This window comes from Gymnodraco acuticeps, unplaced genomic scaffold, assembly GCF_902827175.1.
Source record: "Gymnodraco acuticeps unplaced genomic scaffold, fGymAcu1.1, whole genome shotgun sequence".
NCBI lineage: Eukaryota > Metazoa > Chordata > Actinopteri > Perciformes > Bathydraconidae > Gymnodraco > Gymnodraco acuticeps.
In genome coordinates, this window is record NW_022992250.1 from 1,316,774 (window position 1) to 1,377,721 (window position 60,948).

General features: G+C 39.4%; 2 protein-coding genes across 3 annotated transcripts; both read right to left on the reverse strand.

Moving 5' to 3' along the window:
- Positions 1-29,556: 29,556 nt before the first annotated feature.
- Positions 29,557-43,946, reverse strand: cunh5orf15 (chromosome unknown C5orf15 homolog). Of its 2 annotated transcripts, none has more exons than XM_034206791.1 (3): positions 43,763-43,946; positions 38,040-38,971; positions 29,557-31,238 (listed from the first exon to the last, which is right to left on the reverse strand). In XM_034206791.1, the coding sequence occupies exons 1-3, from the start codon at positions 43,887-43,889 to the stop codon at positions 31,104-31,106; spliced, it is 1,194 nt and encodes a 397-aa protein (XP_034062682.1). In that variant the 5' UTR covers positions 43,890-43,946; the 3' UTR covers positions 29,557-31,103. The 2 variants fall into 2 exon arrangements, with proteins under 2 accessions (XP_034062682.1, XP_034062680.1); XM_034206789.1 differs by having other exon boundaries at positions 38,040-38,974; positions 43,763-43,945.
- A 909-nt stretch (positions 43,947-44,855) lies between these two features.
- vdac1 (voltage-dependent anion channel 1) lies at positions 44,856-56,645 on the reverse strand. The gene is made up of 9 exons (XM_034206766.1): positions 56,423-56,645; positions 52,390-52,459; positions 49,930-49,979; positions 49,419-49,571; positions 49,161-49,213; positions 47,857-48,084; positions 46,887-47,037; positions 46,358-46,415; positions 44,856-45,913 (listed from the first exon to the last, which is right to left on the reverse strand). Exons 2-9 carry the CDS (start codon positions 52,454-52,456, stop codon positions 45,822-45,824), a joined length of 852 nt encoding a protein of 283 aa, XP_034062657.1. The 5' UTR covers positions 52,457-52,459; positions 56,423-56,645; the 3' UTR covers positions 44,856-45,821.
- Between the last annotated feature and the right edge of the window lie 4,303 nt (positions 56,646-60,948).

Sequence of the window (60,948 nt, forward strand, 5' to 3'; positions counted from 1 at the left end):
TAAACTGTTTACACCAACACCATGCTGCCGAAGCATCACGACCACAATAACTTAATCTCGTGTAACAACCACAGCGGAAATTAAGCTTCCAGAAAGTTTAAATCTAACAGAGGATTTTTTTTTTAATAGAAGGGCGGAAAATACATAATCTGCATGGTTCTTTTTTACGGACTTTATTTTAAGTATGCAAAGGTAAAGTGAATATCTTCCCCAAAAAAAAGTATAGATAGGGTTGCTCAGAAGGTGCACAGGGTTGGGCATGCTGGGTAAATGCATGGTGTGTCTTTGTGTGTCTCTGTATCTCTTTCATTCAGCGGAGGTATAGACTCCTGTTCCCGAATTAGCATTTATATTCCTACATCCTACAAACCCAAATTCGAGTCACTGACCGTTGCCTTCTTGAGGGCAACATGCTTTGGGACCATGGATGATCTAATCACTGCAGGGTAATGCTACAGCCTTTGTTCACTGGTCTTCTTTGCTTGTCCTTCTCCCTAAAGTCTTCCTCTTTGTGTTGAAATACCCTCGTCCCCAAAACACCTTTTCCTTAACTTTTTCCTAGCTCCCGTTTCTGCTTCAATGCACCATCCTTTGATTTCAAACGACCTCATTGTATATTACATCTCCTTTTACCTTCCTTTCCCTCATTTCCTACTTCTCTTTACTCTCCATCCACCTCCCCTTTTTATATATATTCACCCCTACAGCAAGAGCTCTTCTACTTCTCATCTCCATCATCAATGCTTTCACCTCCTTCATCACTTCCTCTACCTCTTTTGCCTTCAGCTTGCTAAACAGTTCTTGCACAAAACAGATGAAAACACTTCACCCAAATGTCCTTTCCCACCCATGATTTCTGCTTGCCTTTTACCAAACTCCAGGACATCCGAAGGCAGCCATTTATCACGGCTGCAGAGTGAAACCACGTGATCCTAAAGTATTGAGGCGGTCATAAATCTGGAGAGCGTGGGGGGCATGTTTCAGTCTATGCAGGAAAGGGTCAGGAAACATTCAGCACCATGTTCAACGTGACAGGACTGCAGATGGCAAACAGAGTTTGGCTCTAATCCAGAGCTAATTAGTGTTTTTTACCAAAGCATCTGCTGCTCTGCATTCAAGATAAAGGATGTGTTAGAAAGCTTTCCATACCTTGGCAAATAGTTTATATTGTTTCTGTTTTGTCTTTATTTGTATTAGTTGAACCTCAAAGGTATTTTGGAGCAGTAGTAAAGCAGTGGAGCAAGGTTTTATATTAAAAGTTATATTGCAGATCAACATTTTGTGGTAGCAATGCGCAAAAAAGCATCAATAAAAAGGCAGTGATGAAGACTATTGGTCGATGTAAATGATGTACAATGTCAAAACTGGATTTAAACTCTTCCAGCACCTTTTATCAATCACTTTAGCCTTTCTCCTCTTGCATGCCTTAACCAACACATGGAACTGCTGTTTGCACAGAACCTGCAGGTTATATCATATCACAAAATCAGTGTTAACAGGAATACAATGCGGGACAGAACTACAACATAATCTACCAATAAATATATATTTCATAATATAATTTGACTGAATCATCTGTCGTTTGACAAATTAGATCCATAATTAAGTCATTCATAACTACAATTTGAAATGCATATCCTGGTTGTGACGTGTAAATACACAAACTGTGGTCGATTATTAACTAAGCTAACTTTGAGCATCAGGGCAGTGGAGATATCATAATCCATCGGGTGAGTTGATGGATTAAAATCAATTATGCCAATGTGTCCTTCAGTGGGAATTCTGGGGGCCTTTAAGTTTCAGACCTTCTGTTCTTTAGGAGACTGCGACATCTGACATAGACAGTTAGACAAATGAATGAATGGAAAAATAGTTGCTAATCACCAAATAATGAACCGGCTCATGCTTGCTTTGTAATCCATGTCATGCTGTGCCTTTACCAAATGTAAAATGTTCTCTGTAAATTATGAAGACTGACACGGACAACAAGTATTGTGTGCTGCTGTTTAAAAGGGAAACTCCTTGGATTTTGTTTGGCGGTCATCGTAAAACCGCTTTAATCCCCCCCAAAGAAGAGCAAAACAACAATGGGTATAATGATTATCTTATAGTTTCCTAAAAGTGTCAGAATCTGAATATTTTATTCTCAACTATTATTAGTCCTGAATGTCTTAATGTGTGTAATTGTGTGGGTAGATGGGAAGGTGATATTTCTGTGTGTCCTCTTCATAACTTTTCTTAGTTAACTTCTCCATCCTGAGTACTTAAGCAGAAGTGAGAGCTCTCACATTACTGCGAGAGATCCAGAGTGAGAGTCAGCAGCTGAATGCCAACCGCTGGATTAAAAATGATAATCATGTTAGAGCTTGGACCAGCGTCTGAAGTGAGTGCTGATGATCTTTAAACCATGTGGTTAATGAGGATAATGGTTTCCCCGCTGTGTCTCTCTAACGCACAAAAGTGAAGCCTCGTACAGTTTGTTCCCTTTCAGATGAGGATGTTCCAACAACTAAAGCTAACAGATATATATTGGGTTGAATTTCTTTCTTCTTTTTGTGTTTTTTGAAATGTTTTAATTTATATGGATTATACTGTCTTGATCTCTTGATAATTAGATTTGATATTCATAATTGCATTAACATTATTTTAAATCCAATAAAGAGCATGAAGTTAAGAGGCTGAATGTATATACATTTCTAATGTTCAACTCTTGTCCTTAGTTTTGCTTTATTTGTATGTAGTGTAATTCAAATCAACAGCTTTCAGTCTAGGACAATTGGTAACCAATAATATATTATTTGTTTGGACATGAAGGCCCTGTGGTGAGTGATTTTGTACCATTTGGGTTGATTTTGACATGTGGTTCATTTATACAAAAGAAGTGTCATGTGGGCATTTTATTTGACCTTTGTTCTATTGACTTACGCTTGAGGATCCATAACTCTTTCCATCCCAGACACAGTATTAGTTTTCTTTCTTGTATTTACATTTTCTCCCTCTCCACACCTGCACACATTGCGAATAATCATATCTGAGGGAGTTTGTGCATTTGTATGCATCTGCTCTCTCACTAAGCTGTCTTACTACACACTTGGCTCATTTCTCAGTGAGGCTGCCAGATATTGTTGGTGTTTGTGCTATCCTTAGCTGTGCACACAGTGAGCAGTGAGGGGCCTTTAGATGATGAGTTTGCAGAAGAAATTAGCCAATCAGCAGACAGATACTGCGCAGTGTCACTCATTATTGGCAGCTGGAAGTATGGAAGAGGAAAAGCTTTGTCTCTCACTAGGATTACCAATTGAGTGTGTGACTGGAATTTAAAAAGAATGCTTTTCTAGCACAAGATAATTTTTCAGGCAACATACCTGTTATACAATTTGCACATATGGAATTTGTATTGTACACACATTATTTATACAAATACCTATAATAAAGCCACCAACATTGTTGATACTGGTATTGTTTGTATGCTTTTAATGATATAAATACAATTCATATTCAGATATGGTGCATTAAGGCAGTTATTTCAAACCTGGGTCACAGACTAAATCCAAGGGAATGCAGAATGATTGACATTGAACCAGAAAGAAATATTTTTCCTCCAAAAATATTTATCATTTGAAACTGTCCTCTGCTGTTTTTCTTGTAAAGGCCTTTATACTTCCAAACTATGCTACCCTTTAGAAAATGACTATTGCTTTGTTGTAATGGGTGAGAGTTTTTAACAACTGGTTAAAGCTGGAATTTAGAAATGTGTCTGTAAAAACAGCTGGAAACAACGCTGTGAGAGTGAACCAATAATTGTACGTTTGTGGGAAATGTGTCATAATCTTTTGGTCCAAAACTATTTGGGATTCCCTGGATTAGCACAACATTTGAACCGATTATTAATGCACTTGTTCATTCAGACCCCTAAAAGCTCATTGTGAGTACTTGAGTACTGTCAAGTAAATACAGACACACAAGACACACAAGCAGACTTATAATAAGCATCACGCTGCTGTCATAACAGCAGTCAAGAACTGAATAATGGATGGGAGCAAATAGAGACAATTAGTTAACAGCTTGTCAATTCAATTAGCCTACTGTTTTAATGACTTAATAACAGTAATCACACCCTCTCTCTTTTCACTCCTTCTCATTTTCCCTCCCATGCCTCTCCTCCCTTTTTCTATTTGAAGAAGATGACAGGAGTAAGGAGGACAGAGGAAGAATTAAGCAGAGCCCCCGAGAAGCTTTAAATGAAAGGGGAGGAGGCAGGGAGAGGAGTGAAGAGGTACAGAAAGTGAGGGAGGGGAAGAAGGAAAGGAAAGGGATAGGGGGAAATAGAAGAGGGATGAAGGACTTTAAGGGAACAAATAGGAAGATAAAGGACATTAGAAGGGGGAAACACTTAGCACAGGAACGAAGGAGATAGAAAGTTAGCAAAAGGGATAATTTAGAAAGAAGAAGGGTGGAGAGAGGAATAAATGAGGGATGGCTTTTGTAAGGAGAAGTAATTAAAGTAAGGATGACAAAGGAGAAGATAGATGGTTGATTGAATGAATGAGAAAGAAGAATGGAAAACAAATTGAAATAAAGGATAACATGAACTGCTTGATTTAAAAAGATTTAATGGGAAAAGAGAGTATTCAGAAATGAACGCCAATAAGGATGGACAGAAAAAGGATCAGGAAAGGAACCAGAGTAAGACCTTGGTTGTATAAGGATAAAGAAAGAAAGAAAGAAAGAAAGAAAGAAAGAAAGAAAGAAAGAAAGAAAGAAAGAAAGAAAGGGATAAATGAAGAACAAGAGAGACAAATGAAGAAAATGTGTTTGGCATGAAGCAGCTGTTAGTGAGCAGTCTGACGGTGAGAGGAGGCCGGGAGGAAGACTGTCAACACCCCACTAGCTCTGCCAGGGAAAGCCCCTAAAGGGACACAACTTACTCTCCTTTTTCTGTCCCAAACACACACAGTAACATGCACAGTATGATATTATTTTTTAAACACCTGAAGGCATTCAGCTGTGTCGTGAGCACATGGATAGCGTTTTCTACCTTTCAGGGTAAACAACTATTTCTACTGGGTATTTGTCTCAAGTTGACGTGATTCTTGTTGCATGTTGGTATTTTACAGCTGTAGCTTTAATGGAATATGCATCTGTGTCCTGATGGACAATAAACATGACACTTTTTTGTTGGCGCTTAATAAAATATTGACATTTATGCTAACAGGTCAGTTGACACGACAGCAATGGGCGCTAACATTTTCAAAAGGTGTTCCAAACATTTTTTATCAGAAAGAGAGCCTAGGAAAGGGTGGATTGATCAAACACAGGATATCACCACAGGTGACCGCTGATTATGACCAGTGCTGAAGGAAATGTTAAAACGTTGAAAATAAATATAATAAACAAATATCTAATCCTCATGTTGATGTTGCATACTGGGTCTCTCAATCCTTGTTTTTTCTGTATATACCTCATAATTGTAACATTTCTTTAATAATCTAAAATGTGTTGGGATGTCAAGTTTGCATGTTGAGGCATATTCAAAGCCAAGGTAGGGACATGATCATGGCAGCTTCACGGAAACAGATTATATTTGTAATTGTCGCTCCCCAAGACTCTTACCAGTGTATAATTGTGATGTCAAATCGCAAAAAATCCGACCCGTATCATGATTTGGACCACAAAAAAGTGGATTCAATATTATTTGTGTTCACAGTGTGAACGTAGCCTGAATGTCATTTCTAGGTTGCCACATGGAGATAAACATATTCACACACGGCTAAAACCAAGGAGGCATTCACAGCCACATCAAACACACACACACACACACACACGCACACACACACACACACAGCATACATACTGCTACAGCTGCCATCCCATGCTTCTCTACCCCTGCAGCCCCAGCAGGGTTTGACAACAGCAGACTGAACACAGGAACATGCAGTCGCCCGGTGTTTCAAATACCGCAGAGGGCTCAACACACATCACAAACAGCCTTTGCTTCTATGTTGTTTCTACATCTTCCTTCCAGCTGTTTCTCCCTCTCATTTTTCTCCAGTTACATCTTTATACCTGCTTGACAGTCAGTCCGGAACCTCTTCCATCTCCTTGTTCTTCTCTTGTTCTGCTCCTCTCTGTCTCCTCACATTATTATGTTTATTGACTTAACTACCTCATCTACCACCCTCTTTTACAATTCCCTTTGTTTAACTCCACATCTACATTGGCGTGTAAGTGGTGATACAGAAGGCAGAAAGTTATGCTTGTTATCTAAGGGTTGCCAGCCAATGTGGGCTATATAATTGCTTTTTCTTTTGCTCCACTTCAATATTCCATCTTATATAACTATATACTGTATTACTTCTTCATCTTTAGTTGCTAAAACTTTAACATTTGCATTGCTTTACCTAATAAACTTGGGCATAAAACTTGACTTCTTCAAATCATTATTAAAACTTCAGAATATGTTGAAGTTGCAGCGTTTGTCCTGAATGTTCCTGTAGGTCAATTTGCTTCACAACCACAAACAAGACGCAAATGAGCTGACTAATGTCCTGCCATAATCATTGTAACATATTACCAGTTATTCTAATGAGGCCATTAATTGAGCTATGCATAAATAAGCAAAGATTCTATGGCAGTGTGTGTCTTGACATGGCATGCATGGATACACGATTTCCATATATTAAAGTATTCTTATTTTTGCTTCATTTGATGTGCAAATTTATGTAGCAACTTAGCTCTAAGGTCTAATCAGCTGTATGTATGTTTTAGCAGGTGTTCCTGGCTTGTTTAGAGGGTGTTACACAGGAAGACAGAAGCATGATGCTGTGATGACAACACTTCCTGCAACACTGTTGTGGGGTTTAAACTCACATATGAATAAATGCAGCAACAACATCAATTACTAACAAGAACATGGAAACCTGCAGCTAGGTGGTGGGAGCTGGAAATTAAAACTTCTCTGCATGGTCGAAATTACATGTTGTTTTTACTGGGCAGTTCCTCAAATTTGATGCTACAGAATTTGAAGAAGACAGAATAAGTTACATATAAAAAGGAATTAACGTTTATTGCAAGTCATTATTGCAGTCTTTACTAACCCTGCTTTTGGTGCTGCCAGGTGAAAGACATATTCAAACACAATGGGAAAGGATTCTATTATCTATTTTTAGCAGGTCCTCCCATGTTTTAAACACACACGTTTTATGGAAATAAAGGGTATGTTATTTATCTTCAAATACTTTGTACCCAACTTCCGATGAATGTATGCAATGGGTCAATGCTGAATTGGTTAAAGCGCTTTGAGGTGTCGCACTGCACTTGATAAATGCAGTCTATTTACCATTTACCACTTATCATCTCAGCTGATGTTGGGTAAAGGTTGGATACATCAAAGACAGGTCACCAGGATATCACAGGGCTAACACTTACACCCCTTTCCCACCTAAATTAGCATCTATATGGGATTTATTTTAGTCATGGACAAACTGCTTAAAACGGAAAATAGATCCCTTCCCGTTGCAAGTAGAATGTGTCTACCAGGATTTGTAAAAAGTGGTTACTCATTTTTATTTGATACTTATACTGTCTTTTTTCAAATTCTCAAATTCAGACTACGTAATTATTGGAACGTGAAGACGTCTTGATGAATTTCACTCTGTTGTGCTAGGCCATTATCATTGGAGGACAACCATTAAAGTTCCCATCCACCTTCTGTAATTGAAAGTCAACAATGAACTTAACCTGAGTGCAGTAGAAAGCCAGAGAACCCTTGCTAACATAGGGAAAACATGAAGAGGATGGCCTCAAGTGTAAACCACTGCACCACCATGCAGTTATATTTAACTGTGTAATATGTTGTTATTTGTTTAAACAACGGAGAGCTGTTCAGAGCTGGAGTTGGACTGCAGCCTGTTTAATCAGTCATTACTTTAATAAGTCTGTCTGAGCAGCATCAACACTTAATCATCGCCTTTCTGATAAATCCCAGCACTGAACTGCTCCCACTGAGGTCACCTTCACATATTGCACCTTTAAGGCGGAACAGGCCCTAATTACTTTCACAATTGTGCGAGCAAAATTTGAAAAAAGCCACGCATTTGCCCTGCGTTTTCATCTAGGCAAATCTTTCCCTCAATGCTTCACACACACTCACAAATTACAATTAAGACTCCAGCGTAGGTGGTAATAAAGTTCCTCGTGTTTTTTTTATTTGAAAGTTTTCTTGAGTTAATTAGCTCGTATAATGGTCTCTAATTAGCTTTCTTGATCATTCAGCTCTCCATCTTGTTCTTATTAACAAACAACTTTGGACTTTGTTTTAAATGTTGTTTTTCTTTAGGATGCTTTGATCAGCGGTACTGTAGGTTCACAGAGTGAAAACAAAGCCACCTGAGTCCTTACCATCACCCACTCCAAATGCCAGATATAAACAGCCTCATGGTAGAGACAAATATAAATTCAATCACCACACCCACGTACATTGTTTTTCACTGGCTCTGTTGTTGAAAAGCAAATCTATGGCTCTCTGAGTAAACTAAATCATGAACAGTCTGTCACTAAATCTGTTTTATAAGCTACGCAAACTTGCCAAAAATAGGTGACTCATTTGAAATGCTAATGTTTGTTTTAGTTTTTCTCTTTCATGGTTTTTCTGAGGGAGCATAAGTACAAAGATCAAATGTAAAGAAAGATCACGATGCACCACATCTGAGTGCTTGAAATGAGAGAAACAGAGAAACAACGTGCCATACTCTACTGCTAAATTGCAGTTTTTCCTTGACCACCAGCATTGAGTTTCAAGGAGGTACAATTTGTGTTTCCCCCGGCATTGAAATTTTCCTCACAATTACAAGAATAAGCTGACAGTGTAAAAGCATGCATTGCATGTGAGCCCTTCAGTCCCTGAGGCTGGAACACATGGGGGCTCTAATATGCAATAACACATTAATGCCCCGATTTTAAGCCACTGTCTGAACGCATTTACAGGCTGCCATTTAGCCGGATGCCTCTAATATATCTGTCCTTATGAAGCTAATTCCTGTCTGTGGCCTGCCCCAGGTGACACAGCTCAGAAAATGTCCCTCCTGCTGTTTATTTTTTCTTATTAGCATCTGTTGGTCACGAGTGTGGGATGCCAGCACAACAGCTGCCATGTTAAAGTGGAAACCAGAAGTAGTCAAAATCTCAGGGGGAGTTGCGTGCCCTCTACCTGACACCAGCTCCTCTGCGTGAGAGTGGCTTTTTACAGGTATCTAGCATCCACAGCTGGCACCATAATGGAGGTCATCTGAAGCAGTGAAGTTCACTAATAGCTAAATACAAGGAGACGTCTCAAAAGCACATCAAGGGTAGAAGGGAAGGTATGAAGAACAAACAAACAAAGAACTCTTATTTGTATAGCCTTTTCAGCTTCCAAAGTTCAAAACTGAAAGTCGAAGATTGAACTACGCTTACAGTATGTTACCATGTGTAGAAAGGGAAAAGGTCTAATGAGTTACAGTGGAATCACCTGCAAGGTTTTAACATGGGTCCAGGTGGTTTTGACTTCTTCGGTCACAAATAACTTGCAGATTAACAAATGAATGCAAGTAAAATAAATGTAGTGGATTTACACCTTAATGAGGTAAATGTGAATGGGATTTTATTTAATGATGCCCATGAATAAATCAGCAGAAACACCTCAATTGTTTTTCTACAATCAAACATCTGATTGAGAAAATGTTCTGAAGATAACTAGTTATGGTAATTGTTTGTTGTCAAGACCAACAACCTGATTTAAACACATGTTTAGTCCGAGCAGCAGACATTTAACTTTTCTAGAGCAAATGAATTAATTGTTCACTTTAAGTATTATTAAAATGAGGATACCTCTCAGATGTGAGCTGATGACGAGTGAATGCATACTGCAAGCAGGCAGTAATATGCTTTGTGGATTAAATTTGAAAGCTGGACAGAATAATAATGGTGATGTTAGAGCTGTGCTACACTAAGGGTCAGGGAGTAGGTAATTACATGGAGGGGGAATAATCTCTGTCATTGGAAAACCTCAGTTAGGTCCTTTAAAAAATAGATAGTTGCTTGTTTAAAACTGCACCATAAAAGAAATAAGATCAGAATGTAAGATTAGTGACCAATGATAATTCAAAATTACAGTCTGTTTAATGCCCGTCTGTGACCGGGAGCAGATTACAGAAACATTCACTTCTTTCCAGAGGCAATTTATCTTACAGCACGAGTTAAGAAACATTGGGATTAAGGCTGCACATACAATCAGTGCAAGCGGGGATGGTGCAGAAGTGAATTGCCTCGACTCAATTCTGATACATATTCTTATATGTTGTAATTAAAGACGCGAAGATAGATGGGATATTTGGAGCTAGACCTAATGTGCACCGCAGCAGTACAGGAAAATACAGTTTTTGCAACATCCCAGGGTACTGGTGAATGTTGCAATGCAGCGGTGGGTTTGGTGTTTGTGTGTGTTAGTTTTTTATCAGTTGCAGCAGGTCACACAATGACTCCTCAGGTTTTATTCGCTTCGACCCCCAGTGTCCACATTTCCCTCAGACCTCAGGAGTGCTATTCTGTGGCGAACAAACCACACTGAGGATCCACAGAGAATCAGATAATAGTTTATTTTAGGAAAAATAATAATAATAAGGAGCGTGAAGTAAGTTTACTGCAGCCTCCACCCATGATTTCACAGAGGTCTTAAATTTGATTTTGAAGGTCTAAGGAAGTCAAAAATGCAATACTGTAGTTGGTTAACACCGTGCATATAGCGTTGGTTTACCTACATATATTCCTTAGTTTTATCAAAATGTCATTAATATAGTAAGGTAACAGTAATGAATGTATCTATCTACTAAATGTTCAGTAACGCCATATTATCCAGGAAACATTTACCTACAAAATAGGATTATATAAACAGAACTTCTATTTCTGTTTCAAAAGGATTGGTCATGCTTACAGTAGTTTAAATCCTTGTTTCTTTTGAAGTGCCGGATAAAAAGGGTATTTGATCCCGGTAATTAATTATTTTTCTTTCCCTCAACATCACACAGAAGCAACATAATTCAAGAGCTTTACCATCCTGCTATTGTCTCACCTGAATTGAATGCAGTCATTAATGTTATTAGTTACACCTGTGTTTGACACATGAAAGTAACCACTGTGGGTGAAAGTCTAATTAAAGGACCTGCACAGTTACACAGGTGTTTTCACTTACTCTTACTGATTAGAAGCTGAGAGGTCAAGAAGAGAACGCTGCTTGCAATATTTCGGCTTTTGTCTTACTGCTGCCTTGCACATGGTCAAAACGTGTCTTCATTAATACAATGGAGTGGTAAGAACAAAGCTGTAATTGTAAAGTGAATGCAGTCATTAATGTGATTAGTTACACCTGTGTTTGTCAGGTTGAAATGATTACTGTGGAATGTAAGGTCTAATTAAAGGGCCGGCACAATTGCACAGGTGTTTTGACTTGTTCAGGCTGAATATAGCTCTGCTCATTAGCATAGCACTTATAATAGCCTGGTTGTGGACATTTGAAATATGTTGTGAGACAAAATGTAATTTCCTTAAAAAAGACAAAGTACGCAAAATGCTTTGGATTTATAACCAAACACCTGCAGCACAAATAACATTTCCGTGACCAGGTCCCAACAAACCAAATGTGGGACAAGGAGTATGTTTGTGTGGGACAAAAAAATCTCTATTTCTATTCTGTTTCATTTGGTTTATTCAACAGCATCCAATAGACAATAACAGAAAGTGAAGTCAAAATGCAATAACAATTTCGTATCTCTTAATAAAGAAAAGTAAACCAAGGCAGCAGGCATTATTCACTTCAAGTGTTTAGAAATGTATCTTCCTAATTCAACTAGTGTATTACCTGTAAAAGTAGGCACAACATAAATGAATAGATAAAATAAAACCATAAGTACAAATCAAAACTGGCCAGGAGGCAACAAAAACATAATAATACGTAAAATAAAATAGCTTTCAGTTTTGTCCATCACAGGGTGGGCCCCCACCTTATGACAAAGTGTTCATTTAATATATCTGGCTAGCAGCTATAGCTACTTGCTAACAGTTTAGCTTACCCCCGCGATTTAAAGTAACGTCAACGTAGCTGTAATGTATGCTTTGCTTACATGTTCGCATAACTTGGACGTTTACTGACATTTACATACCTTGTTTACCTGGCTCAAGTGGTGACTCTGGGGTTGTTGTGTGAGCCACCACTTGAGAATTGTTGTCTTTTTTAAGAAAATGTTTTCTTATGTCCGACTGACAGTTTAAACATTGTCACAGCTCACAGGATAGGTACCTGTCAGCCAATAAGACAGATGTTTATTTCCATTCAACTCTCTGGTTGGTCTGGTGTCTTCCCTCTCTTACATTCACTGAACACGGGAAATTACATTCCTGCCGTCCTCTCTAGTGTCATGATGAGGTTCAGGTAAAGCACGGTTAATGTATTATATGATTGACTCAATCATATAATATATGACTTTGAGAGTAGGCACTCTAGGCATATTAACAAAATTAATTAAACATACACTGGTTATTTCTGCTGCTGTTACCTTGTCTGAGTGGCCATCATTTTTTGATTTGAGTAGGAATGTCTCCATAGAGTGGGATGTCTCTTTTTGAGCGACACGTTTCTTGTGAGAATCGCATTCTCGGTGTCTTTTGTCGTCGTATTCACGGCCATGTGAAATTGAAAAATTACTCTTGCAAAGATTGCAAAAATCTCTCTGAGAGTCGCCCTGCACTGGCTTCACCCACGGGTAAGTGTCTTCCCAGTCGTTGTTGTATGTGCATCTTCTTTTCTTCTTAGCTGTAGTTTCAGTTTCCTCCATTTTCCATAACCTGCTGCGTGGCCTGTGTTATTGACTGACTTTCGTTGTTGTTGTTTGGCGGGGCCGCAGGGGGGGGTGTGTGTGACTGAGTTACTCTCATTGGTTAACACTTGACCAGCACCCGCCGTGTGTTACAGTTTGATTGACAGCAAACACACCCCCGTGATGATAGCCTTCCCTGCTTTCTCAAAAGCCATTGGATAAATCTGATTTTAAGAAAAGCGTTTTAGCCAATCAAAATGAAATATGCGGGACATCGTCTCAATTTGCGGGACGCACCAAAAGTCGTGAAAATGCTGTGCAGTCCCGCGCAAAGCGGGACATCTGGTCACCCTACTCAGGACTAGTTTTTTATTATTAGCATGTTAGCATGCTAACACACTTAACTGAAATGGCCCAGGTAAGACAATCAAATATAACTATAATTATATATTATATATAATACAACAAAAGTAACAGCGAGCTGAGTAAGGTCTGATCGGCCAAATTATTGAAAATACCTGTGAAAAAGGTCAAACAAAATGAATATAATGTCATTTAAGGTGATTTGTCTATTAGCGAAGATGGCCAGAACTTTCACTCAGAGAAGCAATGGCCAGAAATAAAAACCAGGCAGCACACAAAGGTTCATTACACACTATGTTTTTTCCGATAGTCGTCTAACCACTGCTTTGGGTGATTATAGATTTATCTATCCCTGCTTCCTCTTCACCTCTTCACAGACTCTTGCTAAATGTTTCCCTTTGGGGGTGAATAGAGGGAGCTTGATGAATTGTTCTCATGTGCCGGAGGCTTTTACTGATCTCTGTGAACATAAGGCCACTGAGTCATTGGAGCATTTCCAATGGTTTTCCCATTATGTTTATGTCAATATTGTTGTTTATTATGTATATGTATTTGTTACAGCCTCTTCTAAACTTGGTAGTTTTAAAGGGGACCTATCATGCAAAATGCACTTTTTGATGTCTTTTATACATAAATATGTGTCCCCGGTGCGTCGGGGAACTCACGCAGCATCAGAAAATAAAACCCTCTCTCTTTTCCTCCGTACCCAAATCTCTAAAAACGGGGCTACAATTGGGAGCTGATCCAGTTTGCGTCCAATATGACGAAATATCGGAAATGTAGGCTGGCTTTACACCCACGGCCCTATCAGAAACGTTGCTATCAGAAACAATGCCCGACTGTTTTGGACGTAATATGGTCGGTGTTACGACCGGCCCGTTGGCCGCAACAGGAAAGTTAAAAAAGAGACGCTCAAAGTTTCCAAAAATCACGGCACTTTATTTGTAACACCAAAAACAGGAGAGGATGGACGATGGGAAAGGATCACGGAGGGAGTCCTTCTGCAGCCGCATTGGAGAGAGTACTGACGGCCATGTGACTCCGGGCAGCTGGGCTTAAATAGCACCTCGCCTCCGGCCAGGTGTCCCTGATCCCGCTGATTGGCCTCTTCAGCTCCACCCTATCGCAGGACCTGCAACACACTCACAGGCCCCAGGCTCTGGGCCTGGGGCCGTCACATCGGTGCATGTTTACATTAGCATCGCTAACACTCAGAGCTAACCTGTAGTGATGGCAGTTTGACACTGAAGCTTCGAACGGAGCTTCAACCCTGGACTTCCTATTTCATAGAAGCAGTGCTTCGAAGCTTGCTTCAAATCACGTGACATATGACGTCCGAAGCAGCAACTGCTTCAAATCACGTGACATGTGACGTCCGAAGCAGCAACTGCTTCATTTCCTGAATGAATCACTTGACTGGTTCACGGTCCATTCACGCGATTCAATGCACTGCCTCGTCTCGATTCTGACAGGTGACAGGTTGAAACAGTTTCAAACTTGAGTGCTTCAACACTTTATGACTGCTCTAAACAATGCACAATGTTTGGGTTGTTGTCGTAGTTTGCGTTGTTGCTGTTGAGTTGTTGTTGGTATTGCATTTGATATCATTATAGAGCAAGCCAGGAAGAAAGATAGGTCGTTCTGGCTCGGGAAACACTTCGAAATGTGGAGAAGTTGTGAACAAAAAGACAATTATCAGTAATATAAAAACAGTTAAATATTTCAAGGAATAGATAGCCCAGTGGGTAGAGCCGGCCGACCGAATGCGGCGATGTCCTCTGCGCAGCTGGTTCAAATCCCGGAATGGACGTATTTTAATCATTGCTTTTCAACTTTAATAACTGATAAAAGGCCCTCTCCGCCCAAAAACATGTCTAGCACTCTCTAGTCTCTTCTCAATAACCCAATACACACAATTATCAATCTTTAATTGCAAATAGAACATGATATTCAGTCTTAGTGTGTGTGTGCATCGAATATTTTTCAAGGCAAAGATACGTTAAACCCACTGCAGCCTTGCACTTCGCCAGGAGAGGTCGCTGTAACTGAAGCTTCAAGAAATGTACCTATTTCTGACACAATTGTCCAAGTGGTTCGACGCTTCATTCAAAGCTTCATTTTGCCATCACTACTAACCTGTACTGCACAGAGCATGAAGAAGCAGGACATAAAAAGGAACTCACCTTGTGGTATATATAACCGGCAAGAGAGAAAGCCTTTGAGCTCCACACTGTTTCAGAAAATAATCCTTGATAATCCATGATATGGCGTTTCATCACGGCAGAATCTGCCGGAAGCATCTCCCGCATGAGCTCGGCCCCCTCCTTTTTTATCATTTTTTTTTTAAACAGGAAGTGAAATAGAGGGATATGAGGCATGTTTTTTATATATTTGTATATATCTGAGACCTATGCTATTGCCTAAAAATAGCATGATAGGTCCACTTTAAGTAATGGAATGGAGATTGACTATCTCGTTTTCAACTTAGAAATGGCAAAGAAAAACATTCAAGCATAAAACCTGCTGCCAAAAATATAAATAATGAAATTAATGGAAACTAAATGCAGCATAAAAGGCAACTGAAATTCACCAAATAAGAATCCAAAGCTGAATTAAAGCAAGCGATGCTAATTTTAAGAAACTAGGAAGAGTATGGAAGATTTTGAAAGTATTCAACGCATTAAAAAACTAAGCCCAGTGTAGCAAACCCCCTTTCAAATAAAATTAGCTAGCTAGCCATACATACAGGTAGGTAGATAGGCAGGACACCTATGAAATAGTGAAGGTCAAATTGATGTATGGATTTTAAACAGTTTAAAAGAAAAGAAAGAGCTCATTTCCCTTAAAACATGTCCATTCAGACTGTTTAGTATTTTAAAAAACAATCATTTCTTATGTTACTATTTTAAAACCAGAGTTAATTAAGGATAATAACTTTAACTGGAACTTCAAAACCCTAATTTAGTGAAATAATGAAAACCTTGATTGGAATTCAAACCTTTCATTTTCTCTCTCTCTGCATTTCATCCTGCAGCAGAAACACTCAGCCCTCCTCCTGCTCCCACATTGCAGTCGCCTCCATTATGAAAATTACAACACCTCTCCCCCCCTCACTTTCCTCTCCTTGCTGCATGCTGCCCTGACACCTCTCTCATAATTCCTCCTGCTATATGGCTGCCGTCAGGTGATGAAATGGTTTCCTTGACCAGAGCGGGGCCTGGCAGTTGTTTTAGTGTTTGGGTTTTAGCAGAGCAATAAAGCATTGCGGGATAACCCCGGCTGACGGAGAGCGATATCTAATAGCCCTGTCGCTCTCGTGCCAAATCACTTGCTGCATTTCAATTAAGGGCTTTTCAGTGGCGAAAAAGGCAATATCAGACATTGACTGTGTGAAAGTTGGTATAAATTCATGGGCGCAGGTTATTTTTCCTGTGGTTACCCACTTCAACCTTAAACTTGCCTATACTGATAATGGTGCATGTTGACAGTAGAAGGGTATGACTTGAAAATACTTTTGTTGTTACTTTACCTAATTTCAATACACTACAACAGAAATAAATCATTTGCAAGAGTATAACTCAACCAGCACTAAAAATGGCATCACTAAATTAGGGCCCCATTTGCATGGATGCAGGGTCATCTGTACCCTACTGACAGGTGGATCCTCATATTTACATAATTTAGCTTGGACAACTCAAAAAAAAAAGCACCATCACACTTTCTCTTTAAAAACATTCATACTCATAAGGCCTTTTATAGGATATCACAACAAAGGAGACATTTACTCTGTAAGCACACAATTATTATGCTTACTTCACCACCACTGGATAAAACACAAACTGCACTTCACTTTTTATCTGTCTTACAATTTTAGCTATTTAATATGTGTATTACAACCTGAAAGTGGCTGTAGAGCACTAGTTTTGTTTCCAAATGTTAAAAAATACTTACCTCAAGTTGGCACAGTGAACATAAATAGTGCTCTTGCTCACTCTCTCTCTCTCTTCCTCTTGCTCAGCATCACTTCCCTTTATTTCTGGTTGCTCCAGCTCAGAGAAGCTTTATCCTCTCTGCCTTCTGTTCTATTGTGAGACGACGGTGCCCTCATCAAAGTGAAGCAAAAGGGCGAGGAGAGGGTTCAGCATGCTGTACAAAGAACAGACACGTAAACAGTGTGTGTGTGTGTGTGTGTGTGTGTGTGTGTGTGTGTGTGTGTGTGTGTGTGTGTGTGTGTGTGTGTGTGTGTGTGTGTGTGTGTGTGTGTGTGTGTGTGGTCTAGCATTACTATACTTGTGGGGACCTAAATCTGTTTACATAGTCACGTGTGGGGACTGGCTTCCCTTATGGGGACAAATTGGAGGTCCCCATGAGGGGAATCATTAATTTTAGGGTGAAGACTTGTTTAGGATTAGGGTTAGGGTAAGGTTAAGGGTTAGGCATGTGTTGGTTATGGTTAAGGTTAGGATAAGTCTCCAGGAAATGCATGTAAATCAATGTAATGTCCCCTGAAGTGATGTATACATGGTATGTGTGTGTGTGTGTGTGTGTGTGTGTGTGTGGAACACATTGTTGTTCTCCATGCATTTGCCTCATAGAAAGCATCATAATAAGTGTTATGTATGCAGAGCTACTCTCAATAAATGTACAAAGTGCTTCCAAAAACATGCAAGGCAACCAATATCCCATAGCAAAAACAAAAAGTTCAGATTGCTTGTTTGTGTCATCTATATGTCACTGAATAAGGTTAATACGGTTTGAGGTTTAACAACAGTTTTCTTTATTCCAATAGGCACTTATTATGCCTCTAGCTTGTTTGTCTACTAATGAATTTCCCTGAAACTTGCATTTGTTTCACATTTAGTGGAAGGTGTGAAAAAACATTGAATGCAATCTGAATGCCTGCCAACTTCAAAGCTGAATTGTGACTCACCTCTCAAAAACATTGAACTTTCTTTAAACCTGCAGTGAGTTTAAAAAAAGAACAACATTCAGTTCAACCAAGCCTTTTTTGTATGAACAGTTCATCAGGATTTCTAAAGAAACAACATTGACTGCAAAGATTGGAGGAGAGGAAGAAAAAATAGTGTGTTTTGAGAATGTAAGTTTTTGAAAGCCCTTTAAGGTTTTCTTAATTATACAGAATAACACAGTACATAGGGTTAATCGAATATAACCCTGAGTATTTGTGTCACTTTTATTCCACGGCAGCATAGTTATTCAGAGTTTTATCTAAAAATACAGGTCTAAAAGTGTCAAGCTAATGGTAGCCAAGAATAAAAAAACTCCATTCAAACTCACAAAACAGACTTTAAAATGACAACATCTTGAGGATTAATGTGCAAACTAAGAAATACAGCTGGAGAAAGTCCATTTAAATAGAAAAAGCTTCATCATTGTGGGACCAAACTGTAAACGTCAGTGCATTGCTACATTTCTCCGTATACATTCAACAATAGTCAGTCAGTAGAACATTGTTTTTACAGAGGCAGAAATGCATTGTGTAAGTGTGCATACATGAGTGTTGTCATGCATGTGCCAAACATGCAAACAAAACAGCTGTTGTATAGAAACATCGCTGCATTGCTACGATGGTCAAAAAGGATACCTTAAACACAGAGCACTGGCAAACCTGGCTGCACACACAAAAGTGTTTATGAAGATGTTTCACCTGTGATTTACAGACAATTGATTTCAACTTTAAAGAAAGCTGTAGACAAGTTTCCTTAACAGAAAAAACATCTTGCTGCATACAGACACCAAGGCTCCAAATTAATAATAAACCTGAAGTACACATGGAGGAGTCTCCACTGCCCGTCACCACCCCCCCTGTCAACGCCTTTGAGGATACTCCGTTCACCCTTTCACCCTCGCCCACCCTCCTGGAGATCGTTGAACACATGAAGAGATACAGAGGGTTGGCACCGATTCCTTCCTGGAGTTCAATAACCAAACTAAGGCGATACGCAGGGCTGGCAGCATGTCCTTTACCCCCGCTCCTCAACGACGCCCACCAAAATCACCGCAGAGACGCGCACCATCTCCCCCATCTTCATCCCCGTGCCTACGTCAACCACCTCCCCCCCCTGGCAGCATGTCCTCTACCCCTGCACCATCTCCTCCGTCTCCATCACCGTGCCTACGTCAACCACCTCCCCTCCCTTCAAGAAAGCATCTGCAGTCTCCGAAGCCTGATAAGGATGTGTGTGTACAAAATGCAACAAACTCTTACTGATATGTGCTGGGTCCAGGCTCAAGGGCGTATGGCACTCTCAACTCTTTCCAGGACATGTCGGGGCCCTGCCTGCCAGTAGCTTTGCCGATATCTGTGTTGATAGGTAATAGATTAAGAGCGGTGAATCATCTTAGATACAGGAAGCGCTCAAACGTTTGTGTGAGTTTATCTAATTTAGCAGTGATTCCATGTCAGCCACAGCTTGTTACAAAAAACATGACTGATAGTGTGTTTAACAAACTTAAACTAGCTTTATTAAATGTCAGGTCTTTGGCAGGAAAAACATTTTTAATCAATGATTTAATAACTGAGCACAATCTCGATTTTATGTTTTTAACAGAAACTTGGATTGAACAAAATAACAGTGCAGCTGTTCTTATCGAATCAACCCCTCCCAACTTTAGTTTTATGAGTCAGGAAAGAATGCATAAGAAAGGGGGTGGAGTTGCTATTCTGTTCAATGATTCCCTTCAATGCAGGAAGACATCTTATGGGAACTTTGATTCTTTTGAATATGTGGCCCTTCAGCTGAAATGCTCCTCTCGAGCTCTGTTCCTAAATATCTATAGACCATCCAAATACTGTGCAAGCTTTTTTGATGACTTTACTGAACTGCTGTCTATAGTGTGTATTGACTTTGACCGTCTAGTCATTGTTGGTGATTTTAACATCCATGTTGACAACCCCCAGGACAGAGGGGCAAAATAACTGTTTTGTGTTCTTGATAGCTATGGACTGACTCAGCATGTGACGGAGCCCACGCACAATAAGGGGCACACTCTGGACTTAATCATCTCAAAGGGTCTGAATATCTCTAAGGTTGTGGTGACTGATGTTGCACTCTCTGACCATTCCTGTGTTTTCTTTGAGAGCTCTATTTCTGTTCACAAAAATGTTCAAAAAGAGGTAACCACAAAGCGATATTTAACTGAAAATACTAGGGAAATGTTTACTCAGAATTTCTCTTCCACACTTGCCCCTGCCAACATCTCAGTAAATGAGCTAGTAGATCATTTTAATTCTAAAATGTAAAATGTTATAGATGCCATTGCTCCAACTAAGGTAAAGGAAGTGTCTGGCAAGAAAATATCTCCATGGAGAAAGGCCATGCCCGTGAGAGCAGAAAAAAGAGAATGTCGAAAAGCTGAACGCAGGTGGCGAAAAACAAATCTCCATGTTCACTTTGAAATCTATAAAGAGAGACTTGGCCTTTATAATTTGGAATTGAAAAACGCACGACAATCGTTCTTCTCTGACATCATTACCAAAAACAACGCACGTGCCTTGTTTGCTACCGTCGACAGACTAACAAACCCCCCAGTATCAGTAGCCTCTGAATTTCTATTTTCACTGACAAAATTCAGAAAATCAGACAAGCAGTCAGTGCCTCTGTATCAGGAACAGCAAATGTGTTGTCTCTGTGTCCACTTAACATCAATTCAAACACCATGACACAATTCCATCAGATTAATGATAAAAACCTAGAGGACATTATACAACTTCTGAAATCCTCCTCCTGCTGCCTTGATATTATTCCAACAGGATTTTTCAAAGATGTTTTGCCTTGCATGGCCTCAGATCTACTTCATATAGTAAACAAATCTCTTCACTCAGGTATTTTTCCACAGGCCCTGAAAACTGCAGTCATTAAACCGCTCTTAAAAAAGAATAATCTAGATGCTTCAGTAATGAACAATTACAGGCCCATATCAAACCTGCCATTTCTAGGTAAAATCATTGAAAAAGTTGTTTTTCAACAGTTGAGTAATTTCTTGCATTTAAATAACTGTTTCGATGTGTTCCAGTCAGGCTTTCGTCCAAACCACAGCACTGAGACTGCTCTTGTAAAGGTCTTTAATGACATCCACTTAAACACAGACAGTGGCAGAACTTCAGTGTTAGTATTATTAGATCTCAGTGCTGCGTTTGACACTGTTGACCACAGCATATTACTAGACCGACTGGAACACTGGGTGGGACTTTCGGAAACAGTTCTAAATTGGTTTGAATCCTACTTAAAGGACAGAAACAACTTTGTTTGACAAATATGACATGTGGAGTTCCTCAAGGCTCCATCTTGGGGCCTCTTCTCTTTAACATCTACATGCTACCACTGGCTCAGATAATGAAAAACAACAAAATAAGTTACCATAGCTATGCAGATGACACACACATTTACGTAACAATTTCACCAGGAGACTATGCTCCAATTCAAACACTGAGTAAGTGCATTGAACAAATCAATGACTGGATGTGTCAGAACTTTCTCCAATTAAACAAAGATAAAACTGAGGTAATGGTTTTTGGAGCCAAGGCAGAACGTATAAAAGTTAGCGCTGAGCTTCAGTGTGCAATGTTCAAAACAACAGATAAAGCCAGAAATCTAGGTGTAGTCATGGACTCTGACCTGAGTTTCAACAGTCACATTAAAACAGTTACTAAATCAGCCTACTATCACCTAAAGAATATATCTAGGATTAAAAGACTAATGTCACAGCAGGATTTGGAAAAACTTGCTTTTATCTTCAGTAGACTCGACTACTGCAATGGTGTCTTCACAGGTCTCATTAAAAAATCTATTAGGAAGCTGCAACTGATTCAGAACGCCGCTGCTCGAGTCCTCACTAACACTAAGAAAGTGGATCACATCACTCCTGTTCTGAAGTCTTTACACTGGCTTCCTGTGTGTCAAAGAATAGATTTCAAAATACTGCTGCTGGTTTATAAAGCACTGAATGGTTTAGGCCCAAAATACGTTTCTGACCTCCTGCTAAATTATGAACCATCCAGATCTCTCAGGTCTTCAGGGACTGGTCAGCTTTCTGTCCCCAGAGTCAGAACTAAACATGGTAAAGCAGCGTTCAGTTATTATGCTCCAAATATCTGGAACAAACTCCCAGAAACCTGCAGGTCCGCTGCAACTCTGACTACTTTTAAATCCAGGCTGAAGACTTTTCTTTTTGTCGCTGCTTTTAATTGAACTATTCATATCTTAGACTGCACTGTAACTTTTAGCCATGTATTTTTTTTCTTTTAATGTTATCCATGTATTTTTTATTTTATTAGCTTTTCTTTTTAATGACTGATTTTAAATGCCATTTTCTTAATGTCTTTCATTTTTTGTAAAGCACTTTGAATTGCCTTGTGTTGAAAAGTGCTATATAAATAAACTTGCCTTGCCTTGAAGTCTTTACTTCAAGGCAAAAAAAGTCATTGTCATCGTTACAGTATGCTTCACACACAAACCATTTTGAAGGCTGTACAACTATATTCATTTAGGATAAGTGGATAAGTTAGTACAGGGATCACGTTTGAAAAAATTACTTTTTTTAATTAAAAATAAAAGTTTACCCTGCCACACATGGTTCTTTACAAAATCCTCGCTAATTAAAAAGTGGCTGGACAGAGTAAGCTAATGTGCAGAACATACAGAGAACTATAGAAGTAGTCTGCTAATGATCTAAGAACAACTTTTAAAAAAAGACTCAGCTACCGACTCATCCCGCTCTGTCAAAATACTGGGATCAGTGTTAAAAAAGCCCCCAGACAGATATTTCTCATAGCCAGAGGATATAGAGAGAATGTTTCCTCTAAAGCCGTGAAATACTGTGGAGAGCAAGCCAAATACAGGAGGGCCAATTAATGCAAAGAATACATACCTAAAAGTACATCCACATAAATACATCAACACCCATCGAACAGGCTGCCTATCAGAGGAGGGAAGAGTAAGATCAAAGCAGCAACAGCATAGAGAGAAGGGGGTTTGGATTTAGACAGAGCTGAGAGAAACGACAAATGATGTGAAGGAGAGAGAGAAAGGAGGATACAGAATCGAGGAGAGCCGGAAAAAAACAGGCGAAAGGTTGATAAAGAAAAGAGAAGAGAAAGACAGAAAGGGAAAATTAAATGCTCAGATCCAAACCGTCTGAGAGGAAGGCAAGAAAAGATTTCAAAGAGTTTTCGAAATTTGGTTTGGATGGATAGAGTAACTCCCTTGAGTAGAGAATAGATACAGATAAAAAAAGACAAATGACAATGGCTGATAACATGTTCAGAGTGCAGATAGAGGAAAAAGAAAAGAAAAAAAGAACTTTGAAGAGGACTTAAAACGGGCGCATAATGAAGGATCTGATAGGGAGAATAACAATCAATCAATCAATGTTTATGTATATAGCCCAATATCACAAATGTTACAATTGTCTCAGTGGTCTTCACAGTTTGTACAGAATATCAGTATGACAATACGACACCCTCTGTCCTTAGACCCTCACATCGTACAAGGAAAAACTTCCAGAGAAAACCCACAGTTTAAAGGGAAACATGGGAGAAACCTCAGGGAGAGCAACAGAGGAGGGATCCCTCTCCCAGGACGGACAGACGTGCAATAGATGCTGTGTGTAAATTGAAAAGATAATACATTTGCAACATAGGTAGTCCAAATGTTTGGAAATGCATGTGTCTATAATAAGAAGATGAATCCACAAGGATATCCATCCAGGACCTATGATCCAGGACCACAGCCACGACTCAAGATCCAGGGCTCGCGATCCAGGACCGCAGGATCATCCATGACTCCGGATCCCGGCGTATATAGACACCAAAGACACCAAACAACGCTTTAAACTGCAGGTGTGAGTCCGCTGCTGGAAGGGACAGGTACACTTCCAAGATCTGTTATGAAGTTATTTAACATTTATTCTTCTTGCAACTCATCATCTGATTTCATCATAATAATACAGAAAAGACCGGCCTTTTTTAGCCACCACCCTGCTAGCAGTGTGTGAAATAAACATGTCCGGATTCAAACACTAGAAGGCCCTGAGGCAAAATAAACTCTAGGCACCTACTGAAAATGTGTTGGGATGTTAAAGGCATCCAAATTAGGTAAAAATACCTTTTTCTATTCGTTTCACTAATCACTAAAGTTTTACGTCTGCTGTTTAAGCCGGCTAACATCAGAGATTTTTTATTGCCTAAAACCAGTTTCTGGAAACTAGAAAAATGAGAGCAAAATGTGCAAACCTGAAAACCAAAAGAAAAACTTCCACCCTTTTCTGTATCAAGTTGTGTCATGATTATCTTTGGGATTCTTACAACTAAATGTCGACGTCTCTAGCAGGAACTCAACATGTGTATGTCACTGTAAGGAAAAGATATACTGAGAAAGACAGTTCTGTCAAATTGCCACTTGGGGCTGCCAACGCACAACCTTTCCATTTGCAGCAACAAGTCATAAATAGAGGGGACTCTTGAAGGACGGACGCATAAAGACAAAAGGAAACATGGTAAATTCACAAATATTATATAAACTATATTGAAGCATTTTCTCTTCCCTCTCATAGTACTGTGCTATATGTGCAGCACAATACATTTTCTTATTAAATACCTCCATCTAATCTAAACAGCTCGGTCCATCTTTTGTGGTCGCCTCAGGTCATTTCTGTGCCTCTCCCATCTCCAAGCCATAAATATGATGGCCCCTGTATCTTTCCACTGAGCCGAGAGTGAAAAGAAAGAGGCTACACTCTTAATGCCAGCCAAGCAGAAGATAAAGAATGAGGGTAGTTAAGCTTGTCCACACACAAAACTCTGAGAGATAAAACAGGATGGAGAAAACATAAAGCCTGGACTGTGGACATTATGTGCAGTTCCTGGGAGACTCTGGGCCATGAAACACACACACACACACAGGAAATTAAACGTAAAGAAAGCTGGAAAAGTAACCCAGGCCCTCCTCTGGTTCACAAAGGTGAAGAATGACAAAGTCACTAGTTTGTATTTTCCATGAAGTGCAGCCTGAAATGCTTCCAAATGTGTGAAAGCTTGAAAGAATCCCAGTTCATCCAAGAAAGAAAATCCTAAAGCCTCTGTTGTTTTGCCTTTACAAAAAGGTCTGTGGCCTAAAATCCCATTGTTAACCTCATGCTGTGTTTGCACTCTCTGTGCCACCAAAAAAAAGAAATACTCTGCTCTGGATTTACTACTTTTCATCCTACCATTTATTGAGACATTCCAAGAGGGTAGGTATAGTGGAAAGCCTTTAGCTGAAAATGGCTTTACATCCCATGTGTGCACATTCAAACACTGGATCTAAACCCAAAGACGAGTTCATTGCACAAAAGTGATCAAAACAGTTGGAGGTGGATGGAAATGTGGATGATATTTTCTATACAACAGATTATTAAGAACATATTATAGATTTATATCAACAGATTGTTTTACTTGTAATAGTGATGCATCCACAATATGTAATTTCACCCTTTTTCTTCACAACATAAAACTAGACCTAAGTAAACAAAACAATCAGATCAAGTAGTGAAAAATCCATTGTTAAACTCACATGTTTTCTCTTCTTGTTCTGCCTTCAGTGTTTGGAGGGAAACAAGGAAGTGACAGGCCTGAGGGGCGGGGCTTTATCAACTTTGGAGGGGAGTGTTCTGTACATGATTGACAGTAGGTGGTGATGCCCCGAAAAAACCTAATTGGTCAAAAGTGCAGTATAAGACACACTTTGTTAGGAGATGTGGTGTACACTTAATGTTGGAGTTTCATCCTATCCTATCCCTATGTCATTTATCAACTGCACATAATGTGAAAATAGGCCGGAACTCTCTACTATGATTTTTGCACTCGATATATTGAACAAACCTCCCATTCAACAGCCATCCTATTTTAATTAAATAGCCAGAATCTTTTCAACGCTCAAGAAGGTTATCATTTAAATGATTTTTAAGAGAATCGACATTCTTCATCATAATGATGAGAAAGTTATGTTCTTACTGCACAGGCAAAATAATCCTATGGCTATTTAGAATGAACATATTCTATTTTATTCTTTTCTGAAAGGCCTTAAATGAAAGTTATCAGGTTGATGTGAAAATACTCATTTACTTTGCTTCCTTAAAAAAGAATTTCCCAGAGTCCCCATGAACGCAAATATTATACTTCTTCCTTTTGCACCATAAAAGTTATTTTGTAAGAGCACCATATGTGAGAACAATTACAATGAACATTTTTATTGGGTTCCAGTTGCTGAATTGACTTTGTATGTCCATTACTTTGAATGCTACCTTTTTAGTACCCAAGAGTATCTTAAAAACCAGACACGTACACAGTATCTGCTGAGGGTTGAAGTCCAATACCAAAACCTTTAATGGAGCCGGACTTGTCAGTGTGAGTCCTCCAGTTGATCTCTCCCACTGATGAGGAAGCTAATATGTCAGGCCACATGACCGATCACCTCGTGTGCTTTGATCAACTAATTTATCTGCCTTACCTTCAGGTTTATTGAAACTCAATATATTGACGTCTCTGTAAAAAGCATACCTGCTGGAATTGGGTTTTTGAAAAAGCGAGTAGACCTAATCCAGCAGATGCTGAAAATACAGAAATTATTACAGAGACGGCAGGAAGAGCAATATCCATCAGGATTACCCTTGATTGATAGTTTTACACAAGCGATGTTCAAAAATGTATTCCAGCTGTGGGAATTATTGCCATAAATCTGGCGGTTTCAAGGTTGTTTGATTGCAATGCCAGCGTTTGAGTGGTTTCCATGGGAACATGTTATTGATCTGTCTTTAGCTGGAGAAAAAACATTCAGACAATAAAGCTGTAACTATAGTTATAAATTGTGAGCATTAATGTCATAATGAAGCAAGATATATTTGCTACTATGTCCAATCAAAGGCTGAGGTGTAGCACCCAGTCATTTGGAATGATTTCGGGATTAATCTTTATTTAACTATCTCCTCCACATTAGACAAGAAGAACATAATAATAATGGAAGCACAAAACGAAAATGTGTTGTTTTCTGTCTTTCTATTTTAAAGGCCATCAACTACGACACAATTAATAATTCTGAATTTCTGTCATATGGATGAAGAGTGTCATTTTGGTTTATTTTAGAACATTTTCTAGCTTTTCTGATTTAATTACAGCCTATTTCCGCACATTTTGAAAGAGATTATACATTAAGATGCCCTAAACCTCTAAAGTATGTTGATCCCTTGAGAAATGTTTTATGAAAGTTAAAGAAAACCTTTTTTAAAAGCTACCAAAAAACTATTGTCAAGACTTTCACCCTTCACTGATTAAAAGTAGTTGTGAGATTTTCCAGCTGATAGATTTCATTTGCTGCTGTCTCTCAGATAGATTCGCCTGGCATAACTTTGTACAAATATCAACACAGCGTGATTATCTTATCTGCTGATGACACGCACCAAGCAGACATCACCTCTTGCTCTTCAATCCGAAACAGGGTAGATAAATGGAGTTAGTGACTTGAAAAAAAGCATGTTTTGACACAGAAAAGGTCAAATCTTTCACCCACATTCATATTAAACCTACAGAAAATAGAGATGCCATTTCAAAATCATGTGCACAATCGATTTCAGTTCATGTCTTCATACCAAGATAATAAAATAAATAAGTCTAATTGTTCAGTGCAGTTTTTACACAACATCATAATTTTTCAATCTGCAAAAGAATGAAGGATTTGTTTTGTTTTTTAAATGAATGATACACTTATATTTGTATTTCATTTTCTGCCAAATATTATTGCAAAAGCAGGCTCTGTGGGAATCATATATTGGATCCTTTTGAAATATTCCCTTGCTTTATTCCCTTTTAAATAATTTAATTTCAAAATAAGATTATCACGCCTTTGAAAAAATGTTCTTCTTCTGGGAGATAACATTGTTTGTGGAAAATACTTTTAAGAACCAGTATAAACACTCATTTTAACAAAATGTAATGATAATAAAGTAAGTTTGAACTTGTTGAATTCTGTCACGCTGCGGTTTATAGTACGGCCTGTCACAGAGGATAATAGACAATAGGCTAGTCAAACATGTCAAACTGGCTCTGTCTCTGTCTCTGTCTCTCTCTGCTTCCATCTGTCTCGTCACTCCGTTTACAAACTTTAAAGGCAGAGATTTCTAAATGAACTTGTTTACTCTTTTGCTGTCCTTAAAATCCATCCCAGTAGTGTTGTGTGACATTAAAGATTCACACACTGGCTCATTTGTTCTCCCTTTGGTGTTACTGAGGGATTCTGGGTTATCTTGGCACATATGGCTACCATCACACACCTTTAAAAAAAGCATAAAAGTGTTGAGGGTTTTTCAGCTCAAATCCCCTTTATTATGCTGATGTGTGGAAGTCACACACAGAGGGAATAGAGCGGAAAACCAAATGCAAAATTACATTCTTATTTGCTCAAGTAAAAATGTCGATGTAGAGTTAGATACACACACATACACACTCGCTTTGTAGTCTCTTACACAGTTCAAGGTTAACACACCACCATCTTTTACTGGGTTGAAAGACACAGTAGAAAATGTGACCATGAAATACAGTACAGGTTTTTCAGATCAGATATGTGTGTGTGTACTGCCTCCTTGTGGTAAAGTTACTTAGTATTACTTTAAGCCACCCTGAGACAGCTCTAAGCCTTTTCACAGAGGACATTTTGATAACGACAGAACAAGAAATAATGAAATGAATGATTCCTTTTAGTTGCTTTGTTTCCTGGTATTCTGCATGCTGGGTGAGTCACTTCCACTCTCACAGGAACACTGGAATACAACCATTAGTGTGTTTTCCCACTAGTAAAATCAGGGGGAAAGCTGTAATTTAGAAAGTTGTATTCTTATGGTGTATATATATTAGGGCTTTAGTACCTGCTTTTTATTTACTTTATTTTTTAGATATAAAATAAATGTTATGTAGATTTGATAACCTCGTGCAGATCAGATACACTTCCATTTATGCTAAATGTATATGTGCCTATGTTATCATCTGAACACCCTCTCAGCTTTAAGCCTATGAATACATACTGTTTATCATAGCTTTCAACCATACATTCTGATCTTGGACTGTTATTGTCAGAGTCAAAAAAGAGTACACAACTTCTGAGCTTATTACGATTATATGAGATCAAAGTGATTCTCTAGTTAGTGATGTGTTGACTTAATAGGACATGCACTGGACAAAGAGCAAGATAACAGAATGCTCTATGATTGAAATACTCTTTTAATCTGTGTTTTAGATTAATCACATGAAGAGATCAATCACGAAACCAACAATCACAAAAAAAAGTTAAAGACAGAGGACTCTACACAATTTGTGCTTTATTGACAAAAAAAGAGATTTTACATGTTGATTGCAAGAGCAGTGTTGATGCATCCCCTTTACGCAGGACACCCCTCCCCCTCTTCATGTTTGAGCTCACGACTGAACGGCACAGTGCAAATCGCATTACAATTCTAACCATTCTGAACCTTTAAATACGAACGGACCGCTGAAAACTGGCAAAAGTGACAAGAGCTTTGAAACAACAACGTGGATGCATGTGGCAGTTATGGCAATGAATTAAAGGCATGAGACGGCAACAGTCAGAAAAACATGTGGCTGTGAAGAATAAGAAATAAAGTTATGGTCCGGTTGTTTTTTTGTGATTTTTTAATCATGTGAACATCGAGCAACACAGATCTGGCGAACAGAGATAGCAGTGCACCAAACGGTACTCTGACAGGAAGTAACTGAAAAGGAAAAGTTCTGTGTGAGCATGAGGAAACACGGCCGTTATATTTTGCCACAATGAAGACCATGAATGATTTATCGAGACTTCACCGAAGTCATAAAACAAAGGGGGCCAGCCCGAGGGTTTATGCATAGCTAAATCTGGGCAGTAGAAGAGGTACCGTAGACAAGTCAAATATAAATTGATGAACAAGGAAAAACTTGAGATGAGAACATTCTAACCATTTTAACAACATTCCCCATCCGTCTTCATTAAATGGCTTAAGCAGATGGACAGTCCCCCCCACCTGAAGAGTCATCCTCCCTAATGTGCAGCGTAATGTCCCAACATATAATAGAGATGTTACGTCCCATATATAATGTGAAATCAAAATGAAAAGGCTATTATGGACTTTTTTGCAAAGGTGCAACAGGAAACAGCTGATGGTTAAACAGTTGAAAATAAATGTGTACTATATTTTAAATGTCAGTGAATGTATGATTTCTTTATGAAATAATAATCAAACTCCTTCTACATGATACACAACTTCTTTTCATTGTTCCTTAATAGTTTACAGTAATGTTCTTACTGTAAGATTTTGGAAGGACTGTGTTTTATGCGTTTCTCCTAGATTGATATTGTGGCTAACTGCTAATAGAGAAATCCCTAATTAATCTTTGGGGTAAATAATCAACTGTTAATGAATGAAGCTTTATAATATGACCTGCGTTTCTCTTATTAGTGAGTATTAAACATATTAAGACGGTATGCAAGAAGGAAAACAAAACAGGTGTAGAGGGACAATAAGGCTGAAAAACTCCCAAAAGACAACTAAAACACCCAATAAACCAAAATAGTAAATCCCAAAAAGCCATAATTAAGAAAATAATTACAAATACTAATGTATCAAATAATAATAAAAGATAAACAGTGAAAATATCTCTATGCTGACAACAAAAAAGTCCCAAACAAACATAATCTATCCCAAAGACACAGTGCTCTCCAGTTGGCCTGTAAAGCAACAGAAAGCATCGCTCAGTCTCCATGACAACGGGATCTCATCATCGCGGCCGGACAGGCAGGATGGCCAACTGGCTCTGTGCAGCTCTCAACAAACTGTTCTCATGAACCTGGATCAGAACACGTAGTCCCGGGTCATCTTGAGGGACGGCATGGCCTCGTTGACGTTCTGGTCCAGACGGTGATACTCCACCGTGTTGCGGGAACACAGACCGTCCTTCCAGCGCCGGCTCTGAGCCAGGAGGTAGATCTGACAGCGGGAGAAAGAATGAACAAGGAAATCAAGTTAATCTGATAGACCTGTAGGGCTGATCAAGTGAAGGTTTTTCTTGGTTAAAAGGCGAGCAGGACAGACGAGAGACTGCATCATGAGGATCTTTAATTCAGCTGTTAAACTCTAAGTACATGAGGCCAGCATAATATAGAACAGGGGTCTTCAACTAAAATTCAACGAGGTCCAGTTAGAGAAAATGTCCCCATGCAAAGGTCCGGAACATCAAACTGTCTAACTTGCTTCATGAATTAGTGTGATATATATTGAAGTAGCTGTAGCTTTATCAACGTCTGCATGTAATCAACAACTGACTGCCAATCAAATAAAGAAAGTACTATTCATAAACAACAATATTTATCGTCAATTAACATTGAACTAGATATACAGTAAGTACTGTGGATATGTGTAATGTTCCTCTCGGGCTGCATTTAAATATAAAATAGAGAAAATAAATAAAATAGCTTTTGAAAATATGTGCATCTTAAAAGTGCTTAATTTTAGATAAATAAAATAAAGTGTAGCAGCAGCTTGAGTGTCCCTTTTTGTTAACCGTTTCACATCATGACTTAACAGTTTCAGCCGATTATAGAACAATATCAGTGTTTACACATCATAACAATTGAACAGTTTTAAAGTTTCTCTTTCTGTCCCTCTTATCTTGCAGTCCCTCACTCACTTTGTTTTATTCAGTGCGAGAATTGAGCTGGAGCTTATTGTCCTGCCAGGAGTTTGAATCTGGGCTGAAATGGTGTCAGGGCCATTCTCATACACACATGCAGGTGCTCATTGGTTAGCCTCGGTTAGCTCATTGGTTACAGTGATGCAAACACAGGTATGGTGAAAAAAGAGAGAACTATTCGAAGCAGAACAAAAACAGAGTAATATACCATCTGACAAAGGCCTGTGCTATAATGCTTCAATTAACTGCTATTCTTTATAATATACTCAGATCAATAGGAGACAGAGATGTTATGTTATAAATCAAGGGTTTTTATTATTATTTACAGCAGGGGTGGGGAACCTTTTTCCTTTCAATTTTTCCAACATCCTCCGAGGGCCGTACAAATGATTAAACTCAACCTCTGCTTAAAAAAACTAAAATCACAGCCCATTCATTTGGCCTTTCTTTCATTCTGTGCAAAGAAAAAGCAACCTCTTAATCCAGATATCTCACCATGACTCACGCATGCATGCACGTGCACGGTGTGGCATGACTACCAAAACAGAAAGATATGGACACAAGGCATGCTCCCCCGGGAAGATTTTTTTTTAAATATTGAAGTTAAAAGCATCAATCTGGTGCACTTTGAGAGCAACATTAGGAGATCTATGGATACATCTCTCAACACCCATATGAAACAGAACTGTAAGCATATTTTTCTTTTTGGATATTTTATAAATCACTCCCCTTTTAAACTGTATTCTTGTTATTTTTAACAACTTTTTTTGTTACTGTCATATAGTATTTTATACCTGTTTTTCATTTAGTCTCATTAATAACTATAATGATCATATCAAGGTGTGCCTTAACCTCACTAAGCTGAGGTTATTTGAGCCTCTCAGGAGAGAGCTCTCTTCCACCTGGTTGTAGAAAAGCTCTTTAAATTCGTTAGCATAGCTAGCTAACCAGATGCTAATAACAACTGCCACTGTGCTTACAACTAAAGACACAGCCACGCAAACACTGCGGCATGTGTACGGCTCCTTGTGGGTACTGCAATATTTGAAGAGCTGGAGCGGCGTTCCGGTGCTCTCCGTCAGCACTCCTTTCAGACGAGACATATACCACGTGAAGACACGTTACGCTCGTGTTGTGTTCAAGGAACCTGTCCTCGGCCAGGAAAAACAGGCACTCGCTTGTTTAATTATTTTTCCGGTATAGATTTCTTCTTCTTTTTTGAAGTGAGAAGTTGTCCGTCAGTCGGACTGACGGACGGACTCCCCACCCCCCAACCCTAAAACGAAAACTCTTCGGTTCTCCACGAATTACACAAGTCACCCAAATCAGCGTTAAAAAAGCGGGAGGCGCCGAAAAATCCCCTATGAATGTATTGATTATAGCTCCGGGTCCGTATAGGTCGGCGTCTGGGTCCAGACCCGGACCGCGGTCTGCCTGTTGCCGACCCCTGATATAGAATATCAAACTTGTCTCAGCTGAAGATATCTGGTTGTTTTTGTTACATTGAAAAGCATTTATTTTATTATGTGAGGTGGTGCAGTTGCTCAAACAATGTGTTATCATGAAAGGAAAATAAGGGCATTACAATTTTAAATAAATAAACTAAGCACTGTGATGTTTTTTTAATCAAACTACTGGGGTTTTTTTTTTATTAATGAAGTGTTTAGACTATAATATGCCCAAAAATAAGTTGTGAAAAGTGTCTAGCGCACAGTCCCAACACTCTGGTTATGCGACTGCTTTCAAAATATTCAAAAACAATTACGTTTGAAAAAAAGAAAAAAAAAGAAAAGCTAAACCTTAGATTTGACAAGCTGCTATCAAATGAGTTGATGATGAATGTGCTGCCTGTCAATTGATATCTATAGTTAACGTGTATGGTACAATATCACCTTTGGAACTTACAGAGGATAAAGGCTAAAACGATATCAGCTCTGTTCAATAGTGCTGTAGCGACGCGTCGACTTCAAAATATCGTCGACGACATACTTCCGCGTCGACGCGTCGCTACACACACGTGGGTCACCCAAAGCAACAAGCAGTTCGCAATCACACTTCAAACACAATGGAGACTGAAACGGCTACCACCTCCTCCTCACAGGATTGCACACGAAGCCCCCAAACGAAAACATCTCGCCCCTAGGTCTTCAAAAGCATGGGAATATTTTAAAGTTAGTCCAAAACGCAAAGATATTTATATATTTATATCTCACTGAGACTGCTGCATAGCCTAGCAGAAGCAGCAGCTAGCTGTGGTGGCTACCATTAGCAGCTAGCATTTGCTCTCCGATTTTTTACATAAAATGGAATTATGGATTATAAATTCAATCATTTTTTTATACATAGACGTTACACGTACCCGTACCGAAATGATTCGGTACGGGCCCTTCGGTTCGGTACAGGTGTGTACCGAAGTGTACCGAACGAATATAACGTTAAACGTAAACAATTGAGAACGTGAATAACTTTTTGGAAGTAATTTCAGGTACTGCGTCGCAGCAATAGGCGCTTTCACACTGCGGTACTTTTCCCACAAAGGTTCATGTGAATTTAGTTCATGAGAACTCTTTAGTTCTCATGAACTAAGTACAGATCGCGTTCACACTGGAAAAAGTCCCTGGGGGTGGATTAGGCAAATGAAGCCGCTGACGTCACTTGTTCTTCTTCTGCTTTGGGTTTACTGGCAGGCCGCAAACCACTTCATGGCGTATACTGCCACCCAAAGTCCCCGGCCGGAAGTCCCCGGAGTTGGGGACTGGCTTCAGTAGAAACTGCTGGGACTCCCAGCAGCTTCTACTGAAGCCTTCCGAGTAAATCGCCAGAACGCCGACACCTCCTCATCTCCACCACTCCCATGTTTTATTTTGTGTTGCCATAAGTTAGTCTATCTGCGTTTCTGCGCTGGGTTAATGCTAGTGCTAATAATGCTAATGCGAGGATAATAAAATGGCGGCTTCACAAAACTTTTTGGGAGTTTTACGGGGCGTGGTTTGCAATCCTTCCAGCCAATCAGAAATGTAGCTCTTTTCTCACAAAAGAGCCGTTCGAAAGTCCCTGCTGTTCACATGAACTAATTTTAGTACCGGCTCTTTTTGGTGTGAACGCGATAAAAGAGTTCACATGAACTAAGTTCACATGAACCTTTGTGGGGAAATTACCACAGTGTGAAAGCGCCTATTCAGAGTAATTTGCTCACATTGGGTTCAACGCGTCATAGAGCGAGCAAGTCATTTCATTGGATGAGAGGCATAGGTCAGAGGGATGCGTTCAAATGTAGTCAGTAATTTGAGGAACTGTCAAAAATTAATGGCGAACGCAGATAAAGTTGAGCTCGAAAATCCTCCAGCATCATTGAAGTCTCCGGTTTGGGAATATTTTGGTTTCGCAGTTACGTACAAGGATGACGGACAAAGACAGGTGGACCGAACCAAAGCTGTTTGTCGGCATTGTTCAACTAAAATTGGTTACGCGGCTGGCAATACATCAAACTTGCACACTCTTGAAAAGGCATCACCCGAACGTGAATATCACCGGTACCAAAAGAAAAAAGACTGAAGTGCAAACCCAACTCCCAATAGCATTTAATAGTGATGGGAATTCCGGCTCTTCTTGGTGAGCCGGATCATTTGGCTCGGCTCACCAAGAAGAGCCGGCTCTTTCGGCTCCCAAACGGCTCTTCAGTTTACCACTTATTATACCTTTTAATTAAATCAAATGTAGCCCTGTTTTGACTAATTATTTGTACACATATATCACTTAAATTATTCAATACATCCTTTGTACTGAAGTATTCAAAAGTAAAAATTACATGTTTAATATAAATGATTTGCTGTGGCCAATTGTTTTCATTGCATTTACAGACCCGTGCAACTCTCTGATACCACCCAATGAATGCATTGACTTGCTTGTAGAACCACACTACACAAAACAGATAGCAACACCCATAAAAACTATTTTAAAAAAGGGGCTACTGTATCGACCTATATAAAGTATATAAATATAGGTTTTTTTTCAAAATACTAAAAAGATCCTGCATTTTAGCCATGCCTCATTTCGCTCTATTTGCTCCATCCAGCGCTGTTTTTGCAGGGGGCTGATTCTGTGAGCTGCAGCTGACCACGCCCCCCTGCAGGAGAGGGGAGCGTGCTCTGAGATCAGCTGCTGGGCTGTCAGAAGAGGGGGAGAAAAAGAGATCTCCGTCCTCCGTGTTTTATTCTTATAGAAGTAAGAAGAGAAGTAATGGGGCAGAAACCCTCCTTTTTACGCAGCGGTCCAGACATAGACATCAAACGGCGACACATATTCAGTTGCCAGTTACTTTGGCATTAGGGCAGGGATATCTAGATACTTTCCAAGGTTTGACATAATGAATTGTGCTACTTTTAAAGCAAGCAACAATGTTTTAAAATCTGTAATCAAAAACACTATCGAAGCAGTTCCTGCCGTTGCTACGTTAGTTCAAACAGTAACAACGGACTACTTTTCTTAGCGGATGCATGTCAATTTAAATCAATACATAAAACTATTTTTTAAATCAATAAAATCATTTTCTAAATCCATAAAAGCATTTCCATTACTATTGGGAGTCATGTCGTTACTTTGTTGAGAATGTGGCCATGTAATAAGCGGGATAATGTGCACATTGCACATTGCATAATGTGCCTTCATGCCGATCTAGATCCCTCCGCAAAAATGGCTCGTTCGCGGGCGAGAGCCGGCTCCCGTCGTTCACTTAAAAGAGCCGGCTCTTTGAGCCGGCTCATTCGCGACCGACACATCACTAGCATTTAAGCCTCCACCACTCGCAGAGAGTTCAGACCGAGCCAAAGCTATTACAAACACCAAATATCCTTATGTTGCCATGTTAGCAAAGCGCTACCTGGCTGTATCTGCTACCTCTGTCCCTAGCGAGAGGGTTTTCTCCACATCAGGAGACATTGTTAGTGCCAGCAGATCTGCCCTTTCGGCAAGCAATGTGGACAAGTTCATTTTTCTTTAAAAAAACATGAAAATACAATGACAAGCCAGTCCTAATGTCAAACTGGCTGCTTAGGTGCTAGTACAGTAGGCTGCTACAGTTCAAATACAGATTATTACAGTTTAATAATAATTAAAAACCCAAAACTAATAGTTTATGTTTTGTGAGTACTAGTACAGTAAAGTTCAAATACAGATTATTTCAGTTCATCGAAATGCTGCACCTTAATTTTTATTTTATTATATTTTGTATTTATTTGAGTGAATACATTATTCACAGTTTAATAATAATAATAAAAAAATATATATATATGTTTTTGTTTTGTGAAAAAAAATTCTGCTGTACCGAAAACGTACCGAACCGAACCGTGACCAAAAAACCGAGGTACGTACCGAACCGAAATGTTTGTGAACCGTTACACCCCTAATAGACGTTAAAAACCTATGGATTAACCGATTCAGCCGCGTTTTCTCATTTTAATGCCATTGAACACGTCTTTTGATCAGATTGACAGCTACGGTGGTGAGACGATCTCCCTAGAAGCTCTGTGAAGGTACGTGTTGTGATGACTGTATTTGCTTCCCCTGTCGCGAGTCCGGATCACTCAGTGATGATACTATATACCTACATAATCTGTGGAGTCTCAGCTTTAATCGGATATCTTGTATGTGCAGCTACGATAAGTAATAAGGGTACTTTTATCTTGAGTTCTGTGCCAATGTCCGTTAGCATTTTTCGCTCAGGGGTCATTTAGATGCTTCTTATGAGACTTGTGTTTTGTTTTGGTAAACATGGTTTGTATCGTCAATTAGCTGAGATTATTTCCGTTAATCTGGTATAACACATTAATAGGTTCTTAAATATTAAGATCCCCTGAGACACAGTATCGTGAAAAAATTTTGTTTACATTACGTTTTTTTTACATTACGTTTTTTATGAATTGAACAACAGAAAAATAATCGTTAGATTAGTCGACTAATCGATCAAATAATCGCCCGATTAATCGTTTTCAAAATAATCGTTTCCCCCCAGCACTACTGTTCAAACAATACGCATGGTAGCATCACTTCTGGCCTCTACATCTAGAGGAGTCGTCGGCTGTTGTCATGTCAACACTCACCTTCCTCTTGTTGTGATAAGTGATGTAGACGATGGCCACCAGGAAAGCCAGGATGACCAGATGAAAGAAGAAGTGGGAGTCCTCGTCCTCGGTGTTGTAGCTGTCTGCTCCCTTGTAGCGCGTCACCTCCATGTCCTCGGGCTGCAGCCTGCTCACCGGCTCCCCTTTGGCCATATTCATGCTGTTGTTTTCATAAACGTCGTCGTAGGTAGCGTCATCGTCCTCGTCTTCCTCGTCGGGGTAATTATCCAGATCGATGTGGCGTGCGGGTCCTCCGTCAGTGGTCGGCTGCAGGTCTAGATCAGGTTCCAGCTCCGTGGACGGGTTCAGAGCGATGGAGGATTTGTAGTCGGAAACCGGAGCTTCCGTAACAGGATTGGCTGATTCAGGGGTTGTGACACAGGCGGTGGATACTTCGGGAATAGCAGTTGTGGTAGTTTCAGCAACCGCATGTTTGTCTGTTGACTGGTTTTCTTGACTGTTTGCAACTTCCTCTATTACTGGGTCGACAGGTTCTGGCAGCAGAGGATTGTCAGAGGTTTCAATAATGGTGATGGGATCTGGAGCTGTTTCCTCATGCTCCTTCTCCGGGACTTTTGGTCCAATGGCTGTTGTGGAGCTGTTTTTAGGAGCCGTTGCTGCTGCTGCTGCTGCTGCTGTTGTGGAGCTGTTTTTAGGAGCCGTTGCTGCTGCTGTTGTTGTGGAGCTGTTTTTAGGAGCCGTTGCTGTGGAGCTGTTTTTAGGAGCCGTTGCTGCTGCTGCTGCTGCGGAGTCACTGCCAGCGGGTGTTGCAGGCTTCTTTGATTCTGTGGCAGCCACTACACTCGGTTGAGATGGTAAAGGCACAGTGTCATTTACTTTCTTGTCCACAGTGATAATACTTGGAGACTCATTTTGTTTTGTGTTCCCGAGCTGAATCCCTTGGCTTGTTGCTGCTAGAAACAAAGGAATAACAATGCAAGAAAAAAAGGTCAGAGACATTCTCCTTAAAAGCAATAGAACATGAACTAGAACAGACTGATAACCGTTACAGCTCTAGTTTGCATAGTCAAATAAATATTTATTTTGAATGAAGGACGGGTTCTCTATAAAGTTCAATTAATTATTAAGCCAATGAGTCCAAAATGAATCTGAGTTTTCAGTTCTAACCCATTTGAAGAAATACAACTTAATCTAAAATTGCTGACAACTGGCCTATTAAAAATGGAAGTGACCAAGAAGATCTACAGGGTGACCTGACTAGACTTCAGGAATGGGCTAACACTTGGGGAATGTGCTTTAATACTAGTAAGTGCTACATCCTACGAACAAGCAGATCAACAAACCTGCACATTAAAAACTATACTCTATGTTAGGGCTGAACGATATACCGTGTCATGGCGATAACCGCGATATGCGCATGCGCGATATTCACACCGCAGGTTTTTTAAATGCTAACGCACTTTAGCACAGAATTCTAAATAAAGATACCCTTATTACTTATCGAAACTGCACATACAATATATCCGATTAAAGCTGAGACTCCACAGATTATTTAAGTATAGTATCTAAGCGATCCGATCTCGCGACAGGGGAAGCAAACACAGACATCACAACACGTACCTTTTACGGAGCTTTTACGGGAGATTGTCTCACCGTAGCTGTCAATCTGATCAAAAGACGTGTTCAATGGCATTAAAACGAGAAAAAACGCGGATGAATCGGTTGATCCATAGGTTAATAATGTATCTGTGGCTTTGAAGCAATTGTTTATAATCCATAATTCAATTTTTATGTAAAAATCGGAGCACAAAAGTCAGCTGCTAATGGTAGCCACCAGAGTGTATGCAGCTTCTGGTTTTGGCTACACGTCACTCTCACTCCTTATTTGGTAATGTGTGTGTGTTAGACTGCTGCATAGCCAAGACCGGAAGCAGCAGCCACTCTGGTGGCTACCATTATTAGCTAACTTTTGCTCTGCGATTTTTACATAAAAATGGAATTATGGATTATAAATGAAATAATTTTTTTATACACAGACGTTCAAAACCTATGGATTAACCGATTCAGCCGCGTTTTTTCTCGTTTTAATTCCATTGAACACGTCTTTTGATCAGATTGACAGCTACGGTGAGACGATCTCCCTAGAAGCTCCGTAAAGGTACGTGTTGTGATGTCTGTGTTTGCTTCCCCTGTCGCAAGTTCGGATGACTCAGTGATGATACTATATATCTAAATAATCTGTGGAACCTCAGCTTTAAATCGGATATCTTGTATGTGCAGCTACGATAAGTAATAAGGGTACTTTTATCTTGAGTTCTGTGCCAAATTGCGTTAGCATTTTTCGCTCAGGGGTCATTTAGATGCTTCTTATGAGACTTGTGTTTTGTTTTGGTAAAAATGGTTTGTATCGTCAGTTAGCTGAGATTATTTCCGTTAATCTGGTATAACACATTAATAGGTTCTTAAATATTAAGATCCCCTGAGACACAGTGTCGTAAAAACAAGTAAAGTACCCGCCGAGACCTTGGGGCTTAACAGGTTAAAAAAACGCAATATATATTGCAGGGGAACAAAAAAACGCAATGTCAGTTTTTTTTAAATATCGTGCAGCCCTACTCTATGTGGCCAGGTGTTAAAAGAGGTGACCCACCAGCCTTATCTTGGGGTAGAAATCCATAACAACCTGACATTTGGCCAACACATTGGCCAAATTGTAACACAGGCAAACCGTTCGCTCGGCTTCCTACGCCGGAACCTGCGACGCTGTCCCCAGAAACTGAAGGAGACAGCTTTTGTGGCCCTAGTACGTTCTAAACTAGAGTACGCCAGCTCGGTCTGGGACCCCTACACTGATAAAGACAGTGATGCCCTGGAATCAGTACAAAGAAGAGGTGCAAGATTCATTTTTGGAGATTATGAATGGGACAGCAGTGTCACAGAAATGGTTAAGCGGTTGAACTGGTGGAATTAAGTGAAAGGTGGCGATTGGCTCGTTTGGTTCTCTTCTTCAAGATTGTCCATAACATCTCAGCCATTGATGCATCAATGTACCTAGAGCCAGTTAGAAGAAGTGCAACCCGCAAAGCCAACTCTTTGAACTTCGAGCAAATTTTCGCAACTAGTGACACTCTTAAATACTCCTTCTTTCCGAGAACAATCAGAGAGTGGAACTTGCTACCAGAAGAAGCTGTCATCGCAGAAACCGTGGAGTGCTTCCGGCAAATTTTAAGATACATTTAGCGGGGATCATCCATCCCCCACTGAGCGTGATACCTCTGGGTTCTGCTCAGTATTAATCCAGATCCAGATCCAGAACCACACTCTCAATCAATCAATAACAGTAAGGTCTTTCATAGAGTTCTAAAAATAGAATTAATGCAAATACAGACATGAATAATGCCATAAAACTGCACCGTCACCAACGGCAGCTATGGCTGTGAAAAGGAGCTTGTTCTGATACTCAGTGACCCTTGTGCTGCCTCAGAAAATCAGGAGTAGTTGGAGTACCTGTTTAACTATTAAGACTGCAGTCAGCAGACACGACATTTCTGTTTCATAATAAAAAAATAATGTACTTTCATTTTCAAGAATCTATCAACTACCGTTTCTAGGTGTGAGCTGAACTCAGAGACATGCATCTTGCCAGCTTTCCCGAATCAATGACGCTGTTTTACCAACAAGTGTCAACATAATTTAATCCTGTGGGAATAGGAGCTGTTGCTTAGGAAGGGACGGGAGGAGAACACTGGAGGACTTGAAGCACTGGGTAAGACGTTCCCAGGAGAAGAAAGGGACTATTCATACACATGGGAAATAGCCAGCATAAATAATCACTGAACAGGAGATCTTTGTGAAGGTAACAGTTATAGGTCGTGCTGCATGAAACAGCATGTAGGAGAGGCAGCCTTAAGCTGCTTGAGTCACACTCGACAACATGCCTTCATATTTCAGTTAAATGTCCTTAAATTAAAATGATTATTGACAAGTAATGGGTTATTTTCCTCCAGTCTTGCTTAAAGTTGCACTCTTGGAACATGGATGTTGCTCAAAATGAATATAGCCGTTAACTTTAGTCTATAAATGTTGCTTGTATTTCAACTATAGTATTTAGCAGCTTGTGGCTGTTCAAGTAATGGTCATCCTTCCTTTGTCAAACAATATTGCTGTCAGATAAAGAAGGGATGCCAGGTTTCATGGGAAATAGTTCCATTAGTAATGTCAGATCACAAGACTTGTTGAACAAATCTATTACCAATCAATGCATGACTCGCCTATCACATGCTTAAGGTGTATGTGGATAAACACATCCATCCATAGTACTTCATTTGAAAAGAATAGAGAACACAGGCAAGAAATTCAGCACCACTGATTTTATCTCAACAAATGTAAGCAAGTAGTAGCCCTGGTCAAAGTTCATTAATGCATGACAGGGACTGCAATGAGAGACATTTTACAGCCTTTACTATGGTCCCAGTTCCTTGATGGTAGACTTCAAAGGGGTTGTCTAATAAGCTGTGGTGGTAATGGAGTGACAGGGGTTACTTAACAGCGCAGATATATGAAAAGGACATCTGGACCCACTAACAAATCACAAGTGCTTAAGAGGTGTCCCTGCAGGGCACCACACATATAACCTTTACCTACAATATGGGGTGGAAGAAGTACTCGGATCTTGTGCTTAAGTAAAAGTAGAAGTACCAAAGTGTAGGAATGATCTGTTACAAGTAAAAGTCCTAAATGTTACTCAAGTATCAGCCTCTAAATAAACTTTAAGTACCAAAAGTAACAGTACTCATAATGCAGAGTGGCCCATTTCAGAATAATATTTGATATGTTTTGATTATAATTATTGATCATTAAAATGTTATCAAAGATGGTAACAGTGCAGCTAGTTTTAATAACTTTGTATACTGCAGGGTAGCTTGTGGATTTACTCCAGGTGTAACTAAAGTCTGATGTATGTGTTAATTATATATTAACATCATGTATACAAATGTGCAAAGTAACTAAATAAATAATATATTATATAAATGCAGTGGAGTAAAAGTACACTATTTACCCTTGAATTGTAGTGGAGTAGAAGTACAGAGTAGCAAGCAACTTAAGTACTCAGGTAAAGTACAAATACCTATAATATAATGTGTTCTTAAGTACAGTACTCGAGTACATCTAATTAGTTGCTTTAGCTTTAGTTGGGTAGGAATGGTTGCTTGTGATGTTGTCGAGCTGGAAGTTTGGTTATTGAGTCATGACTTCCTCTTTCTGGTTATGACTTTATGGCCATAACGTTTGTTATGGCCGTAACGTTTCTGTAGGATTCATGAACTTAGTAAAACATTACTAAGTCCAAATAAGAAAGCTTAATGCACATTTCACATCGACTTAAACGAATAAATAAGTCTCAACCGTTTGAAATTGACGTCAGAACGTTACAACGTATTTTCAATCGAAGGAGTCACATTTAAAACCTTAAACAATTTAATATTATCTAAATACTTATTGAACAGAACTGTAATACTTCAATAAGGACTCGAATTGAAAAAAATACTCTTTTAAGACTTTTCCGGGACATACAGAAAGCCTGTCATCGTCCCTCTCACTTGACACCATAGTTGCTAGCATGACGCACTAGCAAACTAGCTACAGTAACGTTGACAGTGGCTAGCTAACTAGCAGCACTGTTGGTTGGCTTTAAAACACAGCATTCATCTTATCAAGTACTTCAAACAAGTGTAACATACCTTTCATCGTGTCTCTGTTGTTTATCGGAACTGACAGGCAGCCACTGACTAACAGCTGAAGGAAAATAACCAGAGAAAGAGCACACATATTTCCCCTGCTTCGCCCCATCGTTCTGCACGTCGCCATGTTGATGTGTGAGTAACTGGAGGAGGGGTTAGCATGGCCACGTGATGCGGGATGTGATGTTAGACAGGGAGAGAGTGGTTTTGTTCCGTGTTCTTGATGTTTATAATCAGCTGTCATGGTCTCAGTGTTTATTCTTGATCATGTCAAGAAATTATAAAGTAATTAAATTAAATCGTGGAGTCTTCATATCAGCTAATGCCGTGATCAAATATTCATCAGCAGGTGTAAAGTAACCAGGTAGATCTACTCATGTACTGTAGCTAGTTTTGAGATACTTGTAGGCTACTTAATTTGAGTAGGCTACTTACATTTTTTGCTACGTTGTACTTCTCCCGCACTACAATTCAGATGCAAATCCTGTACTTAAATTCCATAACAATTATTATTTATTCAGATTTGGAATAATGAAGTGAAATATAATCAACACTTAGGCCTAAATAAAACTTTAGTTACACCTGGAGTAACATTCCCAAGCTATTCTGCAGCATACACAGAAGTTAAAATTAGCTGCATCTTTACAACATTGATTAGGCTACAATTTATTGCGTCAATAATTATAATCAAAGATAAGATATTATTCGGAAATGGGCCAATCTGCATGAGTACTTTTACTTTAGGAACTGTAGGTACATTTTGAAGCGGATACGTTTGTACTTCTGATTGCAGGAATTGTACTAGTAAAATTATTCCTACACTTTGGTATTTCTACTTTTACTATAATATCTAAGTACTTTTTCCTCCTCTGACGCCCTACAAAGATTTACAGATAAGACGTTATCAATCAATAACAATAATTATAATCCTTGTGATCCCAGTTCATACAAACAGTAATCTGCAGTTTCAAAACACTTTTTATATTTGCCAGTTAATTTCTCCAAAAGCATAGAAATAAACCTGGTATCGGAATGAGTCATCACATCGTGTTGGTCATAACTTGACAGAATGGAAAATAACAAACAAACACAATCCGGTTCAAGATGTTCTTTATTTATTTCAGGGAATGACAATACAGTCAATTTCTCTAAGCATGATTCCCATAACCAGTTGTGGAAGACTACAACTTCCTGCACTGTATTAATTACTTTCTTCCTCCCTCAGAGAAGTGTAACTGGTTTCCCTCCTTTCCCTAACCAGGAAGAATTGACAGGTCTTTGCCTTCTTAAGACTTCACAGGTGGAATAAACTATTCAAGACTGTCAATAAAATAATATTCTCTTTACTGTATGTAACAAAATACATGTTTCACACCAAATGCACAGACACACAAAACAAGTGAGATGAAAACACAGAATGTCCATATTGGGGTGTACTGTAGTGTCTCTTAGAGCTAATCACAGCTGCTTACATCAAGGACAACTAACCCATCCCATTTTATATTATATTATATTATATCAACAAAGACATCAGAGCTCTCCAGTGCAGAAGTGTGGAAGCTTAACAGTTATTTCACCACAACAACTTTTGAACGAGGAGTGTAAATGGTGTTATGCAACGACACCATCAGGTGGGGTAGCTACTCAACTGCCCTTTCCATTAGATCACAGAGAGACACACAACTTAAAGCATTGTGAAAGAATGTAGTGAAAGACATAAAGTGAAGTCCTCATGACTGATCTCGACGCTACTTTCCCCTTGGAAACAACACAATTCATGATAAAAGTGTCTGTTAAATGGTTGTAGTTTTGTTCTGAAATCAGCTCTTTATTTCAAAATATACTGTTCCCTTTAAGTGGTCCTTTAAAAGTGATAGATAGTTATAGGAACAATTTGACCTTTATGCTTTTTTTTTCGCCTCCAGCTGTAACATGTCTACGGGACACATGGGTTTTTGTGAAGGCTAGGTAATCAATACAGAATTTGAAAATATGTATTTATTTGGTGGGGAACGCGTGTGTGTGCTGGGAGGACTTCAAGGTCGCCTGCCTCATCCTCCTATGCCTGGAACTCGAGGCCGAGACCAAGCTTGTGTCCACCGGCGTTGATGTTCTTGCCGTCAAGGAGAGCAGAGAGTGTCAGCTTGATGCCTGCAGAAAGAAAAACACACAAGGATAAACCTATTGCTACTTATTCCTCCACTGTAATGTTTCTACCATTATGAAAGTGTAGTTCGGTTTGATTTAATATTGTGCAAAACTCTTCCAACTGATGTGTTTTTAGAATAACAAAATAATATGAGCAATATTACACATTCTTTAGTATTTTTAAGTTTGCTAATCAAGAAATGCCACAAAAAATCTGCTAGGAAGTCCTAATCTGATCATTGTGTAGTTTGTGTATGTCTAAAATGCAGCCACACATGGAATAATCCACACACAAATCTTCAATGCACAGATTTTTATTTGAATCTATTTTTTAAATGACGTGGTATCTTTTGCTACACAGTGTTGTCATGATTGAGTAAATGATGAAACATGTATTGTAACACATTTAGCCAACTTAAACCTAAATAATGCACAGTTTGCACTCACCTGGCTTCAGAGTCTGGGTGTAGCCCAGGCCCACGAGGCTGGAGTTGTTCACCTTAGCCTGTGCAGGAAACAGATTAAATCACACATATTACTAACAGATCAATGCTGGCTAAATCTGGCAAGCAGTTTAGAAAAATATATATTGTAAATAATAAATGATACCTTCAAAAGTTTGCTGCTTCATCATTATGCTAACACAAGGTGTTTTTTTTAATACATACACAAACAAGCATTCACACTAATTGGCTTGGTTGCATACAGGATTACATTTGCAATCCATCCTTCCAAATTGGTCAGCTAGGAAGAACCTGAGCAAATAATTTGATCCTTATTTGAGGTGGAAACATTATGACTATTAAGGGTTTATATTGTAGGGACTCAGAATGTCATAAATCGAGGCAAATTCCTTGTGAAGGACGAGTAAAATAAAACAGCCATTTCTAATGGGATTAGGATTAAGTGACATTGTTATCCTACAGCAGACGATTAGCACTAGCACAACTTCTACTCCAGGTTACACTGGACTCACAGAGAAGGATGCATCAGAGTCGATCTGATACTTGGCAGCGATGCCAAAGCGGGTGTTGCTGTTTCCGGCGGTCCAGGCCAGGTTGACGGCTGTCTCCAGCTGGTCATGCACCTTCTGGTAGATGGAACCTCCAAACTCAGTTCCATCATTTCTGTGGAAGAATAGCAGATTAAAATAAATATATATATATGTATATAAATGTTGCAGCACACACAAATCATGTTTCCCCAACAATGATGTTCTTCTCTTTAAAAAGGGATGAATTATGGGTTTGTTTGTTTTTCTCTGAAAGTAGAACTCCTTGCTTGGTTGTTCCATGTTTGTTAAAGAGCTCATGAGGTGGGCTCGACGTCTCTGATGTAAATCCTACATTATACTCTGTCTGACCCCACATAATCACTTCAGCTGTAGACTGAACAGGCTTGGACACAGCAGGAAACAAGACTAACTGTGTGCCCTGTATCTGTCACTATCAGACAACTCGCTCTGCCTCTTCACTGAGGCCCTTTCTGCCTGCCAGCCTTTCACTCTGCTTCACATGTAATATAGTAAATCCCATCACCTGGGTATAAAAATAGTCAGTTACCCGGCACATAGCCAGCAACAAGTTAACGAGCCCGGGGAGGACTAGTTAACAAAAGCTATGCATGTCTGGCACCTCAATTGATGGTGTCATGGACCTAAAAAGTACAAATTCTCTAACAATATCAACAAAACAAGTGTTTTTATGAATGTTAACTACATTGCTGTTAGATTGATCCGTTAACATAGGTGCTAGCTGCAAGCAGGAGGGTTTTAGTAAGGCAAATTGAAATGAGCATGAACTACACCAAATGATATAAGATGATAATAAAGTATGGTAAATCCACATTGGTTTACCAGTACATTAAAAAAGTATTCTGGATGGTACAATCAATGGAAGGAGGTATGCTATCAAACTAAAGACGATCTGCTGCCTCTATTTTCTTACACATTCGTGTGCAGCTGGAACTCGTCCGTCTTGAATCCGACAGCGAAGTTGCTCTGGGTGATCTTGTTCCTGCCGGCCTCAAAGGTCATCTGGTATCCGGCCAGCCATCCTTCATACCCCACCACCGCTGCACCGTGGACCGCTGTCCCGTTGATGTCGTAGTTGACGTCGCAGCCGAGGTTGACGTGGTCGCACTTGTAGCCCGTCGTGACCTTGCCACTCTTCTTGCTGGCAGGAGAGAGAAATGGTGGATGGTTAAGTCATAGTCAGTCATTCATTTAGATTATTTTGACTTTTTTTTACTACAGGATTCATAGTTCAACATATATATTTGTAATATACGATACATTTTATTTAATATTTCCCTATCATTTCATTTTAATTGTTTTTGTTTGCCGTGTATTATCTTTTTGTTATTTATATTTCCTTTACATTTAAAAAATAAACGAAAATGTTTATTTTCACTTGACTTTTTTTAATTATCATTCGTTTAGTTATTTAGTTGGTGTTACAACTTCACGTCACAACTGCCTGATGGGCGGATCGCTGTGGTGCGCTGATACCCACATGTAACATTTATTTTATATTTCAAATGATCATTATTACAGTTTTATATTATATTTGATGTGTAGTACAAATAGTACAATGATGTTACTCATAATACGCTTTCTCAGCCTTGGAATTGAAATCATTTTGTGAAGCCAAAACATTTAGAAAATGTTATGATTGTTAATAATATTATAAACGACTGCTATGCTTGAACTGAACTACTGTTATTTAAGGGAAATCTTTGATTGACGGCAGCCCTATCACAATCCATGTTTTTCTAAGCCTATGTCTGCACTAATAATGTGTATGTTCTAAAATGCCCATCAGAAAACCCCTTTGCTCCTGGTTTCCCTTTGGTCATGTCTTTAGGTACAGGGTTATTTGCATCTCATTTGTATTAATAGGTACGCTTTGTTAAGATGCAATGTTTTAATACGTCTTACATCATTCAAATTATATTTCTAAGACTATATGAAGACTTAAAAATGCACACATGCCTGTTCACATTGGCAAAGAGCAAAATAATTACCAAAAGAAAGGTAAAATTAGGCAATTTGACAATCACAAACAAAAACTGCTACCTCAACTTGCTGTAATAACTAAAACGTCTCATACGGCTAAATGTTTTGTATGCGATTTGTTATTATTTTCTATTAATTGTAGCTCTAATAGTGCATGAATGAATATTCAACATTGTTCCACTGAACTCCTTTGTTCTCAGTGAAACTCATTTCCATGGTTCTGATGTTTCTCACCCAGTGTTTGGCGAGAAGGAGGAATCAAAGGTCAGCTTCAAACCCTTGGCCAACTGTGGAGATGAGCAAAAAGGTTCAGTTTAGTCAAAATCATCTTTGGAATAAACTGCTCATGAGATGAAACTACAATCCATTATACAACAAGGCATAAGGCACCCACAACTTGCGAGACAGACCCTAGTGATCATGAAAAGAGTTCAGTGATTTAACTCCCAATATCAAATCAAAATCACATTGAAGATAATCCTGGTCACCCACCTGGTCTTCGATGGTGATCTCGGTCCCCAGGGTGTTGTCGGTGTTCCACTTCTCTGTGAAGGTCAGACCGTGCTCCGCCCACTTGTACTTGGTCTCCAGGGATCCAGCCACCTTGCTGGTCTCAGTGTTGGCAGAACCTGTGCTGGTGAACTCCTGCAGAGGACAGTGTTGGTGTCAGAGTCATACACACAGGTTCGCTAACCAGATACATTATAATAAAGTGTAATAAATTGATGACTGACTTCTTTCAACATCGTGGAACAAACACTTGATCCCAAATCCTTGGGGTGCATTTACAAGATCAAGAAATCAATTTGACTTGTAAACTAAGACATACATTATGTTTGATTGTGATGACACAGCATCTTTGAAATCATCAGTCAGGTAGCCAATGCCAAAATGTGTTTGCAACATTTAATAAATCAGCTGATGGGCGACTTCATTATTGGCCCGGAGACTCTTAAGCAAGCTGCAGTGTGACGTGGCCGCTCTGATCATCTGTACGACTTACCAGTCCATTCTCAGACTTTGTTTTCAAGTCCAACTTGATGACCCCAAAGCCTGAAACAGACAACATTAGATAACATATTATTATTTAATGATGACAATACAGATTTAACATCCAATAATAGAGGAGCAGGTTTATTAAAAAAACATTTTTGCAAAGACCCCCCCCCCCCATCTTCTACTGTATATTTTGCAGCTTTCTATTTATACAGCTCTTAATATTTGGATGCAAAACCAAAAGATGATTCTTTGCATGTGAAAACCTACTAAGCAATAAACTGGATTCTGAAAGTGATTCTATTTATACACGTCATAAGAAACCCTTTTGATATTTAAACTAGGGCCGGGACTTTAACGCGTTAATTAAGATTAATTAATTACACAAAAATTAACGCGTTAAAAAAAATTAACGCATTTTAATCGCACTTATTTTTGCACCGCGGAACGTTTCTCACTGGATGAGTTTCAGGCGTACCGATTATACTGGAGCACCAACTAACGTTCATGACTTCAGACAACAACAAACCACAGTGAACAACAGTGGGAAATGTTGTTTTAAAAAACGGACGGATGGAAGCGTCGATAAGAGCACGGTTGTGTGCAAATTATGCAAAAAGGAATTCGCATTTCACCGCAGCACATCAAGCCTCAAGTATCACCTCAATGCAAAACATATAGCAGCTAGCGTGGACGTTAGCCTCTTTTATCGCGTTCACACCAAAAAGAGCCGGTACTAAAATTAGTTCATGAGAACCTTTTTACCCCCACGAAAGTCCCTGCTAGAGAGCAGAGAGCTGCTAGAGAGCAGGGACTTTCGTACGGCTCTCTTGTGAGAAAAGAGCTATATTTCTGATTGGCTGGGCGGATTGCAAACCACGCCCCGTAAAACTTCCAAAAAGTTTTGTGAATTTTATTATCCTCGCATTAGCATTATTAGCATTAGCCCAGCGCAGAAACGCAGAGAGACTAATTTATGGCAACACAAAATAAAACATGGGAGCGGTGGAGATGAGGAGGTGTCGGCGTTCTGGCGATTTACTCGGAAGGCTTCAGTAGAAGCTGCTGGGACTCCCAGCAGCTTCTACTGAAGCCTTCCCCAACTCCGGGGACTTCCGGCCGGGGACTTTGGGCGGTAGTATACGCCGTGAAGTGGTTTGCGGCCTGCCAGTAAACCCAATGCAGAAGAAGAAGAAGTGACGTCAGCGGCTTCATTTGCCTAATCCACCCCCAGGTTCAAAGAGTTCTCATGAACTAAATTCTCATGAACCTTTGTGGGAAAAGTACTGCGGTGTGAATGCGCCTAATGGTATACTAAAATCCATGTGAAAAAAATTGCTTCTCACTGTTCTCAGGTCAAATATTTATATGCGATTAAAAATGCGATTAATTTCGATTAATTAATTACAAAGCCTCTAATTAATTAGATTAATTTTTTTAATCGAGTCCCGGCCCTAATTTAAACACATATTACATCAACTTATTGATTCGTTTCTGTGAGATCAGCCTCCAGAGTGCATTTAGAGTCATGTGTATGCAACTGATTGATTTGATGAGGCTCTGTTGGAACATTAGTAATGTCAGTTAAGAACAGCTAGAAGGCTGGTTGAACAGACCCTGGCTCCAGCCTAAAGCCCCACGCCTGCCCGTAGCCAGCATTACAGCCATCAATAGATCCACCGTGCACACTTCACATGACCCAGAACATCTACACGTTCATGTACTTTCTGGCCTGGCTGGTACCATTCATATTTCATCCCGGCCATCACTGTCCATCCTGCAGTTTCTACCCTATGAAATGTTCATCAGCCTCACAACTGCTCTCAGTTTGAAAGCCTTTCTGTGAAGGAGATGGCAGTAAGTCAGCCTGCATGGTACATACGAATGAGTCTGGGAATGCCAAAGCTATTAAGTTGACATCATTTAGTAACCATTGGAGTACAGCTTTCATTTGTGTAAACACAAAACAAACCTCACATCCACTCACTCAAGGTGAGGCTCTGCATACTCTGCACACATAGTGACAGAATACACAGTAGAGAGCCTGGTTTGAATCCAAATGCATTGCTGTTAACATTATGCAGCAGCTGGATTTGTACAATGATTAAGGAAGGAGGAAGTGTTGCATCAAATCTTGCAAAAACAATCTCTGTGATTACTTTACAGTACAAGAGAGAAGGAGAGAGTATTGAGTAAAGAGAAATACATATACGAATGGCAGAAAGGATAAAAAGATGATGGTTAAGAGAAAGATGAAGCACTAAAACTAGAAAAAGATTCTAACAGCAACCCTTTTCACTGAAGTGAAAAACTTAAAAGAAGAAGCTACCATGTGATAAAAAACCATCTTGACTTAGAGATACAAATAGCACTTGATTGAGTGTCAAACCTCTTTTTTCTTTATATATATGATACTGCTGTAAATGTTGCTGCAATAAGTGAGTATGGTTGGCTGCTTAGTGCTCACCGTATCCCTTGGTGAAAACGTCCCTGGCAGACTTTCCAAGGTCAACGTAGGTGGGAGGTACAGCCATTATCTGCAGGGACAAACAAGATGGTCAAGGCTGTGACTAAACACGAGAAAACATTCTCTCTAAAGAAATGTCATCCCTGCGTGTCTTTCTTCCCTCTGTGTTACAGCTTTAGCACAGAGAGAGGACACCAACACAGATCACAAGTAAAGTGCTGCTGAAAGAGGAAGGCAGGTGCAGCTGGAGGTCACTGATGGATATGAAAGGTTCAAATCTCATAAGGTTATTGGCTTACAGGAGCTACACACACACAACACAGGAACTCAGCAATTCAAACACACATTCTTTCTAAATTGCATTCCTTTGAGTAAGGCAAGGCAAGTTTATTTATATAGCACCTTTCAACACAAGGCAATTCAAAGTGCTTTACAAAAAACGAAAGACATTAAGAAAATGGCATTTAAAATCAGTCATTAAAAAGAAAAGATAATCAAATAAACATTAAAAGAAAAAGTACATGGATAAAAGTTACAGTGCAGTCTAAGATATGAATAGTTCAATTAAAAGCAGCGACAAAAAGAAAAGTCTTTAGCCTGGATTTAAAAGTAGTCAGAGTTGCAGCGGACCTGCAGGTTTCAGGGAGTTTGTTCCAGATATTTGGAGCATAATAACTGAACGCTGCTTTACCGTGTTTAGTTCTGACTCTGGGGACAGAAAGCTGACCAGTCCCTGAAGACCTGAGAGATCTGGATGGTTCATAATTTAGCAGGAGGTCAGAAATGTATTTTGGGCCTAAACCATTCAAAGCTTTATAAACCAGCAGCAGTATTTTGAAATCTATTCTTAGACACACAGGAAGCCAGTGTAAAGACTTCAGAACAGGAGTGATGTGATCCACTTTCTTAGTGTTAGTGAGGACTCGAGCAGCAGCGTTCTGAATCAGCTGCAGCTTCCTAATAGATTTTTTAGTGAGACCTGTGAAGACACCATTGCAGTAGTCGAGTCTACTGAAGATAAAAGCATGGACAGGTTTTTACAAATCCTGCTGTGACATTAGTCTTTTAATCCTAGATATATTCTTTAGGTGATAGTAGGCTGATTTAGTAACAGTTTTAATGTGACTGTTGAAACTCAGGTCAGAGTCCATGACTACACCTAGATTTCTGGCTTTATCTGTTGTTTTGAACATTGCAGACTGAAGCTCAGCGCTAACTTTTATACGTTCTGCCTTGGCTCCAAAAACCATTACCTCGGTTTTATCTTTGTTTAAGGCGAGACACGGCAGGCAAAAACATCGTTTTTCAAGCACTGGTCAATTTTGAGATTTTGTGCTATTTTGATTCTATAACATGTTTTCTTTCAGGCTTTTGGAAGGAAAACGTACAAAATACACATTTAAGTGTTTATTTTACTATAGTTTGTCTATTTGCGTCTGTAGATTTCTCCTAAATTCACCAAAAGTTAGCATTCTAACGTAACATAAAGTACCGCGACCGCTGTGTGCACCATGTCAACAGAGATATCGTTGGGAAGCTGTGTCTCTCCTGCACAATCTCATCAGATCCAAATATGGTCATTTCCTTTGTATCAGCAACCAATCGTGAAAGCACAAAGGGGTCTTAAACCAAGAAACTGGTTGGTGTCAATTTCTGACAACGTGATTCGTTCAGATGCGTCACGTGGTGTGCTAAAACACTTCCTGGTTAGCTTTCCGCTAGAAATTGAAATCTCAAAATGGCAAAAGAACGGCGAAAAAAACGTTCACAGAGAAGACAACAACAATTGTCGATGCGCAAGCTGTCATCCAAAGAACAGGAGGGTTTAGCTAGCGCCTCACTGCAATATTTAAAGGTCGTTTTCTCAAAATGAGTTTTTTCACCTACTCTGAGTTCGAAATTTCAACTTCAGTAGCACGTACATACACCAAACCTTCCAGTTATATTCCTATCAATATTATGAAGGCTTTTACAGAAGAGTTTGTTCATATATCATTCATAGCCTGAATTATACAACATTGTATACAGGGCTCGACATTAAGGACTATCCGATGGCCCGGGGCCATCTAGTATTTAGCTCGGGCAATGAAGCCTCACCTGCTGGTTGCCCGATCGGGCAATCTATTATGCCAGTATCATGCAGCTCGCGGATCCAGTAATGTGTGACCCGACAGTAAAACTAAACAATGTAAACATATCTATAACTAGTTTAGGTAGTTTGAGAGGTAATTAAAATAGCTACGTGTGATATTCTAACCTGAAGTGTGTGTTTTGTCCGCTCACCGCTGCAGGTGATCATGCAGAGCTGCGTGTCGACTCGTCAGCAGCAGCTGATCTCTCTCTCCCGCCAGATTAGACTTCACTCGCGTTTCTGTCCATATCGATCAGATCCAGCTAGTTCTAGCTAATGATATGACTACCTGCTTATTAAAAGACACCTAAACAATAAGTGTCGCTATGCAACTGGGTGAGGCCACAAAGTATAGCGCAGCATTATGCATTTGTTTACATGCCCACCGGAACCCCGAGGCATTACCAACAGATCAACGCACAATCAACCCATACAGGACATCTCTTTCTCCACATTAAGTGTTAGACATTATAATTGACTATTCTTGTCTGTCACATACTCTTCTTGTCTGTCACATAAGTGGCGCAACTGAAGCGGTATTGCGCTAAGGGGAAATTATTTTGACCGGACATTTTGACCGAAGAGATTTAGATTTGCCGGCTAACGGGAACTCTGACGTCGCCATTTTGTGTGCTTCGCGGATGCGCTCGGCTCCTCTCGACTGCTGCTCGGGTCTGCTCGGTCAGCTTCTGGATGAGGAGCCATTCGTTCGACCAACTTAGTCAACACTGATCTATTAGAGGAAACCATAAAGTGCACCTGTGTATTTAGAATATACAAGCATCAGAAGTGACTACTCTCCAATATGGTAAAATTCAACTACGCTATTGCCCATTCTAATATAATCCTGCAGCCCTACCCCAGATGCTTCTTCGACCCCACATATCAAACTCCTAAATAACAGAGACATTAGCTATGACATAACAAATGTCAGTCAGTCAGTCAGTCAGTCAGTCAGTCCGCCCCCCCTGCACTTGGCCTGGAAGTGGACTAATGTCAGGAATCTGCCATGCCTGTTAGCACGTACACAGATGGCATGTCCACTATTCACGCTGTGCCAACACACAACAACCCCCCCTCCCCCCTAGTAGTTGTATGGCTTCCACACATGGCTACAGGCAGAAACCTTAGAGGCCGTAGAGGACAACGCTGTATATTTGATACTCATTGAGGTGCCATGGGGTAAACCTCAATGACTTAATTTATGAATAAATCTACAACTTCATCAAACAATTTCACAGATAAGGATATATGAATCCCATGGCATGATGAGGACCACTCCTGAGATGATTAAGTACACTTGACCTAGCCACTCCGTTAAAAGGATGCAGCACTGCCCTTCAGCACCACTTTAGTTAGTTGAAGTGTAATTCAGTGAATTTCAGCTGAGACACAAACCTACAGTTGATTTAAAAAAGTGTAGTCTCTGTCTAGAGAGAAACAACACTACACTCACACAAAGTGATTATGCAGGCAGCATCTCACTGTCCTCATCTGCTAACAGATTAGCATTAGCTAGCTATCAAGGTGGCCAGCGGGCAAGTGTCTCCAGTGAAGTGTCTCCAGTGAGTAACTTCATGGCATGTTGACCAGAAGTGAGCCTGTATCGTGTCAAGCACCCGTAAGATAGCTTTTCTTCTTTTATTATAGCTGCCTGAATAACTGCTGACAACTGGCTCCTGTTCTGTCAAATGACCGCACCGCAACACATTAGCCAGCAAGCTAGCTTTGGGTGCAAACAGCAGCAGGCCTAGCATCTCTGCTGCACGCCGACTACACCCAGCTCACAAAATGGATAAGACAGAAAGCTCCAGGGGGTCAGAGTCCGCCGGCTGACACCAGCTACAGAGCAGTACATTAAACTACATTTGTGTTGCAATTCAATTTTAAAACACAACGTACCTCTGTGTGTTCCTGTCCTGGTCGATAAGGGGCTTGTCAGCTGCACAAAGGGAGGAGAGAGGTGGTGCGGCGTCACGTATGCTACAAGTCACGCAAGCAGCCGAGGCCTTTCGTCATCGTCAAAGATACAAAATGCAACTAAACAGCAAGATGGTTCACACCAGAATTCAACCATCTGCTCAGCTCAGCGGTGTCGGCGCGGAACAGGTACAATGTATCCAAGTCACACTCATACAGTCGACTCTATGGTCACACTACACAAGCTTTATAATTTGCTACCTTCTCCTTGTGTGAGACTGAATTAGTGTAAATGTGTCTGTTTATTTTGGAGTATTTATATTTCATTGCAGCTGTGTTCATAGGCTACTTCCTATCCCTAAGCCTACTACGTTTTACTCTGTACTTTTGACAGCTTTAGTTATGAGTCCCAGTTATTTTTGCATATTAATGTTTTGCTTTTAGAAAATATGAGCTGTAAATAAATACGATTAATTGCTATGAGTGCCCAATCATATAATTGCATTTTCCACTAACTGACCAACTTTAAAATACTGCTAACATGCTAAAAACACAACATTATTACCCAGTAAACAGGCCTAATTAAGGAAACGGCTAACTCTAATAAATAAGTACTTTTACATTTAATAACTTAATTATATTATTTTATAGCCTAATTATTTCCTTCTCTTAAATAATTACTTTTACATTTAATAACTTAATTATATTATTTTATAGGCTAATTATTTCCTTCTCTTAAATAATTACTTATCATTTTTTCTCCACTTCATCCTCTGTCATATGTCATTAGAACCGAAACCGGAAATGGCCAAACCGAACTATCTCGCCTTGCGTCTGGGATCGGCTGTTCACCTTGACGCATGCGCAGTTTAGGACTACTCCTGGAAGCACGAAACTCCTCCCGCAGCATCCCTGATAAAAAGCCCCTTTAAAAGCTGACTTCAGATCGGCTTTCTGCACCTTCACCGGACAGCTCATTACACAGTGCAGTTTTTACAAACTGACCCGGGACATATTAGGAGATAAACCACCACCAGCAGCAGCAGCTGTAATGTTACATAACATCTGTACAGAATCAGATCAAGAGGACAGGATGAGGAATTATATATGACCTCTGCTGGTACATGATCAAAGTCGTTCACAACCTGCATACTGATCTCTGTATTGGCCCATATGTATGTGTTTATAAACTGTTATCTGATTTATGAGATGGAAGAAGGCCTACATTTACTAAAGCATTCCACGCAAACACAGTTTTGATGCATTTTACTTCAGTCTTTCAATTGTCTGCCTTATTTCAGGGGATGTACTTTTTTATATTCTACATTTACTTGACTCCAAAAATGTAGCCTGGAAAATTATCATTGGTATAATAATAATCTGAATAAAAACATCTTGCATGATTTATTAAAAGAACTGACGTAAGATATCATATATATTAAACCAGATCACAATGTTTACATAATTGCATTTTTTATTTTAACAAAGATAGAAAGAAACAGATGTTAAAGGCAGGTGAGTCAAGTAAATCTGCTGGTTAAGCATCTTTGTCTTGCCTTTCCTTCCTGGCTGTGAATGCAGAGCTGGGTTCATGAATTGTTTTTGCAGTTTTGTATAATTCTGTGTGCAGGATTTCACAGAAACAGCAGTGTGGTTGAGTAAAGGGAACTTTGCCAAAACCTTAAGGCACTTCCTTTGCAACGGGTACGACTGGCAGCAAAAACTCTGAGAAACCTTGTACTTCTCTCCTACCTGTTTTCTTTCACACCAAATGTAGGTATTTGCTTTTTTACGCACTCCTTTGATATTTCTATATTTTTACTGCATACTAGAAAGGAATGTATATTTATCATATACTATAATCCCAATGACAGAATCACAAAAGTCAATTATATTATTAAACAAATAATAGAAAAACATATCCTGTCATGATACAAAAAGTTAGGGACTTTAATATGTAGGAAATTACCATCAGCGAGCAAACAAACACTGTGGCAGTTTTATCTGTCACTTGTTACATCCTTTCTTCCTTTATAAATAACAAATAAAATGGTTCTTCAGCAACTGAGTTCCTGTATTCAAACAGGAAAACACAACTCTGAAATGTTGGCTGGGTTGGTTATGAGAGCGGTTGCCATTGGTTTTAGCCAGTAGATGTCACTGTTGGTAATAATGTGAAAACAACTCACCAGTGACTGGACTGTTGCTCATCAGCAGCCGAAGGATTACATTTTGATTAAATCCATTTTCCACAGTCTCTGTTATAAAATGTTTCAGCAACATTTTAAAAGTGATGATTCAACTTTTCTTTTCATTGATTTGGGGGTTAGGATTAACCTGCCAACCTTTAAACAGTGAAATAAAAACATAATGTTGACCCTATCTAATGAAAACCATGTCCAAAACAAATGTTCTTGTGCTAAAGAAAAGTCAGTTGTTGTTGGTCAAAAATGGACCTTATCGGTTATCTGCTTCAAAAATAATACAATATTTTCAACACAAAATATAACAACTAATAATTCAATAAACCTGACGTTTTTTATTTGGAGATACGTTTTTTCTCTACACATTGAAAAGCGTGTTTTCAAATCAAAGTAAATCTACATTTGTTTCACTTTTAAATGTATTCACAAAACTCACAGAAGTTGAACATAACACATTCTTTCCCTCTCATAAAATTATCCTCACTAACTAAAATGCTATATAAAGGGTTTTTTAAAAAGTTGTTTTACGAAGTACTCTATTTCATCAGTTCCTGCTTCACTCAAGTGTTTCCAATTTAAGACTCCACTGCAAGCTAAATATTGTGCTCGGGAACATTTGTCAAAGAGCTTGGGTTTACTTGATTCTTTATGGAAAAGGATTAACATGCACAACATAGGCCTCTACTTTATAAGATTAAAGTCAAAGCCAAACATATTTTTTCACTTGCCAGGAGGACTTCATATTCAACTTGTATTTTTTTTAAGTACATTGAATATTAAATACGGATTAGTGTATCTTTCCTGTCACTGAACTATTGACTGTTTTATAGTTTTACCTGTGCCAAGCTGCAGTTCTTAAAAGCTTTAAAAACTTTGAGTGTCACTTCTTCAAACAGTGCCGTCTGGCCTTGTTACAAACAGTTGGACTGCAGTTAATGTCACATTTTGATGCCTTATTGGAATTTAATGTTTTCAAGATCTACTGAAGGCAGCTATGATGGGAAACTGTAATTAATAACATTAATTAAAGTCAGGATTGTAAACATTATGGCTCGTAAATTAAAGAATGACGAATGAGAAGCGATGGCTCAGCCTTTACTCGATCCCCAACATCCCCAGCTTGTTGTCATTAAACAAACATATTTAACTTATTTCCTGATGTGTATTTAAAAGTTCCCATCTCCGTTTTATGTCCTTGCATCACTGCATCTCAAGTAACATTTAATCAACAACTAGTAACATGTTTGTCGCCTGTCGGTCGCCTTCAGAGGCAAGCCAAAATTCATTTCTAGATTATCCTCCAGTCATATCTGGATGCTGCGCTTTCATCCCCCGAGCTTCAAAGGCGGCGCTACGCTGACTTCAAACAGTCGTCACCGAGTGCCAATCAAACCCAGCTCCACAAGACAACAAATGTTAATCAACCCGGGCCAAGCATCACCAAAGTAAATCAAATAAATTGTAAACAGATGGCATAATTTGCAACATATGGATAAATAAGGCAGTATGTCATCTTTCTTTTTCAATTCAGTGGTTCACACAGGGTCCAAACTCCTCTCCCACTTCGCTTCTTGCATCCATCCCAAAGTCTCTCTCGTGATTCGGTGACTTCACTGCATGGTGCTGCTTTTTCCAGCCCAGACTGGGAGTCCATAAACCAGCGTCTGGTTAATAGGAGGGCATAAATCACTTCACGCGTGTTCGGGTTCAAACAGTCCCAAACCAGAAACCTTTTTACCCTTGTCTCCGCGGGATCAAATGCTACATTCAGCAAGTCTAAAAGGATATTGTTAAAGGTTTAGAAAGTTATACGTTTCAACTTCCTTCAATTTACGAGGGATCTCTGCCATCAAATGGGATGGTGAAAATAAAATCACTCATTCAATCATTTAGGGTCCAAAAGCATCAAAATGAAAACCATTGATGCAAAGCTATTTGGTTTTCCTGTCAGGAACGTTCTTTCTTTGCAGGCATCATAAAACATTAAACAAAATCTCTAACAGTACCATCCTTGTGTGAACATTTAAATGCCTTTATATAAACCACTAAAACAAATGCATATATATAATAAGATTTGGAATAGCACCTGCACATTTACTTTGTTCATAGATTATTGTATTTTTATTTATGAAATAAATTAGACAGTACCTGTTGCTGATAATAATGTGCCGATCCCTCTCTGCTCATTGTAAATAACAAACCACATGTTGTCCTGTGACCAGCCCAGTGATGTAATGTCTAGAGACAGGAACAATGTGACTGTGTTTCACAACAATAAATATCTGTTGGCTTTCTGTATTTCAT

What these genes read in the sequence shown, in the direction of transcription:
- vdac1 (XM_034206766.1), bottom strand. Translation starts at nt 52,456, where the DNA reads ATGGCTGTACCTCCCACCTACGTTGACCTTGGAAAGTCTGCCAGGGAC. An exon ending in AGATCACCATCGAAGACCAG is followed by an intron (nt 49,214 to 49,418) that starts GTGGGTGACCAG and finishes TCATCTCCACAG; the next exon opens with TTGGCCAAGGGTTTGAAGCT. An exon ending in TTCCAGCTGCACACGAATGT is followed by an intron (nt 47,038 to 47,856) that starts GTAAGAAAATAG and finishes ATTCTTCCACAG; the next exon opens with AAATGATGGAACTGAGTTTG.
- cunh5orf15 (XM_034206789.1), bottom strand. Translation starts at nt 43,889, where the DNA reads ATGGCGACGTGCAGAACGATGGGGCGAAGCAGGGGAAATATGTGTGCT. An exon ending in CAACAGAGACACGATGAAAG is followed by an intron (nt 38,975 to 43,762) that starts GTATGTTACACT and finishes CTTTGTTTCTAG; the next exon opens with CAGCAACAAGCCAAGGGATT. An exon ending in CTTATCACAACAAGAGGAAG is followed by an intron (nt 31,239 to 38,039) that starts GTGAGTGTTGAC and finishes TCCCGCTGTCAG; the next exon opens with ATCTACCTCCTGGCTCAGAG.